At 44.1% G+C, this 60948-nt stretch overlaps 1 protein-coding gene across 3 annotated transcripts; it reads right to left on the minus strand.

Moving 5' to 3' along the window:
* Window positions 1-18447: 18447 nt before the first annotated feature.
* Window positions 18448-59620, minus strand: YDJC (YdjC chitooligosaccharide deacetylase homolog). Of its 3 annotated transcripts, none has more exons than XM_068271567.1 (6): window positions 59518-59620; window positions 50362-50547; window positions 36767-36926; window positions 29021-29120; window positions 24346-24523; window positions 18448-18905 (listed from the first exon to the last, which is right to left on the minus strand). In XM_068271567.1, the coding sequence occupies exons 2-6, from the start codon at window positions 50526-50528 to the stop codon at window positions 18560-18562; spliced, it is 951 nt and encodes a 316-aa protein (XP_068127668.1). In that variant the 5' UTR covers window positions 50529-50547; window positions 59518-59620; the 3' UTR covers window positions 18448-18559. The 3 variants fall into 3 exon arrangements, with proteins under 3 accessions (XP_068127668.1, XP_068127667.1, XP_068127670.1); XM_068271566.1 differs by lacking the exon at window positions 59518-59620 and adding an exon at window positions 59378-59466; XM_068271569.1 differs by lacking the exon at window positions 59518-59620 and adding an exon at window positions 55843-55945.
* Window positions 59621-60948: the final 1328 nt, after the last annotated feature.

Below are 60948 nucleotides of genomic sequence, written 5' to 3' on the forward strand. Positions count from 1 at the left end.
TGAGTAGATCAGGGCTTCTGACGGGGGAGACACGGGATTGGGGGGGGGCACGGGGGATCGGAAGGGATGGGGGGAAGTGGAGTGAGAGGCCACCCACAGCCCTCATAGATGGGGACACCCACCTCCCCCCCACAACAGAAGGGGGTGTCCCCGACAGACCATGACTAGCCCCTATAGAAGGGGATATCCCCCACACACACAGAAGGGCCACCCAGCCACCTGCACACACAGTATGGGTATTCCCCCCCCCCCCCACCACAGAGGGGATCCCCCCGGCCACTACCAGCCAGCACAGAAGGGGAGCCCCCCCCCCACAGAAGGGACACCCGGCCAGAGTCAGGGGGCATCGGGGGCAATGGGGGGGCAGAGGCACCCGCAAACCTGGCTCCCTATACATCTGTCTCCTATACACCTGGCTGCACATCTGTCTTCTATACACCTGGCAAACATCTTGCTCCCTATATACCTGGCAAAACATCTGGCTAAACTATTCCTGGCTAATACATCTGGCTAACTACACCTGGCTGCACATCTGGCTAACTATACCTGGCTGCACATCTGGCTAACTATACATCTGGCTAACTATACCTGGCTATACATCTGGGTCTTATACTCACCATTGGCATGCTGATCCCTCGTCGCGTACCTCTGATAGCTTCCCCGGTGCCTTATTCCATGTCCCTTGGCGGATTTTGCTTCTCCCTTGGAGATCACATGTGCCCCGTCGATCGGCGTTGATGGAACCAGTGTCACACAGCATCATCAAAATCTCGCAGCAAACACTTTTTTTAAAAAATTTAATTCAATACAATAACCTGTATTGAATTCAATACAAAAAAAAAAAGATTGCAAAAAAAAAAATTGGTTGAAAATTATGGGAAATTAATTGAACCACTTTTTGCACGGAAATCCTGGGGAAATAGAACGCCAGGGTGGCTACACACTAGAATTTGTGATTCAAATGAGCATTAATTAGCTCAGGTGTGTGGCAGGGACATAAGGGGTTAGTTACCCATAATTCTATGTCCGTCCTGCGCTCCAAATAACTTAAGCACATGTCCTATTGCAGGGGTCCCCAACCTTTTCGGGCCCAGGGACCACTTTATGGCCAAATTTTTCTCCAGGGACCCGGGGGCATAGCTAGCATAGTTGCACTAGTATAGGGAGTTTAGTTATCCCAGTATAGTGTCCCAGTATAGCGCCCTAGTATGGGTAGATAGTGCCCCCCGCCGCTCCAGTTACTTAATGAGTGGGCAGCCACTTCTTCTCTTATATTCTCCCAGGCGCCGCTATCCTCTTAGCAGCAGCTCCTATTACAGCATCGCGTCTTGCGGCTGCTGTAAGGAGGGAAGGAGGCAGAGCAGCGGCTTCCTGTAGCGGCGATATACATCGCTGTTACCATGGGTACCACTGCCCTGCCTCTTTCCCTCCTTACAGCAGTCGCAAAGACGCGATGCTGTAATAGGAGCTGCTGCTAAGAGGAGAGCGGCGCCTGGGAGAATATAAGAGAAGCGGCCGCCCACTCATAAGGTAACGGAGGAGGGGGGTGAGATGACAGACCCGACGCGGCCTAAAAGAAAACTGGCCGTGGCCCACAGGTTGGGGACCCCTGTCCTATTGGATGCGTTGCAAGCCTCATCACCATGCACATCCTACTGGCTTGGAGGAGTGCCTGCAGTGAGGCTTGCAACGCGTCTAATAGGACCCGTGCAAGTTATTTGGAGTTCAGGGAGGATGCAGAATTATGAGCAACTAACCCCTTATGCCCCTGCCACACACCTAAACTAATTAATTTAACCTCCCAAGCGGTATTAACGGATTATCCGTCCCAGGGGCGTAACTAGACATCACTGGGCCCCCCTGCGAAACTTTGGATGGGGGGCCCCCTCCCAAGAAGCTTTGGATGGGAGCCCCCACCCCCCTCGCTTTCTGCACAGGAAAACTGAGGACCAATGTGTTTTCCCCATGCAGATAAAAACACTTAGACTTAAAGGAAATGCCAGGCAATCTATGCTACCCCCAGAGCTACTTACCCGGGGCTTCATCCAGCCCCTTGCAGCTGACAAGTCCCAGGTTGCAGCTCTGCTTCCAGTACATACACACACACACACAGCCGCATTATTTTACTACATGAGAGCACATGCTATATGGAGGAACAACAATGACATGCTGAACGTGTATTCTCTGTAACTTTGGCAAAACATCCAGAATGTCACTGATTGATACTCTTATTAGGGATCTTGGACTCAGTGAGACAACAAGCTCTCAATGAAGCAACAGTAATGGCCCATACTCACGAGGGACTTTTGTCGCCTCAACACGCGGCGCGCGCGTGTTGCGGCGACAGGTCGCCCGTGAGTATGGGCCGTCGCACGCGCGCGCACCCCGAACTGTCGCCCGCCGCTCATGTCGCCATGCGATTGAAAGTTTCAATCGCATGGCGACAGTCGCCGCCGCACCTCCCCCGCAACTGTCGCTAGTCCGCGTGAGTACGCGGACTAGCGACAGCAACCTCCATTGTATCAAATGGAGCTTCCGGCGGGGGGAGGAGGAACGTCGGCGACAGCTTCCGCCTCGCCGCTGGTCCCTCTTCCGCGTGTGTACGCGGAGGGACCTGGCGAGAAGCTGTCGCCGGCCTGTCACCCACACGCTCACATGTGCTGGCGACAGGCAACATTTGCAGCCCGTGAGTACGGGCCTTAAGACATCAATCTCCACTCTGCTGTGTTGTAAAAGTAATTAGAGGCCATAAGGTCATTAGCCTGTGTGATAAGAATCTAGGATTCCTTTCAGAGTGAATAAGGGAAAGTCTATAAGTTTTTTTTACAAATGTGACTCGTTCTTTGTTAGGTTGTACATGCAGTCATCAAATCTTTGCAGCAGTGAGAGACAGATGTTTTTTACGAACCCTAGGTAGCAGGGACAGTGTACAAATTCCAGAGTGTGTATGAGTCCTTATCTGTGTGGTGGACACATGCAGTCAATATAACAATGCTGTGAGAGCAGAATACTTTTTTTCTCTCCTGCCCTTAGCTGTCAGTCTCTCAAACTTTTCCTCCCTCGGGCCCCCTGTGGCTTCTGGACCCCCCTGCAGAGGCATCCCTATTGTTACGCCCCTGATCCGTCCATACAAAACATGCTGTGAACAGTATAAACGTGCATACACATCAATACTCTCCTGCACTGTATACTAGACCCTTGCTTGACACATCATTTTGGCAAGTTACAGGAAAAAAAGTTATAAAAATTAATTTTATCACTTTTTGCACAGAAATCCTGGGGAAATTGAACGCCAGGGAGGTTTTTAATGCTTATTTGAATCACAAATTTGAGTGTTTACACACTCGTGATTATTTGTGAGAGCATCCCTGCAAGTAGTGTTGATGTGTTTGAATTTGGAACTTCCAATACTTGGCGTGGTGCACAGTGGCCACAGGTGGCGACAAGGGTGAGTTAACACCCCTGTCACAGCATGTGTAAAGATTTAGGTTCGGATAGGACGTTTCAAATTCAAACAAGTCAACACTAGCAGCAGCGGAGTTCAGCTACTGTGTACCTGAACTCTTCATTATATACAGACAAGTCTTTCATAATTCCATCCAAAGTAGTTTGGTATGTACTGACTAGTTACATAAAATGTATTCAGATTAAATACTATTTGACAATCTATCACACACACCATACAGTTCTTGGTAAAGTTGGTATGAATTTTCCAACACATCCAATCTCCCACAGATTTTGAAAATCAGGAAATTGGATCAGATTTCTCAATAAAAAAAAAAGCCTTTCAATGTTTTATTGCAACCAATAGTTTTTTTTTATCAGATTGGTGTACAATCGAACAAAAAAAATGGTATTGCTTGTGGCCTCCTTAAAAGTGCCAATTAATCCAAAAGCACTGCAATGTCATGCGTGTACTATGCTTCAGTGAACTGGTGTATCAGATCTCAGAAAGACTGGATGGAACAACTGTACCATGCAAAATGATTGTACATAAGCTAGAGGGAACTTAGCTGAGGCAAAGGATCTAAGGATGAGCTCTCCTCTGAAGTGTAGTTAAAGAGGAACTTAGAGCCTAAACAAACATACTGTCATTAAGTTACATTAGTTATGTTAATTAAAATAGAGTAATATAATCTCTTACCCACCCTGGCAAACAGGCAAGTGTTTGATTTCATGAGGGCAGCCATCTTTTTGGTTGAAAGGAGGTGACAGGGAGCATGGGACACAGTTCCAACTGTCCTGTGTGCTGATCACCCCTCCCAACAACAACATAGGAAATCCCATCATGCTTTGCACAGTATCGGAAAAAAGCCTGGGCAGTTTTCTTAGATGGGTGGAGCTTAGCTAAAAATGATGTTTTAGTAAGAAAAACAAAGTTCTGATGCTGTGAAACTGTTAACCAAGCCTTTTCAGCTCTGCTGAGTAGATTTTTAGTCCGGAGGTTCACTTTAAGCCTTCTATTTACACCTTGGCCAAGAGGCCAGCATGCTAAATGACTAGTGAGATTGTCCCCTTTTTCTCCCTGTTCGGTGTACCTGTCAGTACCTGCCTCTGAAGTTCTCATATCTTTTCCTCCCTTTTGAGCAGAAGTGTACTCGGCAACCAACACAATTCCCCTTTACCCCCCTCCAGCAGCTCATCCAACCTGCACACCAGTAAACAGGGCAGGAACAAAGACACATGATTGAAAAACTAAAGGACCAAACAGCATTTATCTTCACTCAAGAAGCTCCTGCAAAACGGAGATAATTTACAGTTGCTTCGGAAGCCACTGTGGCTGCTGCAGCTGCAAATAGAAAGCCAGAAAATTTGTACTTACCTTGGTAATTTTCCTTTCCTGATACAACTCCATGTCGACATACTTCCTGGGTTAGCTCCTCCCCTCTAACCCCTATAGGACCCATATCAAAACTATAAATAAAGGTCATGACCCAGTACACCCCATTCTCGTCCATAGTACTCAGACACAAAAATGACAAAAGGGTGGGTAGTATGTCGACATGGAGTTGCATCAGGAAAGGAAAATTACCAAGGTAAGTACAAATTTTCTGGCTTTCCTGATACCTCCATGTCTCCATACTTCCTGGGACTTAACTAGCATAACAAACAGATAACCAGTCGGGAGGGTATAATGCAACAATATTTATGTATCAAGCAAAAAATACACACAGTCATCTATGTACAGAAGACAACACTCTTTTCCCAAAATCAACAGTAGTTAACAGAGGGATCGACACTGTAATGATTAATAAAAGTATTTGGACTGGACCAGTTTGCTGCCTTACAAATTGTTGTGAGTGAAACACCTGATGAGGCTGCCCATGATGTTGATATACTCCTAGTTGAGTGTGCCGAAGTTGACGGAGTTCCGTTGCTCCCCTAGCCCTGTAGGCTGCCTTAATCAGTCTCACTATCCAAGTGGCGATAGTCCTTGATGTCACTTCCCTACCCTTTCTGGGCCCTGACGGGCAGACAAATAAATGATCTGAATTCCTGAATGAACTAGTCCTTTCAATATAAGAACTAAGAATTCTTGCCATGTCCAGCTCATGTAGACCTGACCCGTCCTGGGACTGTGGAAATGCTGGTAATGTCCATTCTTGGTTCAAGTGCCTTGTTGATACCACTTTAGGTAGGAAACTCATGACTGGCCTCAGGACTACTCTGTCAGGATAGAAAACAATATGTGGCTCTGAAACTCCTAATGCTTGTATCTCCGAGACCCTTCTACCAGAAGTTATAGCTACTAAGAAGGTTGTTTTAAGAGTCAGATTCCAAATAGAGCATGATTCAAAAGGGGTTGAAGAAAGATAGTCCAGAACTAGAGGTAAATCCCATGTAGGTAGTATCTTTTTTATGGGAGGCCTGATTTTCAACAGTGCTTGGAAAAACAACTGAATTAGTCTTTCTGATGACAGTCTTTGACCTATTAGACTGGACAAGGCCGACACTTGACACCAGAGGGTACTGACACTTAATCCGACATCCACGCCAGGCTGTAAAAAGTCCAGTATATGTGGTACAGATGGTGGTAGAAAGTTTACACCCCTAGAGTAGGAGAAGTCCATGAATTTTTTCCATGTTCTATGGTATGACTTATTGGTTGATATCTTCCTGGCTTGCAGCAAGGTATTTACCACTGATTCGGAAAAACCAGCCTGTATCAAAAGCCCCCTCTCAACTTCCATGCAGTTAGTGACAACACCTCTGGGCTCTGATGATATATCCCGTTCTGTGATAATATGTCCCGGGTTGTCTGTAATCTCAACGGTGGACACACTGACATCTTGATTAAGAGGGGAAACCAAGGCCTCTTGGGCCAATATGGAGCTATCACTATTGCTGTGACCTCCTCTGTCTTCAGTCTCTGCAAGAATCTCAGTATCAGCGGAACCGGCGGAAATGCATAAACCATCGCTACCTCCCATGGGGATGTAAGAGCATCCACTCCATGTGTACCCGGTACCAAGTGTCGTGACAGGAACCTCGGTAGCTGATAATTGAGATGAGACGCAAAAAGATCTAACTGGGGAAGTCCCCATAATTGAACTATTAGCCTGAAGATTGTAGTATTCAATTTCCATTCGTTGTTGTCGACCATCTTCCTTGATAAAGAATCCGCTTGAACATTCAGCTTGCCTGGAAGATATACTGCTCTGATCGATAAAAGATTGGACTCTGCCCATTCCATTAATGGCGACAATTTCCTCATCAATGACCAGCTCCTGGTGCCCCCTTGCTTCTGCACATATGCGACTGCCGCTCGGTTGTCCATCTGGATGCAGAGTGCTGAGTTCTTCAATAAATGTGCAAACGCTTGTGTTGCATGGACTGCTGCTCTGAGTTCCAGTATGTTGGAAACCACAGTTGTTTGTATCGAAGGCCACCGACCTTGAGCCCAGTGCTCTAAGCAATGAGCCCCCCATCCAATTTTGCTCGCATCCGACGTAATCGTGATCCATTTGTATAGTATTAAAGAGAAACCTCGCCTCAGGTTGCTTGGATCTGTCCACCATAGGAGGGACACTCTGCATGTCATAGATAGTCTTATCTTTTGATTCATTGACACGTTGTTCCATTGTTTCAGGAAATTTAACTGGAATGACCTCATGTGCCATCTGGACCACTTCACTACCGGGATTACTGATGACATCTGTCCCAGAATCTGAAGACACTGTCTTGATGATAGTAGCTGACATTGTATTATCCCCTGTATCGTCTTTACCAGGTTCCAGACCTTCTCCTCTGGTAGATAAACTATGTTTTTCATGGTGTTGAATGCTGCTTCTAGGTATATCAATTCTCTGGTAGGTTCCATCTGACTCTTGTCGATTGATGACCCATCCTAGCTCTGTCAGGAATCTGATTGAAATGTCTCTGTGCTGAATAAGCTTGTCCTTTGAGTCCGCTAGTATCAGGATGTCGTCCAAATAGTGGTATATCCTGATGCTTTTTAACCTCAGTTGTGCTATGGCTGAAATTAATACCTTTGTAAAAGTGCGGGGCGCTGTTGACAGCCCGAAGGGCAGCGAAGTAAACTGGAAATGGTTCTCGTCTATGCAAAATCTCAGGGATTTTTGAAATCTTAAATGGATGGGTATGTGCAGGTAGGCATCCTGTAGGTCTATCGATATCATCCAATCGTCTGGCATGATAGTTGGGATAATTGACTGGAGAGATTCCATCTTGAACCTTGGGATTGTCACTGCTCTGTTTAAGTATTTTAAGTCTATCACGGGTCTGAAACCTCCGCTTTTTTTCTGTACTAAGAATAGCTGGGAATATACCCCCTCTCCTTGCTCCAAGAGAGGCACTTGTTCTACTGCTTTTTGCTGCTGCAATGAAATCACATATTCTCTCAAAGTGTTTGCTCTCTGTAGATTCCTTGAAAGGTAAGTCAGAATGAATCTGTTGTTTGGAATCCATTGAAACTTCCACTTGTGACCCTTTGAGATGGTATTGAGCACCCATTTGTCTGGTATTCTCTCCACCCAAACATCCTTGTAGTCTCTTAATCTTGATCCCACTATGGACATCTGGGTGGGCTGAACTTCAAAAGGACTGCTTAGCTTGTCCCGAGCTCTGGATATTTGTCTTGAGGGACCTAGCTAGAGAAGCTTGTGAGCTCTTCCAGTTTCCTCTAAAAGGTTTTCCGGGCTTGTATGACCTAGCATCCCTAAAGCGACTTGATTGTTGTTTTCTGGAACCAGTAAAGTTACGCTTCTGTGGTCGGTCTTGAGGAATTAATCCAGATCTACCTCCGGTAACTCTAGATATGGCCTTGTCCATCTCACTTCCGAACAACGCTTCTCCGTCATATGGTATTTTTACCCAATTCTGCTTTGAACTCAAATCCGCTCTCCAAGGTTTAAGCCACATGGCTCTCTTAGCAGTTACTGAAGTAACCATAATTCTGGCCAAAGATCTCAAAATGTCCATGGATGCCTCTCCTATGAAGTCAGCAGTAATTTTGAGATCGTCCATAGCTGCTATAATGTCAGATCTTTCTGCGTCTGCCTCTATAGCCTGCTCAATATTAGAAGTCCAAACCTTTAGGGCTTTTGCCACTCCTGTAAGGGCAATCGCCGGTTTACATGTCGCTCCTGCAACCAGGTATGACTTCTTAAGATCATTATCAACCCTACGCTCCAGAACATCTGTGCCTCAGACCCTATTCCCTCTCATCTTATCCCCCAGCTCTCCTCCCCCCTCACTCCTGCTTTAACAACACTGTTTAACCTTTCCATCTCAACTGGCATTTTCCCTTCTTCATTTAAACAAGCTATCATAACGCCACTAATCAAAAAACCCTCTTTAGACTCTACTGCCCTTTCTAATTACCGCCCAGTCTCTCTCCTTCCCTTTGCCTCCAAACTGCTGGAACGCCACATTTACTCAGAGTTGTCTAACTTTCTCTCTGCTAATTCCCTGTTGAATCCCTTCCAGTCTGGCTTCCGCCCTCAACACTCTACGGAAACCGTTCTCACTAAGGTTGCCAATGACCTCCTAGTTGCTAAAGCCAAAGGCAGATTTTCGGTACTAATACTCCTAGATCTGTCCTCTGCCTTCGACACTGTTGATCATACCCTGCTTCTCCAAACCCTCTCAACACTGGGAATCAAGGGCTTAGCACACTCCTGGCTCAACTCTTACCTGTCTGGACGTTCTTTCATGGTCTCCTATGCCAATACCAACTCCTCTCCACGCCCACTGTCTGTGGGAGTACCACAAGGGTCCGTCCTCGGACCCCTCCTCTTTTCCATTTACACCCATGGCCTGGGACAGATAATAAGCTCTTTTGGGTTTCAATACCACCTCTATGCTGATGACACCCAAATTTATTGTTCTGCCCCAGACCTCTCCACACTACTATCAAAAGTCCCCAAATGTCTATCCGCTGTATCTACATTTATGTCATCCCGCTTCCTTAAACTCAATATGAGCAAAACGGAGATTGTGATATTTCCACCTTCGCTCTCTGTTCCACCTCCCACTGTCACAATCAATGTAGAGAACACCCCAATAGCATCAACCCCCAAAGCTCGTTGCCTAGGGGTAACTCTGGACTCTGAGCTCTCCTTTAAATCACATATTAACACTTTAACTACCTCCTGCTACTTCCATCTCAAAAACATTTCCAGAATCCGTCCCTTCCTTACACAAGAAGCAACTAAAATGCTTGTGCATGCCCTAATCATCTCCCGTCTTGACTACTGCAACACCCTACTCTGTGGTCTACCAAAAAGCAGATTGGCACCTCTCCAATCCCTACTAAACTCTGCAGCCCGTCTCATCCACCTCTCTTCTAGATCCTCTGAGGCAGCCCCTCTCTGCCAATCCCTCCATTGGTTACCAGTTGCCCAAAGGATCCAGTTTAAACTTCTCACACTGGCATACAAAGCTCTACACAAGCTATCGCCTCCATACATTTCCTCTTTAATCTCCAGATACCTCCCTGCTCGGACCCTCCGTTCCTCACAGGAGACCCTTTTGTCCTCCAGCCTAGTCACCTCCTCTCACTCTCGCATCCAAGACTTCTCACGGGCGGTCCCTCTCCTTTGGAACTCTCTCCCTCAACCGATTCGTCATGCCACGAGTCTGGAAACCTTCAAACGTACTCTGAAAACACACCTGTTCAGACAAGTCTATAATTTGCTATAGGCAGCACTGAAGGCACACTGGCTCACCCACTAATCCTTGTGTTTCCTTCCCCTTTGTTTCCTACCCACTACCCTCTAGATTGTAAGCTCGCAAGGGCAGGGACCTCCTCCTAGTGTTTCTCATACTGCTGTAATTTTAACATATGTATATGTACCAACTACATATCAACTATGTATGTATCTGTATTTACTCTATTCAATGTCATGACTGTACAGTGTCTTGTATTTCTTATGTATATTTGTTCCCCATTATTTGTTTGTACTATGTACAGCGCTACGGAAGATGTTGGCGCTATATAAATAAAAAATAATAATAATAATAATCTTTAAAGATAGCTGAGTCTTCCTTGGGCAGTGTCACATGTTTAACTAATCTTGACAGAGATGCATCCACCGCGGGCGGGTTTTGCAAAAAAGGTACTTCTTTTAAAGGGTACAACTTTGTGAATCTATTCTGATATGATACCTTGTTTTCTACTTTTTTTTAACTCTTCAAGAATTAAGTTCTTAATTTCCTTCATAATTGGAAAGGTGTTTGCCTTTTTTGTAAGATGAGAATAGTATTCCTTATTCTGATTTTCCTCAGCTGGTGGATCTGTCCACTCCAAAGCTTCTTTTACTGCGGTAATGAAGGGATTAGTCAATTTAAAGTCGAATAAACACGGAGATTCTTCATCCTCTGAACCTTCAATATCCTGATCCTGCTCTTCCAGTGGCTGACCAGTAGAGGTATGGGCCATCACCTCCTCCCTAACCACTTTCCTGATGACCTCTGATATCTCTTCTGTTTTATTTTCATGAGTCTTTGCCAGCTGAACAAAGCATGAATTACACACTGTTTTTTCTGGCATTGCCCGGTTTGGACAGGCCCAGCACTGATCCCTGTCAGGCAAGCGTCTGTGCGCTGGAGACCGTGACCTAGTCCTTGAGTCATAATATCTCCTGTTTGATCTGGATGAATGCCTCCTTCTAGAAGAACGTGATCTTGATCTTGACCTAGATCTGGAAGATCTACGCTAACTTTTCTTCGCTTTACTCTTCTTGTGTTTTGACTTGGATCTGGAGCGTGATTTAGATCTAGACTTCGAATCTCCTTGTTCCTTATTAGATACTCTGCAAGACATAAGCAATAATTTAATTGCTTGTTGCAGATGTCGGAGCATATATATATATCCATTTTAAATTGTATTTAATTTAAAATACACTTTTTTTTTTTTTTACCTTCTGTCCCCTTTAAAAAAAAGTTTTTTGGAACCTTACCCAGAGGGACCTGGATCAACATTTTTGGCAGGATCAACTGTGGGGAATAATATAAACACCATTACTAAACTGCTATATATCAACATAAAGCATAGCAACATTGCCAACGAGCACATTTTTACCTTCCTCAACATCCATAATGAATGAGATCTTGTGAGCCGCAGAATCAAGAGCCGCCTTCTCAGCGTCCTACTCCTCTGCCTGCCCAGACCTTCTGATTTAAGTAATGCGACGCCCAGCGCTCATAGCGCGCCACTACGCGTGACTGCACGCTATTACGCCTGAAGGGCACGTCCGCCCACAACAAACATGGCCGCCGGTCTCCGTCCCCCCGGAACTGCTGCCCTGCGCATGCGTACGCGTCACTTCCGGACGCCAACCCCGCATGGAGGATGTTAGCATAAAGTCTAGCGGCCATCTTTAAACAAACATACCACAGAGCAACAGCGATGCCTACTCACTGTCACCCATCTAATTAACCAAGGAAAGCTTAGGTAAGCAAAGCGCACCCTAAAGCGGGCACACAGTCATCCAGCAGACATTTAGTCTGATCAAAAGCCATGTTGATCCACATGAAGCCTCTGCGGACACATTTAGTAATCCTAGGCATTACATGTCGCTCAGGGGAAAAACCAACCATAAGGAAAAAACCCTGGCATAGCATGGGTAAGGGGCTTAATAAGCAGTAATAAGTAAGATAAAAATACAACCTTATAACATTATATATTATATCTACCCATAACCTGGATCCTATAGTGTCTGAGGAAGAAAAAGAGAATGGGGTGTACTGGGTCATGACCTTTATTTATAGTTTTGATATGGGTCCTATAGGGGTTAGAGGGGAGGAGCTAACCCAGCAAGTATGGAGACATGGAGGTATCAGGAAAGAGGACTTACCTTCACTCGTGTAGCTCCTGTGGCTGCGGAAGCAAACAGAGATCATTTACCTTCACTTGCAAAGCTCCTGTGGGTGCAGCAGAGAAAGAAAACGTACCTTCACTTAGGCCCAATTCACACTGGACAGTTCAAAAACTGATTTGTGTAAATTAGTTTTTATATCTCGTCCGTTAGTGCGGTCAATGCCATGCATCCATTGCTTCGGAATTATCACAGCCTCCCCAAACTTGCAGTCCATTCGGCGTAACATCCCAAACATATCCGTTCTAATGCAGCAGTGTGAACGGATCCTATTGATTAACATAGAACCATTTAACTGTCAGGATTCAGTCTATTAATCACCTCTAAATAGACTGTTTTTTGTGCCAATGTGAGCCAGGCCTTAGGCAGGGGACACACTTGTCTTTCAGTTTTTTTGTGCGTATTTTCTGCACACCATGCATGCAGAAAAACGCGTTTTTTTCACAGCTGCTAATGTAATTGAGAGAAATCTGACAAAATGGGCAGGATGTTTTTTTTTTTCTTCGTGAAAAATGCATGCACTAGCCCATTGATCAACCACTTGATGACCCACCCTTTACCCCCCTCCCCCCCTTAAGGACCAGCGCTGTTTTTAGTGATCTGTGCTGGGTGGGCTCTGCAGCCCCCAGCACAGATCAGGTAGCAGGCAGAGATCAGATTGCCCCCTTTTCCCCCCCCTATGGGTATGATGTGCAGGGGGGGGGGGGGTCTGATCTCTTCTGCCTGCCTGGGTGTTGCGGGGGGGGGGCACCTCAAAGCTCCCCTCTGCGGCGAAATTCCCCCTCCCTCTCCTACCTGCTCCCCCCCCCCCCCCCCGGTGATCGGGGCTGCACAAGACGCTATCCGTCCTGTGCAGCCAGTGACAGGCTGTCCCGTCACATGGCGGCGATCCCTACGTTTACATTTAGTCTGCGAGCCGCAATCAGCGGCTCGCAGGCTATTCACGGAGACCCGCTCTGTGATCTGACAGGAAACGGCCGCTCGCGCGAGCAGCCTTTCCTGATTAATTAGGGAGGCACCTGGCGACGCAGAACTGCGTCGCTGGTCCTCCAGCTTCCACTTTGCCCCCGCACGGTATGAGCGTGCGGTCGGCAAGTGGTTAATGAGAGTTCTGTTTAACCTCATAAGGACCACGTCACGCCGATGGACGTGAACGCGGTGGCTCCCCCAGGACCGCCTAACACCGATCGGCATAAAGTCTTGGGGGTGTGCTTTGCAGGAGATCGCCGCTGGGAGACTGTTAAACAGAGAAACCGTTGTCTTTTAACACGGTACAGCGCTGTACTGGGGACAGCCATGGGATACAAGAGAGCGATCGGCTCTCATAGGCAGAAGCCTATGACAGCTGATTGCCGCTATTGGCTGGCTGGGAGAGGGAGCATGTTTTAAAAAATTTTTTTTTAAATAAATAAGGAAATTTAGAAATTACAATAAATTTATAATAAAAAAAAAAAAAAATAAACATCCTGGCAGGGATAAGACCCCACCAAAAGAGTTCTGTTGGTGGGCAGAAAAGGGGTGGGGTGGGGGGAAATCACGTGTGTGCTGAGTTGTGCGGCCCTGCAGCGGACTATTTACTGAAAAATGGCCTGGTCTTTAGGCGGGTCTAACACTGTGGTCCTTAAGTGGTTAAGCAGTTTGTCTGTGCAGAAAATGTGCACGAAAACAGTCAAATGTGTCCCCTGTCTTAAGGTGCCTACACACATGCGACTATAGTCGTTTGAAACGATCGTTCCCCGATCGTTTCAAACGACGATCGTTTAAAAAAAAGCAACCACCGATCATTAAGTCTAACGACAGACGAGCTAGATCGTTAAAAACGAACGATCTAGCTTGGCGGATTTTTACCAACGACGATCGTTTGCAAAAGTAGTACATCGTTGGAAACGGTCGTTCGTACTAGGCTTGACATGCGCATTTCGCTATTTCTCCATGAAACTTCTCATTTTTATGCGCAAGCGCAATATTTGCTTTACGTGATGTAACGTTCGTTCTAACGATCAGATCGTTACACACAATTTAAAACTAACTTTACTTAGGTCGTTCTTTCATCAATTAAAAGTTCGTTCGTCGTTCTCAACGAACGATCGTTGTCGCATGTGTGTACGTAGCATTAGAAAGCTCCTGTGGCTGCTACAGGGCATCACAAGGGGGGGGGGGGGGGGATGGGGGGAATGTGGAACAATGTAAAAGGACTGCCTTTTGAGGGGCGCTGTCATGGTCAAATTATGACAGCTGTAATCAATTCACTTAGAGATTGTTAAAAAATAATAGATCGGATTACTGTACAGTTACATATAATGCATACTTTTTTTTTGTTAAATACAACTCTTACTATGCTATAGGAAAGTACCAAACTGACCTTGCATAATGAAGAAGGGTGATATTTCCTGTTCTACTTGAGTGTCTGCAGAAACTGAGCGGAAGATATAGATAGGCTATGGCCTGTGGTTTGCAGCTCACACTACCACACCATGCAAGTAGCCCCATACTAACAATGCAGGGCAAGGGTTTAATATTGAAGTAAAATGCATCTCCTGATTCTACTGCTACCTTTAATAATTATCTGTCAGGAAGGTTTTTTAAATCTTATCATGTAATGATATAGTGCTGACTTTGAGCACTTCAGAGAGTCTATAGTCATGTCACTATCTGTACCTCAGAGGAGCTCACAATCTAATGTCTGTAACACAGAAGACCAATGTCACAGCACAAAGAGACTTTAATTAGCTCAATTCCCAGCTACATTAAAGGACAGCTGAAGTGAGTGCTATGGAATGTGCTATATTTATTTCCTTTCAAACAATACCAGTTGCCTGGCTATCCTGCTGATCTTTTTGGCTGCAGTAGTGTCTGAATAACACCAGAAACTAGCATGCAACTAATCCAGTCAGATCGGACAATGTCAGAAGCACCTGATCTGCTGCATGCTTGTTCACGGTCTATGGCTTAAAGTATGAGACAGAGGATCAGCAGGACTCCCAGGCAACTGGAATTGCTTAAAGTGAACCTCCGGACTAAAAATCTACTCAGCAGAACTGAAAAGGCTTGGTGTTTCATTAACAGTTTCACAGCATCAGAACTTTGATGGGTGGAGCTTAGCTAAAAATGCAGCTAAAAATGATGCTTTGGTAAGAAAGAAAAGTGCCCAGGCTTTTTTCCCTGATGCTGTGCAAAGCATGATGGGATTTCCTATGTTGTTATTCACATTGCCTAGCAACTGGGAGGGGTGATCAGCACACAGGACAGTTGGAACTGTGTCTCATGCTCTCTGTCACCTCCTTTCAACCAAAAAGATGGCTGCCCTCATGAAAGCAAACCTTAAACTGTTCTTTTAAAACAGGGTGGGTAAGAGATTATATTACCTATCTATTTTAATTAACATAGCTAACGTAACTTAATGACAGTATGTTTGTTTAGGCTGAATTTCCCCTTTAACCATTTCAGCCCGTGGGGATTTTTCACCTTATGCATCACAGCAATTTTCTCCTCCCATTCAGTCGCTAATAACTTTCACTTCTTAACCCCCTTGGCGGTATGAAAAACACCGCCAGGGGGCAGCGCAGCAGTTTAAAAAAATTTTTTTTAATCATGTAGCGAGCCCAGGGCTCGCTACATGATAGCCGCTGCTCAGCGGCATCCCCCCGCCCGCTTCGATCGCCTTCGGCGATCTCCAATCAGGAAATCCCGTTCAAAGAACGGGATTTCCTGGAGGGCTTCCCCCGTCGCCATGGCGAGCAGGCGGGATGACGTCACCGACGTCGGGACGTCATTGGGAGACCCGATCCACCCCTTGGCGCTGCCTGGCACTGATTGGCCAGGCAGCGCAGGGGTCTAGGGGGGGGGGGGGGGCGCGCCACACCGGATAGCGGGGGGGGGGGGGGCGCGCCACACCGGATAGCGGCGATCGGGCGCGCGGCGGCGATCGGGGTGCTGGCGCAGCTAGCAAAGTGCTAGCTGCGTCCAGCAAAAAAAAAAAATTTAAATCGGCCCAGCAGGGCCTGAGCGGCACCCTCCGGCGGCTTACCCCGTGTCACACACGGGGTTACCGCTAATGAGGTTAACACAATTTATTGATCTATAACTTGTTTTTTCCGCCAATAATTTGGCTTTCTTCGGGTGGTACATTTTGCTAAGAATTATTTTTTAATAAATGCATTTTAACAGGATTAATAAGAAAAAAATGGAAATTCATTTCTCAGTTTTCGTCCATTATAGCTTTAAAATAATCCACGCTACCATAATTAAAACCTATGTATTTTATTTGGCAGTTTGCCTCAGTTATGACACCATTTAAATTTTGTCCCTATCACAATGTATAGCGCCAATATTTTATTTGGAAATAAAGGTGCATTTTTTTTCAGTTTTGCGTCCATCACTATTTACAAGCTTATAATTTAAAAAATGTTCGTAGTATACCCCCTTCAAATGCATATTTAAAAAGTTCAGACCCTTAGGTAACTATTTAGGTTTTTTTTTTTTTTTTTTTATTGTAAAACATTTTTTTCCATTAAAAATTTTATTTAAAGAGACTCCGTAACAAAAATTGCATCCTGTTTTTTATCATCCTACAAGTTCCAAAAGCTATTCTAATGTGTTCTGGCTTACTGCAGCACGTTTTACTATCACCATCTCTGTAATAAATCAACTTATCTCTCTCTTGTCAGACTTGTCAGCCTGTGTCTGGAAGGCTGCCAAGTTCTTCAGTGTTGTGGTTCTGTCATGCATCTCCCCCCTCCAGGCCCCTCTCTGCACACTGCCTGTGTATTATTTAGATTAGGGCAGCTTCTCTCTTATCTTTTACAAGATGGATAAATCCTCCTCTGAGCTGACTGGGCTTTCACATACAGAGGAATTACATACAGGCAGAGCTGTCTGCACTCTGCAGGAAGAAACAGCCTGACACTTCAGTGGAAGATAGCTGCAGGGGGAAAGAAACACACAAATGATCTCTTGAGATTCAAAAGGATGGCTGTATACAGCCTGCTTGTGTATGGATGTATTTTCTATGTGTGGACATACTGTACATCAACCTACTTCCTGTTTTGGTGGCCATTTTGTTTGTTTATAAACAAACTTTTTAAAACTGTTTTTAACCACTTTTAATGCGGCGGGGAGCGGCGAAATTGTGTCAGAGGGTAATAGGAGATGTCCCCTAACGCACTGGTATGTTTACTTTTGTGCGATTTTAACAATACAGATTCTCTTTAAGTAATATTTTGGTGTGGGAAATAAACAGTTAATTTTTAATATTATATGTGTAAATTGTAATGTAAGAAATCAGTAGATGTAGTTTTACTATTTGGCCACAAGAGGTTTTTTTTCTCCTTGTGCTTCTCGCTAACCGGAAGCACAAGGAGTACGCGGAAAATGTTATTGGCAGAAAGACTGAAGCCTCTAATAAGAGCGCTTTGGTTTTTCTGCTGGGGACACAGATCGGTGATCAGGAACCATGTTCCCGTTCACTGATCCCAGGGCTACCGGGGGGACAGCACGGGGGCGCGCCCGCGATAAGCGCGGCACCGCAGCAGAGCAGCCGGCTGGACGTGAGCATCACGTCCGGGCGGCTGAAATAGTTAAAAGAAAATACATATGGCAGCCTCCATACAGTTGCAACAAGTGCTATTTGAGCTTACTGTTACCCAACAGTACACTTTATGATCCATTCACTTCCTGTCTATCACCAGACCTAATGTGCAGATAACTGATGTGGGATTTACAGTGCAGATATGCAAGTAATGCTAAGATATCATAGTGGAGGTTTGGAGGGCAAAACTGACGAGCCACAATATTGCAATATAGGGTATACAAACTGCTAGTAAAAGAGGAAGAGCATGTGGACAAAACTGTCATAACCATATTAACACAAAAATGTGAGAAAACTACATTCCGATAGTTAGAACCTACTGGCAGTTTGGCTCCATTACTCTTCGCTATAAGTCCAAACACATTCTGCTAGCATAACAGACAATATTGTCTTTTATACTTCCGTTTACATACCTGCCCAGTAAAAAAGTTTCATAGGAGCAGCATTAAAAGTAATTTTTTTTCCCCGTAAGTTGTTTAAACTCCATATCAACACAGACAAGCACATTTCACACAAATATAATAATTCAAATAATTTATTTTGCAATTATAATCAGTCATTGTTGGTCTGGGCTTTGCCTCAGTGCCAATGTGTGCAGCAGAATTAGCATATGTACAATCTCTCACAGAAATTACAGGTCCTTAAAGGAGCACAGCTTTACTCCTCTCTGACTGTAATAACTGTGCAACAGAGGGTCTTTCAAGACTTCCATTTCATGCAGTCTTTCCCAAGACTGAGAAAAGTCATCTGGGCCCTGCCCACAGCCCCCTTCCGGAGGGACACTGGGGTAGCCAGGATGAGCCATCAGTTCAATGCTCACACTGTCAGCAGAGGCGTGATGGGGCAGGCTGTGTGGTAAACTGTGAGGTGATTGGCTGCTGAGAAAAGACTCAATACTATTGTCCAGGGCTCGCTGAATGTTACTTATGCTCATGTTCTTCCCCATAGTGCTGAGACCAATATAAATGCCTGGCCACCTGCAATGACACCAATAAACTGCACGTTAAGTAAGAAGATTTTGTGAAGGTAAAGAAAGATAAAAATCACATCTTCAGTAAGTGATAATGGTATCGGCAAACTATGCAATTACTAATGCATAAACTGTGTTGCCTTTAGCTATCAGTTTGCAACCTCTTTTTCTAACCTAAATACAAGAGCCAGGTTAAAATACATTGATAGGGATGATAAACAACCTGTTCCATTTCCCTTCAGACGCTTTGCCACTAGAGGGCTTACTCATAAAGATGTGACCTATGCAGGGAGAAATCAGTATTCTAACTTACACAATACAGAAAGGCCAAAGGATGAATGGGTCGGCACCACCGAAGTGTAATTAAAGCTCTTTATTGAGTCATAAGACAGCAGTGACAGACGCTGTTTCGGGCTGACAAGCCCTTTCTCAAACTGCTCACCGGTGAGCAGTTTGATAAAGGGCTTGTCAGCCCAAACAGCGTCTGTCACTGCTGTCTTATGACTCAATAAAGAGCTTTAATTACACTTCGGTGGTGTCGACCCATTCATCCTTTGACTGCATTGGTCCCAAGAGGCACTGGGACGGGGTCGAGGCACACCTGTTTATGCTACGGTGCTCCTCACTTCACCTTTTTCTACAATACAGAAAGGGGCAGTAAGTGGAAAAGGGATTGAAAGGGTTTGTTCCCTCATTTTTGCAGTACTAAAAAGCAAAAAACCTGCACTGCATTTTCTCAGATATAACCCCCCCCCCCCCCCCCCCCCAAAAAAAACTGTTCCTACTCCATCATGAAGACCCCCTCTAATTATACATACTTATCCCCCATGAGGCTACAAGGTTCATTTACACAACTCCCACAATATGACTGAGGGACACTGCATTTCAATGCTTTGTTTTGCTGTAAATCTTATCACCAGTTGATGGGGATGATGATGGGGCAGCACACACGCTGGCGTATGCACTAGGGCAGATTTATGTTTTTCATGCCTCTAGGCATCACTCCCCCCCCCCCCCCCCATTCCATGTGTGTCATCTATGTACAGCAACCCCGCTCCCTTGGGCATCAGCTTTCTTTCTTCTATTGCTCTCCATTTTTAACCTCCTATTTCATATGTGACAACTCCTTTCATATCCAGGTGCTCCCTTGGGCACCCTTGTGGCCTTTCTAGAAATACAGCCCTGCATATGCCTATCTCAACTGGGCCTAAGGGAGAGGCAGGAGGTTTCCTCAGGGTGTGCCTAGGGTACAAACTGCACTGAAAACATCTGCTGCATTTTGTAGTTCCCTCTCTCACCCGCTGCCCCAATGCATGCTGGGAGATGCAGCCTGTAGATGCAAGTAAAGAGATTGCATCTACAGACTACAAATCCTGGCATAGATTGCAGGGCAAGAGACACTGCTGGGACGACAAAACGCAGCAAATGAATTCGCTCCCAGGATAAGCTGGTGCATTCTGTGCAGGCCAGGGAACTGAGAAGCAGCACCCTGTAGGCAAGTAGTGTGGCTCACTCCAACCCTAAATAGACATGGTACAATATGTATCCCCGTTTAGGTCATCTCACCAGTTCAGGTGTGCTTAAAATGTAAATGTATATTAGCATCTCTTTCACTGCAGCTAAAGTGATCCTGTACTGAGAGGAGGATGGAGTTTACCATCTGTGGTTATAACAATTCCAGGAGCCTGGCTGTAATGCTGAGACTTCATGTTCAGCCATACACCTACAAGCAACATGCAACCAAGGGTATTCAGAGAGAGAACACCTGATCTGTATACTGGTTCTGGGTCAGTGACTCAGGAAGGCACAGCCAGGCAAGCAGCATGTTCGAACAATTATTAAAAATGGCTGTCTTCATATGCCTGACCACATGGTCACTTTAAGGTTAATTTTTATTTGTATACAAGTCGGACTTAAAAACATGCCAACAACATTCAGATAAATATCACCGCAGTGATCAGCTCAAGTGACAGGAATACAGAAGATATTGTTATAGGAGCTACTTGAAAATCCTGTTAGGCCGGCTGGCTGCTGTGCTGAACCACTGCATCAAATGCAGTTTGAATCACTGACCTAGAATCATTTTCTATATCGGGTCTTCTGACTTAACTGTTTCATGCAGATGTGTGACTCAGAAAAGACTATCAAAAACCCAAAACAGCAGTCATGCAAATGTAGAAGCAATATGTCCAACTTCCTATTCCTCTCACTTCAGGAGGTTTAGATAAAGCATTAAATTATCAAATTCCTTTTAAGATTATCTATTTACCTTTTAAAACGTTTTACCTTTGCTTAAACCTGCCTTCAGAAAGTCACTTAAAGAGACACTGAAGCGAAAAAAAATGATGATATTATGATTTGTATGTGTAGCACAGCTAAGAAATAAAACATTAAGATCAGATACATCAGTGTAATGGTTTCCAGTACAGGAAGAGTTGAGAAGCTCCAGTTGTTATCTCTATGCAAACAAGCCATTAAGCTCTCCGACTAAGTTAGTCATGGAGAGGGCTGTTATCTGACTCATCTCAACTGTTCCTGGACTATTTACTTTTCCTCTGCTAGAGGAGAGGTCATTACTTCACAGGCTGCTCTGAAAGACTCATTTGGAATGCTGAGTGTTGTGTAATGCACACATATTATAGAATGATGCAATGTTAGAAAAAACACTATATACCTGAAAATAAAAGTATGAGAATATTTCCTTTGCTGCTAATCTTCTAGTAATTATTCATAGTACACAACCAATTCACTATATCATATTTTTTTTTTTCGCTTCAGTGTCTCTTTAAAGACACTGAAGCGGAAAAAAAAAAAAAAAAAGATCTAATGATTTGTATGTGTAGTACAGCTAAGAAAAAACAAACATTAGCAGCAGAGACACAAGTCTAATATTTTTTCCAGTAAAGGAAGAGCTAAGAAACTCCAGTTATCTATGCAAATTAGCCTTTGAGCTCCACTTTCAAAGTCACAGAGAACTCTGCCAGACACTTGAAATAATAAGCTTTAAAAGAAAATGTATCTTTTTTTCCCCTCTGCAGGGAAGATTTTACAGAGCAGGCTAGTGAACTTTTGAACCCATTTAGAATGCTTAGTGTCTAAACTGCAAATATTAGAGAATGATGCAATGTTATAAAAAAAAAAAAAAAAAAAAAAAAACACAACACTGTATAACTAAAAATACAAATATTAGAATATTTTCTTTGCTACTAAAATTGTAGTAATTATCCGTATTACACAACCAAATCATATCAGAATTTTGTTTTTTGCTTCAGTGTCTCTTTAAACCTGCATTTTCTGTGTCGGGAAAGTTTGTGTCACAGCCTGAGTTCTCCCTACACTTTTAAAAGATATTACAGAGATTACAGATAAGGACGCTAGCCTAGGCATAACCCCACTGGGTCCCTAAAGTTACATTATTTATACATCTCACAGTCAAGTAATTAATCTGTAGTTAATTCCCAGCATTAAAGTTTATTGTAAAGTTATATTTTTGATACTTAAAGTGTACCAGAGATGTTTCAAGAAGCAGCTTTTATACTTACTGTATATACTCGAATATAAGCCTAATTTTTCAGTACAAAAAAATGTGTTGAAAAGTTATGCCCTCAGCTTATATGCGAGTCAGTGGAGCAGAACAGATGGTGGAGCAGGTTTTGTTACTGGCAGGTTTTGCTAGTTGCTCCCTGCTGTGTCCGTTCCTTCCATCCCCTGCAACATGATGTGCAGAGTGCGCTGCTTAGGACTACCTTTGTCCCCTGGCTTGTGGAGCGGAGCATGCAAGCAACGTGTCAGCAGTGCAATGATCGGGGATTCATTCAGTGTGGCAATCGCTGTGTATCATATCTATGATGCCGTCTAGTGGGGCCTTGAGACACAGCTGTATCATCCTTGGGGCACATCTGCCTATGGGGAGCGGGGCTAAATAGTACTGGGGGCACACCTGGCTACTGTGGAGGGGGCTATGCTGAGGTGGGGGCTTATACGCGAGTCAACCACTTTTTCCTGGTTTCTGAGGGAAAAGTGGGTACCTCGGCTTATATGCGAGTATATACGGTACTTGGGGCTTCCTCCAGCCCCATGCCAGCCATGGGCTCCATTGCCGTCCTCCTGAGCCACTTTGTTCCTCCGCGGTGTCCCCGGTATATTAAATTCGGTGTAACTCTGTATTGCTCCATTTTACAACTTCACTAAACACCACCTCACAATGCACACAGCTTATCTGTCCACTGATCAGGCATAGTTCCAAGTATGTATGCAGCTTAAATCAGAATCCAGACTTACCGTACTTGAAGTGATGTGGCATGAAATAAACATGAGTAAATACTAAGCCTACTTAGAGCCTGCCTGTGCCCACTTATTTTGCACTGAAAGAGTTAGCAACATGGTCAGTATGCAAATTATGCAATCAACTAGCAAGTAGAATGCAGCCCATCTATACTAAAAAGTGTACCCAGATGCAAATTAGTTTGATATGGTTAAGCAAATACTGCTAATAACAGAACAGAGCTGAGACTTCAGAGTGAGAATGTAAATCCTTAAAAGGACAAATGACGAGAGGTATATGGAGGCTGCCATAATTTATTTCCTTTTAAAGCAATACCAGTTGCCTGGCAGTCCTGCTGATCATTCATGTATAAGTAGTGTCTGAACCACACACCAGAAACAAGTATGCAGCTAATATTGTCAGTTCTGAAAATAATGTCAGAAACCCTTGATCTGCTGCATGCTTGTTTAGGGTCTATGGCTAAAAGTATAAAGGTACATACACACGTCGGATTTGCGCATATGACCGGTCGCTTGAACGTCCAAATGATGGGTCGTTTGCGCAAATCCAACGTGTGTACGCACCTTTAGAGGCAGAGGATCAGCAGGGGTGCCAGACAACTGGTATTGCTTAATAGGAAATATATATGTCAGCCTCCATATACCTCTGACTTCAGTTGTCCTTTAAATTGACAATAGGAATGCAAGACAAGGGAGGATCTGTATACGCTTGCTACAATACATACAAATTACTTCATAAGTTTATTTTCAGTTCAGGTTTACTTTAAGACAACCTGATGAATGCTCAAAAGTTTTGCAGCTGATAAAAAGGAGCAGATTTACAGTCTTCAATTTATCACAGACGGCGGCATCTTTACTTCTGGAAAGGTGCTTCACTGTGGAATGTATTTTCTTTCCTCTGTGAAAGTGGGAAGGAACAAAACCTAGTCTCCCAGAGTGCTTTGGAGTAGGAGGCTGTGTGACATCATAGCCTAGGCCAAGCATCACTAGGAGTGCTGGGTTATATACCAATTTACTGTTAAAAAGAATAAATTTTGATGCTGAAACCAAGATAATTAGCACAAAAATGGTTATACTGAATAATGTATTACATTTACTATATGTCATTATAGTTGCTCTAACTTTCAAAAAGCAATTAAAAAAAAATAAAGAAATGGTCTCACCGAATTCCATGACTTTTAAATAGTTCCACTGTATTTAATGCATCAGTCTCCACCCCTCTGTAGAACTCCATTAGTTCTCCCTGAATCCAGTCACACCTATTAAGGCCCACTTCCACAGGAACACGAGTATATGGGATGCCATGTTCACGCATCACTTCTGCAAACTCCTCTCCGATTCCTGTTTAACAAAGAAAACAAGCATATGTTAAGATGTAAAAAGAACATTAAAAAATTTTTTTTATATTTTTTACGGCTTGCCACCCACACTATGCTCCACTGGTATCACATGTGTGGTTAGGGTCTGGAAAAGAGCAGAACTGGGGGGATAGCTGGACGGGGTAGAGTAACACTCTACAGAAGGCACTGCTCAGTCATAGTACTACTGCAAGTAGCAGGGCTATATACAGCAATGAAACTCTCTGGCATTGCTCCATCATTCTTCTTGCCAGCTCAACACTGCCTACGGTACCACATATTTGCTTTCCTGGCCTCAGTAATATTCACTTAGATTCTCTGTCCAGCTCCTTGATTGCCAAGATTTTTATGTTGCGTTATTAACCTTGAACAGAGCCATTAAGAAATACTAGCCAGGGATAATGATAAACGTAAAATATTACACAGGGTATATTATTCTCTGGAACAGCTTAAGAGAATTCTCCCCCATCCATTCAAATTTGCCCCATGTGTAATGAAGAGGATGCAGGATCGATGCACAGGTTTGGGATCTGTCCAAGAATAAAAGAATTCTGGTAGCAAATAACTACCGGTAATTCTAAAAGATGTCATACCATAAATTTATGTTCATTGAAAATTTTCAATAAAATGTACCTAAAACAAGAAACATTGAACAGTTTATGTAGAACCAGCATGGATCTAGCCCAGTGGTAGGGAACCTATGGCTCGGGAGCCAGATGTGGCTCTTTTGATGGCTACATCTGGCACACATACAAATCAGTAGGGGTTTATTCACTAAGCTACACTGCTCAAGCAGTTCAGCTTAGCGTGACAGCGCAAGTACAATTTTCAAAGTAGGCACGCTACTGCTAGTAGTGTATTGTGCACCAACGTACTCGCGCTACCCCAAAATGAACGGCTGCTCCAATTGTTCCACTCTGGACCTTGTCAGATCCAGTGACTTTGTTGGATGAGATCCCCACACTTTGATTGGCCCAATGGGCTACCTGTCACTTGACAGGCAGCCTATTGAACCAAAGTGCGGGTATCTCGTCCTACAAAGTGAATCAACCCCTCAAGTCAGCTAGCTAATTGTACAAGCTGTTAGTCAGTATTTCTCCAGTCTGGGAAATTGCTGATGTTGCTGAAACCCAAAAGAAGCTGAAGATGTGTCTGACACTTCCGCTGCCCGGCGGATCAACTGTATACCCATCACCATGGCAACAGGGGCGTGAGCCCAGTTTGAAACATATTGTATGGCTCTCACAGAATTATATTTTAAAATGTGGCATTTATGGCTCTCTCGCCCAAAAAGGTTTCTGAACCCTAATCTAGCCCAAGGGGCTCCAGAGGATGTGGACTGGCGAGGCATGCTGGGAGATAGATTTCCAAAGGTTGCCTGCTGGTGGTGTACTCCTCTACCCTCGGTCCAGCGGGCACAGTCCCTCGTCCATTCTAGCCACTATCATTCTGTTGTTGTACCCATCTGATGGTAATGAAGGTACAACAGCTAGTAGTGCTCATGTTACTTTCTACTGGTGGCCAGAAGACAGAGAAACACCTCTGCAGAGCCTTCAGCTAAGCCTCATGTCAATTCTCCTCAGCACTTCCTTCATCAATTCTACTCTCACATATACCACATCCCCTGATCCTCATGTCTTCAGCCTATCACTCAGCTATCCTTCCACAACCTCCATACCCACCTACTTTCATCTATCACCTCTCCTGACTTCTATCCTTCAGCCTTCCCATGTCATCATTCTTGACCATCACCTTCCCTGACTCCCACACACAGCCCAATGTTCATCTTACTTTGTACCCCATATGTCAAACTCCCCCACTCCCGCTGCAGCCAGCACTCTTCCACACTGCAGCCAATGCACTGTTGTCAAGTCTGTCCTTTGCATAACTAAATGGAGAAGTCTAGCCTTATCCCCATTCATGTGGGCATTTAATCTGGGGAGTAGTGCTTAAGGGGTGGGTTACATATAGTGCCTTCTCCCCTATCCATCTTAAGTCCACTATCACATTTATAAAGCATCCACATAGCTTTATGTATTCTTATAAACAGTGTGAATGTCATGTATGTGTATGGTTGTGCCATAAACAAAATTGGTAAAGATGACATCTCAAACAAATGAGGCGGAACTGTAGTAAAAATAATGTAATGAAAAAGATTGCTTGTTTTTAAACAATATTCATTTATAAATGATCTATTTACGCTTGGTTTGCCCATTGCAACATCTTTCCTCACCCAGATTTACATTCTGAAATGTATCACAGGTGGCGACATCTTTAGTCCTGCTAGATGCATCTCTGTGGAATGTTTGGTTACTGAGAGTTCTAATCAGAGTAGGCTAAACATCACTAAGAGGGAAGGGCTACAATCAATATACAGCAATATGTATAGGAAGGGTTTCTGATGATGAAACAAGAAAAAGTAACAAAAAGGGTATCCTGAATAATTTATTGCATTCTATTATACGCCACTAAAGCGTCCATTACTAGAGTCCATCACTAGGGATGGAGAGAAAACCCTTTTGAACAATAGGAGTTGTACACTTCCTCCTCATTTGAAGGACTTCTGGCTCTGCATATGAGCACAAGTCTACATGATGTGAGTGGATGGGATTTGTCTCAGGTGGGGAGCATTTAGATGTAGTGTGTGCGGGAAACTGATAGTGTCCATGTATAAATTCTTCTGACAGATGTATAAACAGTTCCCACAAACATCCATTTTATATTTAGCAAAAATTCTAGTTAAAGCTAGGTTCAAGACACTGGCTATATTGTAGATAAACTATCTAGAGGCCCCCAAGGCACACATGAAATAATCTGACTGTATTACAGTCTCCATGCTGAGAACATGCCAATTACACAAATGACTGCCCATGTTACCCTGCAGTAGCTATTTAGCAGCTGCTTTTGAGATGGGGACAATTATTCCAGCTGACAAGTACCCCTCCCCAGAGATCTGTAGGATTCCTCTTACCTCCATGCGTCACTGCGGTACAACTAAAGTTACAGCAAGCTCATGGTGACCCAGAACTCCTCAGAGTGTGTGGACACCTGAGAGCTCACTTCAACCTGAATAATCACAAATACATTCTGTTTTAAAGAAGGAAAACTTCTGTTTTGCAGTACAACTAAACAAATGGCTTCCTGCAGACTCATGAACCAATGACACAAAACAGAGAGCTGGGAAGTTTTTTTTTTTAATTTATAAAACACCAAGCTGTATGATGTTGCCATGGTTTTAAATAGGTTTACTAGATCGTAATTGTGGCTGCAGACAGAAACTGAATGAAAAGTGTGTTCAAAGAATTAAAACATTAGGCAGGTGCACGGCAGTAGCAGAGGTGTATTATTAGTTTTTGTGTTGAAGCTGTGCTTTTAGTGTCATTAATGTGCAGCATATACTGTATTACAGATTCACACAAAGTAGGATAAAGTGCATCAAATCACACCCCCCCCCCCTTTGCAAAACATAATATAATCAAATATATATATATATACACACATTTTATTAGACACAGGGGGTTGGGAACACTTGCACAAGATACATGGTATAAATTGAGATGAGGTAGATTTATCTATTCATGTTTAGTGTAGGTCCCTGGTAACCTCAGCTGCAAGTGCTCATTACTGAAAGCATTTCCTCAGTTACGGCTACAAATAGTGGAAAAAAGACCGGCACCATCTGTTAGATTATGCTCTTTTATTATATCATCAGCGTCAAAGTGCAGCCAATAAGATGGCGACGTTTCGGAGCGCAGCTCCTTTTTCAAGCCAAGCATACACCGACAAAATCTCATATCTCATTACATTCATTTATATACTAAACATGGTAGGGCTATCAACCAATCCCGTTGGCCTATCTCATCAGCCAATCGGTCATGTCCGCATCATAAGCGGACCTGATGGGGAACTATACCTCTTAGTAGCCCATTAGTCGCTCACCTCCCCTCTCATGACACTCATCTGTCATCAAACGTACGTCCCACCGAGTCTCCGCACAGTTAATGCCGTATGCGCCGCCCATCGCGGTCTACGACGGACCTGATGGGAAACCGCATCTCGGTGACATCAGCATGGGAGGCCTGCCACACCTCCCTCGCATTCCGTCAAACCGTGCGGCCGCTTATGATGCGGACATGACCGATTGGCTGATGAGATAGGCCAACGGGATTGGTTGATAGCCCTACCATGTTTAGTATATAAATGAATGTAATGAGATATGAGATTTTGTCGGTGTATGCTTGGCTTGAAAAAGGAGCTGCGCTCCGAAACGTCGCCATCTTATTGGCTGCACTTTGACGCTGATGATATAATAAAAGAGCATAATATAACAGATGGTGCCGGTCTTTTTTCCACTATTTGAAGACAGTCTATGGTGCTGATAGACTGACCTGGCACATCAAGAACAATCTTCAGTGAGGAGTGCTCCGCCATAAACTACAGCTCAGTTACGGCTACAGCAATGCTTGTCGTCAGATCTTACTTGGTAACACGTGAACATGCTGATGCCCGTCCATGTGCTGCGGGTTCCGTCCTGTCAGTTCCCGGAACAGCCTGACTTGAGCACAGAGTTCCTGGCGAATCTGTCAAGCAAGCAGGCAATAAGTAAATCATTGTTAGAGGCATCTTCCTCTTGCTCAAGTATCAACTCATAAATCAGGACCCATAGTTACTGTAAATGAATGCGCAGTTCAAAGGCTAAACATCTTATATAGCCACTTGGAAAAGCCATTATCAAAATGCTGTTAAAAAAAAGTACTTTGGGACTTGTTAAATATATTTGCTTTAAAAATGGTGAGCTTCCTAGCTCCTGCGATTCATGAATTGCATTTAAAGGGATCCTATCGATTAACATGTGTTTTTAACCTGTGTTTGAGAGAGTTGCTGAAGTGCTGGTAAATAATGATGTATACATTTCATTAGCTTATCTCTTGTTTACTGTAACAAATACCTTTCACTCTGGCTCCTTTCTGATGAGAAAGTTAATGAGGGGAGGGGAGTTTCCCTCACAGTGTAGTTAACTCTGTAAAGCTGGCCATACACTGGCCCGATTTGCCGCCGATTCGACAGCAGATTCGATCACTGGGATCGAATCTGCTGCCAATCGTTCGCGCTAAACGCACCCGCCGATCCGATTTCCTCCCGAAATCGGATCGGTCCGTTGATCACGCCGTGCGGGTTACTTCCGACCGCCCGCGGGTAGGGAGTGCGTCGCTAGCGGCGGCCGATCCAGTTATGCATTACCTGACGCTGGCTCCCGGGCATCTTCTCCGCATCTTCTTCGCGCTGCACCGCTCTTGCTTCCATTCCAGCGTACATTAACTTCCTGTGTCACTCCAGTGACCAGGAAGTTCAAACAGAGGGCACTCTATTTGAACTTCCTGGTCACGGAGTGACACAGTGTACGCTGGGATGCGGGGTGCAGCGCGGAGAAGAGGACCACGGAGCCAGCTTCAGGTAATGTATTCAGGGGGGGGGGGGGGGGAGGGGTATGTTGAAAAGGCGGCAGCGGCGGCTCCACAGATTGTGAATCGGTTTCAGGCTGAAATCGATTCACAATCTGTTTGCAGTAAAGGCAGCCATACGATCCCTCTCTGATCAGACTCGATCAGCTAGGGATCTGTCAGCTGGTCGATCTAATGGCAAATCGACCAGTGTATGGCTACCTTAATTGTGTGTCAGAGAGCTCTCAGAAGAAGCTGCATGTTTATGAGCTGTCTGCAAGAGAGCAGAGGAAATGTAACTTGTTTTAATTGTCTGTGACAGCACAGCTTTTCATATTATTTTTTTGGCTTTCAGGGAAAAATACTCTGTAGTCTGATATGCAAAAAACAACACTGGCTGTGCATTGAAACAGACACCCCTATGCAAATGATTTATCCCAATAGAGTTAAACCCTACACACAGTTAATTAAAGCTTTTGCCTCTGAAATTTAACATGAAAAATAGGAAACTGTTTACACAGCTACTTAGACATTATTTGTACATTGTCATTTTATAACACTTGGGTATTGATAGTATTCCTTTAAGTGAATTTTAAATGTACATTTTCAAATAATATGTAACTGCCAATTACCTTATTGTCCCAAATTGTGAAAGGGGTATGGGAAGTTTTCAAGAGGTATTAAACAGGACATGTAAAACAGCACATGTAAAATTAGGATACAGAGAAACCAAAATGTACTGTTTTGTTTCATCCTATATACTTTACAAATCAGGTGCTTTCTGCTCTTTCCAGTATAGGCAATGATAGGAATGGTGTTGGGACAATGAGAACCTGACATCCCCATTGTCACCTGTGCTGCATGAAGTATCTTGACGGTCAATGAGACAACTTATTCCAGCTTGCATGCCAATTTCAAAGAAACTGTATGCAAATTGAAATTGGACCCATCAAATTAGCACAAAGTTAATTGATTGGCCCACTCCCAAATTGGAGTAGATTTTGTATTTACTGTTGGTAGATTCTTCAGAGGAAAGGATATTGTGTAATCTTTCAATTAGAGCATGTGCAGAGTCTGAACAGTTTTTTTTTTAAATAGTACTTAAAAAAAAAAAAAAAATCCATTGCAGATATTTGTAAATATATATTTTTTTTTTTAAAGATTCTTTATTTTATTTTGAAGAAGAAAAAGCATTTTAAACAAAAACAACAACAAGTGGTTCATCACAGTCTTGAACAAAATAAATACAGATAACAATAGCACTTAGTGGGGAGGGGCATTCCTAGCCACAGGTCAGATATAACATTCCAAACTATTGTGCACAACAGTTAAGGCCCATACTCACGAGTGACATTTGTCGCCGCAACACGCGGCGCGCGCGTGTTGCGGCGACAGGTCGCCCGTGAGTATGGGCCGCCGCACGCGCGCGCACCCCGAACTGTCGCCCGTCGCTCATGTCGCCAGGCGATTGAAACTTTCAATCGCATGGCGACAGTCGCCGCTGCCCCCCCGCCGCAACTGTCGCTAGTCCGCGTGAGTACGCGGACTAGCGACAGCAACCTCCATGTAGGTACATGGAGCTTCCGGCGGGGGGAGGAGGAACGTCAGCGACAGCTTCCGCCTTGCCGCTGGTCCCTCTTCCGCGTGTGTACGCGGAGGGACCTGGCGAGAAGCTGTCGCCGGCCTGTCGCCCACACGCTCACGTGTGCTGGCGACAGGCCACATTTCTCGCCCGTGAGTATGGGCCTTACAAATCCTAAGCCCAGGGGCCTATCCCTTCCCCCACTATTAACGCTTAAAGAGTAAAACTGTAGTGTTACCACTATTAAACGGAGTATATGAAGAGGGGTAAGGGGAAAGAAAGAAAGAGGGGGAAGGAAAGAAAACCAGAGGAAAGGAGAGAAATAGAATGGGTCCTCTGAAGACCAGATCCAGAGAACCCATTAGAGTGAAATAAAGAAGGAAAGATTTATAGTAAGATCCGCGCCGGGCCGAACCCAAATAGACCTCACATGATCTAGTAAAAAACTCAAGTTTATGAGGAAAAATGTGGAATCACCCCATTACGAAGGGGAAAATGTAAAATATTTATGTATCCTGGGGAATTTGTAGGTATTCTTCTGATTCTAGAAACATATCCCATTGAATCCATGTACGTGAGAAGGCCTCGTCCCTATCATGTAAGGTGTGGGTCAAAGACTCCATCTGATAGACAAACTTTATCTCATTGATCCATTCCCTTATTGAAGGCACAGATTGTGATTTCCAGTGGCGAGCAATAAGGACTCTTGCAGCTTGGATCAAATGGCGAGAAAGAGAGCGCTTGAATTTTTTAAAGGGTTTTGGGGTATTATGGAGCAAGTAGTATGAGGGATCTTCAATCGGATCTCCGTCTGTTAAAATTTTAATGTATTTCTGGACCGATTGCCAAAATGGTTTTATAGCTTCGCAGTCCCAGAATATATGGGTTAATGAACCTACTGCATTGTCACATCGCCAACATTGAGAGCTAGTATTAGGGAAGATTTTATTTAATCTGCTCGGAGTCAGGTACCACCTGGACAAGATTTTATAATTGGACTCTTTGATCCGAGAGGACATTGAGGCAGATTGATTTAGCGTGAGTATCTTCTGCCAACGCTCATCAGAAAATACAGAGTTAAGTTCTGATTCCCATTTAGATTTGAGTTCTAGCGACCAGGTGGTATCTGAGAGCAGAAGTTGATATAACTGGGAAAGCGTTTTTTTAATGGTGCCCTTAGATAAACATAAATTCTCAAAAGTAGAGAGTGGTCTAGAAAGTTGCTCCCTATTTCCCAGAGAACTGAGAAAGTGGACAAATTGCATGTGACTCCATTCGTCCAAAAATGGACATGAACGTGAGTCACGTATCTGTGAGAGTGGGATCCAAGCTTTATTTTGTATGAGGTCACGGCATCTAATTATGTCACCCATTCTCCAGCAGGCATAGCTTTGAGAAGAACAGCCTGGGGGGAATAATGGGTTGTTTAGTAAGGGCACCATAGGGGAAGGCCAAGGAGATAAATCTGGGAGATGGCGGACCCTAAAGAGAGCATTTAAGGTGGAGTTCACAGAGAGATATTCATTTTGTATTTTAAAAGAGGACCAAGGATAAACACAAAGCTCCGTGCCAACAAGATCTTGCTCCAGTTGTACCCATCTTTTCTGATTGGAGTTCCTGTGCCAGTCAACTAGGCGAGTCAAGGATGCTGCGGAGTGATATTTTCCCATGTCCGGTACAGCTAAACCACCAGAATCTTTGGGCAGAACAAGTGCAGTGTAACGGATGCGTGGGGGCTTGCGTTTCCAGATGAACCGTGCAAACCGCTTCCGTAAAGTCTTAAAGTGTTCCGCTGGCAAGACTATTGGTATGGTTTGGTAAAGGTATAGTATTCTTGGTAAAATGTTCATTTTTATAATGTTGATCCTTCCTAACCAGGAAAAGCAAGGTTTGTCCCAACGCTGTAGATCGGAAGTTAGAGTTTGGGTCAAAGGGACAAAATTGAGTCTGTACAAATCATTTAGTGAAGAGGGAATACGTATGCCAAGGTATGTAATAGCTTGTGGTGGCCATTTATAAGGAAAGTTATTTTTGATCTGGGAACTTAAATTAGTTGGCATGGATACCCCCATAGCTTGGCATTTGTCTGGATTTATTTTAAAATTAGAAATGTATTGGTATGATTTTAATTCCAGTTCCAAAGAGGGGAGGGAAGTGTGGGGTTCTATCAGGTAAAATAGCAGATCATCCGCATAGGCCGCCACCTTGTGCTCTGAAGAGGGTAGTTGGGGGCCTCTGATATTCACATTCTTGCGGATAGTACGTAGGAAGGGTTCTAATGATAAGGCAAATATTAAAGGGGAAAGGGGACAGCCTTGCCTTGTACCATTGGCAATAGGGAAAGAGGCAGAGACAACACCATTAACACGGACCTGCGCAGACGGGATGGAATAGAGTGACATAATCCACCGCAACATATGTTGACCAAGGCCTATATGTTGAAGTGTAGCCTCTAAAAAGCTCCAGTCAACCCTATCAAATGCCTTTTCGGCATCGGTGGATAAAAGAAGCAGAGGGGTATGTGTCTTATGCGCCCATTGGATAAGATCAATTGTGCGTATGGTGTTGTCTCTCGCCTCACGTCCTGGTATAAAACCAGCTTGGTCTGGATGAACTAGTGAATCCATAAGGGGGGAAAGCCTGTTTGCCAACACTTTGGCAAACAGTTTCAAGTCAGCGTTTAAAAGGGAAATGGGACGATAATTAGAGCACAAGGTGGCGTCCTTACCCGGTTTAGGAATAACCGCTATCTGTGCAGATAGCATGTCTCTGGGTAGACTAGAGGGAGGAGCATCTTCCGATACTAAGGCATTAGGAAACGTCAGTAAGCGGGGGATCAGAATGTCTCCAAAGGTTTTATAATAATCAAGTGGGAGGCCGTCAGGACCGGGGGCCTTGCCAGTAGCTGAAGACTTTATTGCCTGTCTAAGTTCAAAGTCAGTTATAGGGGATTCTAGATCACTAACGATTTGTTCAGTCAATTTGGGCAGGCCAGCAGCTTGTAGATAAGTGTTTATGGCATGAGACCTTGCCTGGTTAGGAGGATCAGAGTTGTTAGATGGTAAGTTGTAAAGGGAATGGTAATAATCCCTGAAAACCTTGGCGATTGATTCAGATCTATATTTTTTAATTCCCGAACGGTCTTGGATATGTGCCACATTAGTGTAAGCATAGGTTTCCCGGAGGGCCCTAGCTAGCATTCTACTGCACTTGTTGCCAAACTCATAATATGAGCGTTTGCACTTAAGAGCCAAGTGTTTCTCCCTGTGGAAGAGAGAGGTTTTCAGTTTTTCCCTTTCGAATTGCAGATTTTGCAAATCAGCACATGATAAGGTTTTCTTGTGACGCGACTCCAGTACTCTAATAGTGTTTAAACTATGAAGAATGTCTTTCTGTCTTTTTTTGTGTCTGAAGCTCGCCTCTTGTATCATTTTTCCTCTAATGGTGCATTTGTGTGCTTCCCAGATTGAAGAAAGTGGGACTTCTTCAGTAGTATTTGTTAAAAAATACTCCTGAAGGGCGTTGGAAATGGAGTGTTTAAAGTCCTTATCTTGCAGAAGGGAAATGTTCAAACGCCATTGTCTAGGGAGGTGAGTTTTAGGGCGAATACCCAATTCCAGTGTAACCGGAGAATGGTCAGATAGCGTCATATTGCCAATCTCTGAGGAAATTTGTTCAGAGAGTAGATTTTGAGAGATAAAAATATGATCAATACGCGTATAGGAATTGTGTAAGTTGGAGAAAAAAGTATAGTCGCGCCCGGATGGGTGCTGGATCCTCCAGATATCGACTAATTGGCGCTGAACCAATTCCCTCCTACACTTAGCAATTGCTCTGTTGGTCAGGGAGCTCTTACCCGAAGAGCAGTCCACAGATGGGTCCAGGATCATGTTAAGATCGCCTCCCAGAATTAAGCTTCCCTCTGCGAAGCTATCAAGGGCATCAAGGGCCCTGACCAAAAAAGCCGGTTGCCCACTATTAGGGGCATAATAAGTGCCAAGTGTAAAAGTTCGGGATAAATAAGTACCTTTTATAAAAAGGAAGCGACCGGAGTTGTCCTTGTGTTCCTGCAAGAAACGAAAATCGAAATCCTGATATTTGTAAATATTAAGTCTTTGAGGCTAGATTCAGTGGGATGTTGCGTTTTGATGAGACGTTAAAGTCGCACCGCAAAAACTTACAACGCGCCCAAAAAGTCGCAATGCAGCGTTACCGTCGCATACAGCAGATACAGTAAAAAAATACAGGCAATGAAAAGTATGCTTCCAAGTCATTACTGAGCATGTGCAAACAGTCCAACGCAGCTAATAACGTGTATAATGCACAGCACGCAGTACTTTTACTTAACGTGCAGCGTTAGACACCAACGCAACGTGTGCACTGTGAACAGGATATTGATTTTTTCATTGCAGCGAGTTATTCTGCGTTAAATGCTGTTTTAACGTGCGACTTTAACGTCCCACTGGGAACTTAGCCTCACAAGTTATTTTACGCTAGTTTCACTGGTACTCCTCTCCCTAATTCACTGGAGAAGTTAGCTGAGCTGACTCCGTGATCGGAAGACACTCGGGTTCCACAATCACTGAAAATCTGTTTCCACGCAGAGCAGACATACGTCTTGTGAGACGCGATGCTGGCAAAGCTGTATGCAAGACGCATCTGAGTCCCTCCAGCCATGCACGGCTATAGGGATTTGCATGCGTGATGCAGAAATCTGCAGCATGCCAAGCATTTTTCCCTCGTATGCGATTCGAATGGCCGCCTATTCATTTCAATAAGTTGCGTTTCCTTATGTGAATCAAAAGCAGGGGAAACGCTGCAAATTCGCAGCAGTGGAAATGGGCCCATAATCACCTGCTATGTGCAACAGCTTGACCATTGTAGACGCAGCACCAGAAACTGACAATAGTGTCTGATTAAATGTGCATAGTTACCGTAATTTAAAACTATAAAAGACCATCAGAAAATTATGAACAAGTTAGCTTCTGCTTTCTGGGATGGAAGATCCGCGGCCTTCTCTATTCATCCTGTGGCTGAGCTAAGCACACTTCTTTGGCTCAGGTTAGGGAATGCAGATGATAGAAGCACCATAAGTAGCGGCACCACCCACAAAAAGGTAATTTTCAAAAAATAAACATTAAAACTATTCAAAGAAACACAGACTGCAAAGTCACCAGTTGGTTACCTTCTATGGCATACACACCTCGGCCATGCTAAGCAGCCCTCGTGCTAATGCTTTTCGGATACCCATCTTCCCATGAAAGACGCCCTGAGTGCAGATTAGGGTGGAGTTGTGTCGAAGTTCTCCACATACTGGAATTCCCTCTGAGAGATTGGCATGGAGACCGATTGGTATATTATATCTACGACACAGAAGATACTTGCAGGGTTACATATGGTTACTTCTTAATCACTAAAGTTAGTGTACTTTGGTTAAACACCTTAAAATAACGTTCTAAGTAACACTGTATTATACTTGTATTGCTATGCATTAGATGAAATGCTGGTGTTAAATGTAATTTTATCTTAAAACAATAGATAGATAGAGATTTTTGGCCCTTTATGCGTTTCAGGCGGTTCTGGGTCACCGATGAGCCATCTGGTTATTCCTTAGTACTGGTCCAAACCCTATCTCATTGAGTCATATCAATCCATGTCATGCACTGATGAGGACCAATAAGTCTGAAATAGGCTGTATATATGTTGGATTGGTGTGGCTCTGTAAAATGTATTAGCTACAGGCTCACTATACACTACCCGCTGGTGTAGCAGTTTGGACGTCCAGCCTGGCTTGCAGAGGGCATAAAGAGATTATTTGAGTATACAGGAGCGATGCATCATGGGATGTTGCTCGTTTAAAGGATAACTATAGTGAGAGGGATATGGAGGCTGCCATATTTATTTCCTTTTAAACAACAACAGTTGCCTGGAAGCCCTGCTGATCTATTTGGCTGCTGTAGTATCTGAATAACACTAACAAGCATGCAGCTAATCTTGTCAATATAGTCAGAAACGCCAGATCTGCATATGCTTGTTCAGGGTCTATGGCTAAAATTATTAGAGGCAGAGGATCAGCAGGACAGCCAGGCAACTGGTATTGCTATATTAAAAAAAAAAAGAAAAAAAAAAAAAAAAAAAGAAAAAAGGAGGAGACACCCGACATATCCCTCTTGCTTCAGTTGTCCTTTAACCACTTGATGAACCACCCTTTACCCCCCTCCCCCTTAAGGACCAGCGCTGTTTTTTAGTGATCTGTGCTGGGTGGGCTCTGCAGCCCCCAGCACAGAGCAGGGTGCAGGCAGAGCGACCAGATCGCCCCCCTTCCCCCCCCCCCCATGGGGATGATGTGCAGGGGGGGGGGGGGTCTGATCGCTCCTGCCTGCCTGAGGTTTGCGGGGGGGGGGCACCTCAAAGCCCCCCTCCGCAGCGAAATTCCCCCCCTCCCTCTTCTACCTTTCCCCCCTGGTGATCCGGGCTGCACAGGACGCTATCCGTCTTGTGCAGCCTGTGACAGGATGTCCGCTGTCACATGGCGGCAATCCCCGGCCGCTGATTGGCCGGGGATCGCCGATCTGCCTTACGGCGCCGTACAATGTAAACAAAGGAGACATATGTCTCCTACGTTTACATTTAGTCTGCGAGCCGCGATCAGCGGCTCGCAGGCTATTCACAGAGACCCGCTCCGTGATCTAACAGGGAGCGGCCTTTCCTGATTGATTAGGGAGGCACCTGGCGACGCAGATCTGCGTCGCTGGTCCTCCAGCTACCACTTTGCCGCTGCACGGTATGAGTGTGCGGTCGGCAAGTGGTTAAAGCTGAATTATCAGCAATACATTCTGTTTTAAGAAGGCAAAATTACATTTAGTAATTCAATATATCAGAGTGATATTCATCACAGTGTGGAGTTTTCCTTTAACCTCCAGTCTGCAGCTGCTATAACTTTCTAATGATGGTAACAAAATAAAATAAAAGCTATGGCAACAATGACGGGCGTTCAAGGAGGCATTTATAACACCCAGCCTGAGCTGGGCCCTTCCCTGCCCTACCCCCCTAGTCTCCTTAAGCATGCCCCAGATAGCTGGACTTAGTCCTCTTTGGGCTCACAAAATCTATTCCTGGACGGTAGTAATCCCACTCCCAGTCGCCCTAACATCTGCCAAACTGATACTACTGGTTATCGTTCCTATCCCCTCCCAACCAAGCTTAAGATACTAATGGAAGGTTTCGGTATATGTTGTTCCCTAAGTTCCCTTATTGATGTTCATTTCTTTATGTACAATTTGCTTTGTAAAACTTTTCAAAACTTTAATAAAAACTTTGAAACAAACAAACAAAAAAAAAAAGCTATGGCAACAGTATTTGGTATTGTGTACAGGATTCTCAGAAGTCTCACCTCTTTATTTCTGTCATAGTTTCATGGCTTACTCAGAAAAGTGTGAGCAAAACACATTGTTTTACCGTATCTTAGTGTCTCTATACTCACCTCAATGTCCTATTCATAGTCATGGGGAAGAGTGTACATGACTGTGGCGCTGTACAATACCCTATTGCCTACCACACGATTTGCATGCCTAAAGGGGAAATGTCCATTTACTGCTCTCAGCACTTCCATCAGTCTGCCTACACTGGAAAACAGAGAGCACCCAGTATGTGATGTATTTAGAATAAACAAAAAGTGAATTTTTGAAACATCTAATGCGCCTATGCCAGTCCCACTTCTGACTTTAGTTTCTGTGTATCCTAATTTTAAATGTGCAAAAACCTGCCTTTCCTGCTGCTGCCACAACTCTGCTCTTCATTACAGTTTTACTGGAGACAAACTCGCCTCTAGCCAAGCTAGAAATATACCAGCGTTCTTGGTGCTCTGGAATAAACAATATGCTGGGTAGCAGAGTGGCAGATGGAGGCTGCTTATTATGCCACTAAAAACACTGACTGCTGACGCCAATGGGAGGAAATACGGTAAATACCGCAGCACTACCCAAAAGGTGGATTGTGAATTATGTGAGCCAAGGGAAGGTTGTGAAGTGAGAAAAATGTTCAAATCTATTGACAGAACACAGAAATGACAGATGATAACCTGCTTAATAGGGCGGGAAAGTGAGGTAACCAATGTACCATTTAGCACATCAGAGTACCATAATCGTACAGTCACAGCTCAATTCCAGCCAAAACTTACAGTGATGTGAAAAACTATTTGCCCCCTTCCTGATTTCTTATTCTTTTGCAAGTTTGTCACACTTAAATGTTTCTGCTCATCAAAAACCGTTAACTATTAGTCAAAGATAACATAATTGAACACAAAATGCAGTTTTAAATGATTGTTTTTATTATTTAGTGAGAAAAAAAACCTCAAAACCTACATGGCCCTGTGTGAAAAAGAAATTGCCCCCTGAACCTAATAACTGGTTGGGCCACCCTTAGCAGCAATAACTGCAATCAAGCGTTTGCGATAACTTGCAACGAGTCTTTTACAGCACTCTGGAGGAATTTTGGCCCACTCATCTTTGCAGAATTGTTGTAATTCAGCTTTATTTGAGGGTTTTCTAGCATGAACCGCCTTTTTAAGGTCATGCCACAACATCTCAATAGGATTGAGGTCAGGACTTTGACTAGGCCACTCCAAAGTCTTCATTTTGTTTTTCTTCAGCCATTCAGAGGTGGATTTGCTGGTGTGTTTTGGGTCATTGTCCTGCTGCAGCACCCAAGATCGATTCAGCTTGAGTTGACGGACAGATGGCCGGACATTCTCCTTCAGGATTTTTTGGTAGACAGTAGAATTCATGGTTCCATCTATAAACAGCAAGCCTTCCAGGTCCTGAAGCAGCAAAACAACCCCAGACCATCACACTACCACCACCATATTTTACTGTTGGTATGATGTTCTTTTGTTGAAATGCTGTGTTACTTCTACGCCAGATGTAACGGGACACGCACCTTCCAAAAAGTTCAACTTTTGTCTCGTCGGTCCACAAGGTATTTTATCAAAAGTCTTGGCAATCACTGAGATGTTTTTTAGCAAAATTGAGACGAGCCTTAATGTTCTTTTTGCTTAAAAGTGGTTTGCGCCTTGGATGTCTGCCATGCAGCCCGTTTTTGCCCAGTCTCTTTCTTATGGTGGAGTCATGAACACTGACCTTAACCTTCCTGGCGGTAAGCCCGTGCTGAGCACGGGCTATGCCGCCGGGAGGCACCGCTCAGGCCCCGCTGGGCCAATTTGCATAATTTTTTTTTTTTGCTGCACGCAGCTAGCACTTTGCTAGCTGCGTGCAGTGCCCGATCGCCGCCGCTACCCGCCGATCCGCCGCTATACGTGTCGCCGCAGCCGTGCCCCCCCCCCCCCCAGACCCCGTGCGCTGCCTGGCCAATCAGTGCCAGGCAGCGCTGTGGGGTGGATCGGAGTCCCCTTTGACGTCACGTCGTCTGTGACGTCATCCCGCCCCGTCACCATGGCGACGGGGGAAGCCCTCCAGGAGATCCCGTTCTTCGAACGGGATCTCTTGATCTCCGATCGCCGGCGGCGATTGGAGGGGCATGCCGCTGAGCAGCGGCTATCATGTAGCGAGACCTCGTCTCGCTACATGAAGATATTTTTTAAAAAAAAAAAACGTATTTGCTGCCCCCTGGCGGATTTTGACAAACCGCCAGGAGGGTTAATTGAGGCAAGTGAGGCCTGCAGTTCTTTAGAGGTTGTCCTGGGGTCTTTTGTGGCCTCTTGGATGAGTTTTCTCTGCGCTCTTGGGGTAATTTTGGTCGGTCGGCCACTCCTGGGAAGGGTCATCACTGTTCCATGTTTTTGCCATTTGTGGATAATGGCTCTCACTGTGGTTCACTGGAGTCCCAACGCTTTAGAAATGGCTTTATAACCTTTACCAGACTGATAGATCTCAATTACTTTTGTTCTCATTTGTTCCTGAATTTTTGGATCTTGGCATGATGTCTAGCTTTTGAAGTGCTTTTGTCTACTTCTCTGTGTCAGATAGCTCCTATTTAAGTGATTTCTTGATTGAAACAGGTGTGGCAGTAATCAGGGCTGGGGGTGACTACAGAAATTGAACTGAGGTGTGATAAACCACAGTTAAGATATTTAACAAGGGGGGCAATCACTTTTTCACACAGGGCCATGTAGGTTTTGATTTTTTTTCCTCACTAAATAATAAAAACCATCATTTAAAACTGCATTTTGTGTTCAATTATGTTATCTTTGACTAATAGTTAAATGTTTCTGCTCATCAAAAACCGTTAAGTGTGACAAACATGCAAAAGAATAAGAAATCAGGAAGGGGGCAAATAGTTTTTTACATCACTGTATATTCATCCTGGATAGAGGGAAAGAGTTAGTACGTTAGTATTATTTGGTATTTCTATATCCCCTTCATTGTCATAGGTCTATGCATGTATCATGTAGTGTATGCATCGTAGTCTAGGGTCAAATTTAAGGGGAAGCCAATGAACTTATCTGTATATTTTGGGGATGTAGGAGGAATCTGGAGTGCCTGGAGGAAACCCACACAGACACAGGGAGAACTTAAAAAACTCTGTGCAGATAGTGCCTTGGCTGGGATTCAAACCAGGAACCCAGCGCTGCAAGGGGAGAGCATTAACAACTACGCCACTGTGCTGCCTAGTTAAAACAATTGTTATTTTGTATGGACACCATAGGATTATACATTAGGGTTCTAGAGGTCATAGGGATAGGAGTGACAGGAACAGTGTAGAAACAACTGGTAAAGGTTGTAAAACATCCCCACTCTGTGCTAAGAATAAACAACTGCAGGTGGCCTTCAAATTCCACTTCAAATTAAATAACAGCTACAATGTGATAAGGCAAGACTTGTGGCATTACCAACTAGAGGTTTAATGGTTAAAATGTAGCTTTATCTGAAATGCTCTGTCTGGAGAATGCACCTACTCCTCCTTACCACCTTACTCACTCCCACCTCTCCCCACCTGCAGGCACTGGGGGTCATGTGCTCGGAAACATTAAGATCTGTTTGCTTCATTTAACCCCAGTGGCCACCTGGTGATACTGCTGAGGAGACAGACGGCATCTAGATCATATCAATGTAGATGCATTTAATTTCCTTTTGCAAACCTGACCCAGGAGGCATGACAGAGCTGGGGCACATATGTAAATAGAGGTGGACTGGACTATTGAGATCATTTGACTTCTGGCATTTGCTTTTATTTAGGAGAGGGTTATTAACGGCCAGGAAAAGGGGGGGGGGGGGGGTGTTTAAAATGTGGAATGTATTGCCACAGGAAGTAGTTATGGAAAATTCTACACCTGCGTTTAACCCTCTGGGGGATAATCCCGAGCTGAGCTCGGGGTAAGCCGCCACAGAGGATTTCTCAGGCCCTGGTGGGCCAATTTGCATAATTTTTTTTTTCGATGCACGCAGCTAGCACTTTGCCAGCTGCGTGTATATACCGATCGCCACCGCTCCGCGCTGATTCACCGCTACCCGCCGTGCTGCACCGCTCCCCCCCCCCCCCCCCCAAGACCCCGTGCGCAGCCTAGCCAATCAGTGCCAGGCAGCGCTGAGGGGTGGATCGGGACTCCCTCTGACGTCACGACGTCGTTGACGTCGATGACGTCATCCCGATCGTCGCCATGGCGACGGGGGAAGCCAAACAGGAAATCCCGTTCTGAACGGGATTTCCTGTTTGCTTTGATTGCCGGAGGCGATCGGAGGGGGTGGGGGGATGCCGCTGCACAGCGGCTATCATGTAGCGAGCCCTTGGCTCGCTACATGATTTAAAAAATATTTTTTTTTTTTAAAAAATAGTGCTGCGCCACCTCCTGGGCGATATAATTGTATCCCCCAGGAGGTTAAAGAGGGCTTGGATGCTTTTCTTCCATTGAAAAGACATTCATGGCTATAGTTACTAGGTAATTTCCAGCAGTGTTGATCCAGGGATTTTCGGTAAGGAATTTTTTTTCACCCTTTTAGGGATAATTGGCCGAAGCCTTATAAAAGTTTTTGCTTTCCTCTGGATCAACTGGAGTTATGTAAGGGTGGAGGACAGGAATGTACCATTTTTTTGCTGGTTGAGCTTGATGCAAGTTCAGTTGTCCTGGCTTTTAACAGAAATGTAAAAAAAATATATATATATATAATAATTTAGAACAATGAAGTATATTACAATGATTCTGTAAACATCACAATCTCCTCTCTTTCAGTGAAGTATTTCCACTTGGTTTTAGACCTGGTCTCACTATATTATTATTATTTAGTATTTATATAGCGCCGACATCTTCCACAGCGCTGTACAGAGTATATATAGTCTTGTCACTAACTGTCCCTCAAAGGAGATCACAATCTAGTCCCTAACACAGTCATATGTCTATGTATGTATTGTGTAGTGCTATAGTTGCTTTATCTTCCACCTCTCAGGAAAACAGCACTAACCAACTTTGCCACACAAGGATAAGGGAACCTTTGTTGTATATTTCTGCTGTAACTTAATGTCGTGCACTGTTCTTACGTTATGTCTATACTGTAAACTTATTCTTGCCCTGTGATGCTAAAACCAATTCCGGGCATGACCCAGTCATGCTTGGCGAAATAAACGATTCTGATTCTGATAACAGTTTGCTTGCCAATGCCTCTTTCAGCTTCCAGTCCGGAGTGAATGCTGTGACAGGGCCACAACACAGGACTAGCATTCTGATCATCACTACAGGACATCACATTGTCTCAATTACATCTTATTACTTCAGACCTTTAACCACCTTAGTGGTATGGACGAGCTCAGCTCGTCCATTACCGCCAGAGGGTGCCGCTCAGGCCCTGCTGGGCCGATTTTGATAAAATAAAAAGCAGCACACGCAGCCAGCACTTTGCCAGCCGCGTGTGCTACCTGATCACCGCCGCAGCGCGGCGATCCGCCGCGTGCAGCGGCGAAAGAGGGTCCCCCCAGCCGCCCGAGCCCTGCGCAGCCGGAACAAATAGTTCCGGCCATCGCTAAGGGCTGGATCGGAGGCGGCTGACGTCAGCTGACGTCCATGACGTCACTCCGCTCGTCGCCATGGCGACGAGGAAAGCCAAACAAGGAAGGCTGCTCATTGCAGCCTTCCTTGTTACTTCTGATTGCCGGAGGCGATCAGAAGAACGCATCCGGAGCGCAATCTAGTGGGCTTTCATGCAGCCAACTTTCAGTTGGCTGCATGAAATAGTTTTTTTTTAATAAAAAAAAAAAAAACAAACCTCCCGCAGCCGCCCTGGCGATCTCAATAGAACGCCAGGGTGCTAACTAGGTCATAGAAAAGACAAACATACACTGAGCTGATCGGTAAAACATTTTCGCACTAAACCAGTCATATACTGTGCAGCACGGTGGCATAGTGGTTAGCTCTCTCACCTTGCAGCACTCAATCCCCGGTTGGAATCCCAGTGAGGGCACTATCTGCATGGAGTTTGCATGTTCTCCCTGTGCCTGCCATCTTTTTCATAATTTGGGGTCCTTTAACCCTGGCTCGCTGCAGTTGAAGTGCAATTGGGAACAATCGCACTGCACCACAGCCAAAAAGTCACACTGCGTGTTATAGCTGTGGTGAAAACAAAATTAACATGTGACTTCCAGGATTACCACAGAATGCGCAGGGTAAAGCACTACAGCTTTTGCGTTACTTCTGTGGTGCCCGGAGCACTTCCACAGCATCGCCCTGCAGGCAGTGTCATGTCTCACCAAGTAATGGACTTTGCGACAAGCTGCAGCAGGGGGGAGTGCCGTGATGCGACTCACCATGTTAGGTGTAAAAGGGGACTAGATTCCATTTACATGGGTGTCGTACTGATATTTTGTCTTCAGAAGTTTCTTGTTGTAGACCTGCAACATGTACATGGCCAGCGGAGTCAGATTTCACACGTTTAGCTATGGTCAATGAGATGCAAATAATTTCAAGTTGATACAGATATTATGCAAATATGTGCAACCTGAAAATGGACCAAATGCACCTGCTAAGAGATCCAACCTGAATCATCTGAATCCCTCAGCAGCTGCATTTGATTGGTCCCTTTTTAAGCTGCATATATTTGCATCAAGATTTTGTAACTCATTGCCCTTCCCTGGTCATATGTAAACTTATGCTAGGGCCAAAGACTTAAAGGGAACCCGAGGTGAGAATATGGAGGCTTCCATATTTATTTCCTTTTAAGCAATACCAGTTGCCTGGCTGCCCTGCTGATCCTCTGCCTCTAATACTTTCAACCATAGACCATGAACAAGCATGCAGCAGATCGGGGGTTTCTGACAATATTGTCAGAAATGACAAGATTAGCTGCATGCTTGTTTCTGGTGTAATTCAGTTCACTACTGCAGCCACATAGAGCAGCAGGACTGCCAGACAACTAGTATTGTTTAAAAGGAAATAAATATGGCAGCCTCCATATCACTGTCACCTCTGGTTCACTTTAAGCTGAACTTAACTTTCCAAGCAAATTTTAACTGAAGTGAGGCCCCATTCACACTAGAGCATTTTGCCGGCGATTTTGGCAAAACGCTCAAGTACTAGCGCTTTTTAAAGCACTAGTGCAATAATAACCTATGGGCCTCTTCTCACTTGGGCAATTTGCAATCGCTCAAAAAAAAAAAAGGTTGTAACCTACACCATTTTCAGGCGATTTCCCGGCGATCGCGTTTAGTGCTATAGAAGCGATAATCGAAATCGCCGGGAAATCGCCCCAAGTGTGAATGGCGTTAATTGCCAAAAAAAATGCCAAAGCAAAACGCTAGCAAAAGCGCTAGCGTTTTGCAAGTGTGAATGTGGCCGAAAACTCTGAAAATAATTTGGAGACATAGAAATAGCCCAACATCCTGGCAAATGGCATGGGGGAAACCATATGACTGCTTCCAAATTCATTCCACTACAGGTAAAAAGGCAAAGCAAAGATAAAAATTAGCATATCTCCTGTTTTCCAAGAAAAATCACTCCTTTCAAATCATCTTTATATATACTTCAAATATTTCAACAGACTGGTCACTGGTCAGTAGCTGTATGTTTTTCATTGTGAAGAGTGCCTTGTGTGACTGTCAGCTGTCAGTGAGATAGGAGGAATTACTGCCAACTATACATACACATATCCTGCCTCCCTGTGGACATATAGGATCCGGCTTTCACATGGAATTAATGAGTAACTGCAGTAAACCCAGCAAAGCAATCAAGGTGCAAAGAAGACACAAAAATAAAGAGGACTTGCTTCCCACAGGTTTATGAACCAATGAAACTGTAGTGAAATCTAGGCAACACCAATCATGGTAATATACTATTACCATAGTTTCCACCAATTACAGTGGAGGAAATAATTATTTGACCCCTCACGGATTTTGTAAGTTTGTCCAATGACAAAGAAATGAAAAGTCTCAGAATAGTATCATTTCAATGGTAGGTTTATTTTAACAGTGGCAGATAGCACATCAAAAGGAAAATCGAAAAAATAACCTTAAATAAAAGATAGCAACTGATTTGCATTTCATTGAGTGAAATAAGTTTTTGAACCCTCTAACAATAAAAGACTTAATACTTAGTGGAAAAACCCTTGTTTGCAAGCACAGAGGTCAAACGTTTCTTGTAATTGATGACCAAGTTTGCACACATTTTAGGAGGAATGTTGGTCCACTCCTCTTTGCAGATCATCTCTAAATCCCTAAGGTTTCGAGGCTGTCTCTGTGCAACTCTGAGCTTAAGCTCCCTCCATAGGTTTTCTATTGGATTAAGGTCCGGAGACTGACTAGGCCACTCCATGACCTTAATGTGCTTCTTCTTGAGCCACTCCTTTGTTGCCTTTGCTGTATGCTTTGGGTCATTGTCGTGCTGGAACACCCATCCACGACCCATTTTCAGTTTCCTGGCAGAGGGAAGGAGGTGGTCGTTCAGGATTTCACGATACATGGCTCCTTCCATTTTCCCGTTAATGCGATTAAGTTGTCCTGTGCCCTTAGCAGAAAAACACCCCCAAAGCAAAATGTTTCCACCCCCATGCTTGACGGTGGGGACGGTGTTTTGGGGGTCATAGGCAGCATTTTTCTTCCTCCAAACACAGCGAGTTGAGTTAATGCCAAAGAGCTCTATTTTGGTCTCATCAGACCACAGCACCTTCTCCCAGTCACTCACAGAATCATTCAGGTGTTCATTGGCAAACTTCAGACGGGCCTGCACATGTGCCTTCTTGAGCAGGAGGACCTTGCGAGCCCTGCAGGATTTTAATCCATTGCGGTGTAATGCGTTTCCAATGGTTTTCTTGGTGACTGTGGTCCCTGCTAATTTGAGGTCATTCACTAACTCCTCCCGTGTAGTTCTAGGATGCTTTTTCACCTTTCTCAGAACCATTGACACCCCACGAGGTGAGATCTTGCGTGGAGCCCCAGAGCGAGGTCGATTGATGGTCATTTTGTGCTCCTTCCATTTTCGAACAATCGCACCAACAGTTGTCACCTTCTCTCCCAGCTTCTTGCTAATGGTTTTGTAGCCCGTTCCAGCCTTGTGCAGGTCTACAATTTTGTCTCTGACATCCTTGGACAGCTCTTTGGTCTTTCCAATGTTGGAGAGTTTGGAGTCTGCTTGATTGATTGATTCTGTGGACAGGTGTCTTTTATACAGGTGACTAGTTAAGACAGGTGTCCTTAATGAGGGTGACTAATTGAGTAGAAGTGTCTAACCACTCTGTGGGAGCCAGAACTCTTAATGGTTGGTAGGGGTTCAAATACTTATTTCACTCAATGAAATGCAAATCAGTTGCTATCTTTTATTTAAGGTTATTTTTTCGATTTTCCTTTTGATGTGCTATCTGCCACTGTTAAAATAAACCTACCATTGAAATGATACTGTTCTGAGACTTTTCATTTCTTTGTCATTGGACAAACTTACAAAATCAGTGAGGGGTCAAATAATTATTTCCTCCACTGTATACTAGAAAAAAAAAGTTATAGCAGCAGTGGGCTTAAAGGGAACCTGTACTGAGTAAAATTATTTAAAATAAACACATGAAGTAACTTCAAATGAACATTAAATAGTTACCTTGCCATCAGTCCCTCTCAGAAGCTCACCATTTGCTTCTGCCAATGATCCCTTCCAGTTCTGACAACATTTTGTCAGAACTGAAATATATCAGTTACTGTCAGTTATAGCTGAGTGGACAACTGATGTGCCCGGTAATGTCTATGTTTCCCTATGGCTCAAGTGGGCGATGTTACAGTTTAACAGTGTGCTGACCAGGAAACTGTTATGGGGTAATGGCCATCTTCAAAATGGAGGACGGAGAATTCCGTCAATCAAAGTGGACTAACAGGATTCAGGAGAGGAGAAAGAGATTGATGAGTAGACTACACGGGAGGTAAGTATGACTTGTGTATGTTTATTTTGACTTTTAATTTTCAGTTCAGGTTTTCTTTAAGTTGAAAGTAAATAACAGCATTCAGTTACTAAAGTGGAAAACCGTCGAGGCGCTTGGCTCAGTCCCAGATCTGCATCGTACATACTGCAACCTATTTGCCTGAAGAAGCAGGGTCATCCCTGCGAAACACGTATTGTTTTCTGAAGTGTGTAAATAAAATGGCTTTATCGAAAATACCTTCAGCATAATCTTATGTCTGCTTGGAGGAGGCAAGTCCACCACTGCCTCCTCGATTTTAAACTTTTTAGATACTTTTATCCTTTTGGCGCCTTTGTATCCATTCTACGTCATATTGTTTCCAGGAAGAGTTAAGATTCTTCACTTGTTATCTATGCAAAAGAGCTTTTCTGAGTTCTCCGACTAAGGGCCAATGCACACCAAAAAGCGCTAGCATAATAGCAAATGCTCAGCGCTTTTTGAAGTGATTTTTTTCAAAGCAATTGTAGTCATGTGCCTAGTGATTTTCTAAGCATGCCTAGCGATTTCTAGAGCGTTTTGGTGTAGCGTTTTTTATTTTTTGTTACAGTGCTGGAACTGAACAGCTTCTGGAACAAAAACACTTGGAAAATTGCTCTGTTGCGCTCTTCAGAGTGATTTTCCACTTTCCTATACTTAACATTGAGGCTGAATCGCTTCAGAAAAGGGCCGAAATGCTGAAGGACCCACGTTTGCTTTTGGGATAAAATCACATCGCTCTGGAGTGATGCATTCAAAAACATTAGCCAAGTGCTTTTCAAAGCACTAGAGTTTTCAAAATCGCACAGAAGCGCTCGATGTGCACTGGCCCTAACTTGGTCAGTGACAGTCCTATTTTCTGAAGCACTTATGGATCAAAGAAACAGTAAGGCACAGCCTCAGATAAGCTTTTACTGCAGGGGAGTTCAAAGGGTCATTAGCTCTGCTATGTTTCATCGTTTAAAATACAGAGTAGTTCGTAATTGCAAATATGACAGAATGATGCAATGTTATAAAAAAAAGCAACAAAAAAACCTCAAAATAAAAATAGACTTTTTGCTACTAATATTCTATTAATTATCTTTACTACACATACCGTACAATTCATTATATCATAAGTTTTTTTTTTTGCTTCAGTGTCACTTTAACATTGCTATTACTGCAACTTGTGCTAGGCTGCTTTCCCTCATATTTATCTACAGGTAATTCTAGTTGTGGTTTGATATAAAACAGAGTGATTTGTTTCACTCCAAGTACACATCACATAAGGCCTGTATCATATGTCAGAGGAGTGTCACTTGACAGGTGTTTGCTGGGTGTGGTGCTCCTGTGGGGATGGTAATGCATCATCATTGCTGACGGAAGAACTGTTTGCACACGACAGCTGTAGTGTGTACAACTTGCTCATTCTACACATAACTATCCCACAACAGCGGATCCATCCTACCTGTTTGCCAGGTCAGCTGCAGTGGCTGCAGAACTTCCATTCACCAGAAGAGACACATTAGAAATGGCTCCAGCCTGGAAACATTCTACAATGCCAACATCTCTGCGGGGACAGTAGCCAAAGTCATCACCTGTCACCACCAGCTTGATGCCCGTGCTCAGAGACATCGATGACAGCAGGGGTAATCTGCATGTTAAAAAGAAGGATAATGTGAGAGCGCCAATCAGAAGGCTTTAGGTAATTGTTAGTTGAGCATAACCAGGCGCTGAATAATTTTCAAATGTCAAACAGGGATGCCATCTGAAATTTGACAAGGTAGTTCCCTACACTGAGTGCCCCCTCCCTGGGCTGAACATGACCAATCATATTTAAAAGGCTTTTGATTGATACCTGTCAGCTTCACGCTAAGTGGTTGTTTCCGCGTTATCCCAACGTGGGTGCAGGTGCATGACTATGCGAACATTGCATGGCAATAACGACCGTCACAGCGGATCAGATCTTTTAATCCCAGACGATTCCCGCGCAAAGTACCACGATCGCTTGAAGTCTCGTGCACACCCCCCAGCAGGAAGAGGCGTCGCTGAACAACCATTGTCAAGGGGACGTCGCTGGACCCACTGGGTGGGGAGTATTGAGCTTAAGTCGAATGTTCAGCCCATGTCTGATAAATACAGTGGCTTGCAAAAGTATTCGGCCCCCTTGAAGTTTTCCACATTTTGTCATATTACTGCCACAAACATGAATCAATTGTATTGGAATTCCACATGAAAGACCAACACAAAGTGGTGTACACGTGAGAAGTGGAACAAAAATCATACATGATTCCAAACATTTTTTACAAATCAATAACTGCAAAGTGGGGTGTGCGTAATTATTCAGCCCCCTTTGGTCTGAGTGCAGTCAGTTGCCCATAGACATTGCCTGGTGGGTGCTAATGACTAAATAGAGTGCACCTGTGTGTAATCTAATGTCAGTACAAATACAGCTGCTCTGTGACGGCCTCAGAGGTTGTCTAAGGCCTCGTTCACATCATTTAGCGCAGATGGCTGTGCGATCGGAACGCAACGCGTCCAATCGCACGCCATCTGCGCTCCTATGCGCTGCGCTGCAGATCCCATTCATTACAATGAATGGGATCTGCGCTGCGATTCCCAAAAATGCGTGCAGTACGCGATAGCGCAATCGCGCTGCCACGCAGCGCATATGATGGGAACGGTAGAAGGGCTGTCTATGCCCTTCTACCGTTCTTGCGTGTCGCACACTATACGCGCTGCCAAAATGCGCACGGCAGCGCGTATAGTCTGAACGAGGCCTAAGAGAATATTGGGAGCAACAAGACCATGAAGTCCAAAGAACACACCGGACAGGTCAGGGATAAAGTTATTGAGAAATTTAAAGCAGGCTTAGGCTACAAAAAGATTTCCAAAGCCTTAAACATCCCACGGATCACTGTTCAAGCGATCATTCAGAAATGGAAGGAGTATGGCACAACTGTAAACCTACCAAGACAAGGCAGTCTACCTAAACTCACAGGCCGAACAAGGAGAGCGTTGATCATAAATGCAGTGAAGAGGCCCATGGTGACTCTGGACGAGCTGCAGAGATCTACAGCTCAGGTGGGGGAATCTGTCCATAGGACAACTATTAGTCGTGCATTGCCCAAAGTTGGCTCTTATGGAAGAGTGACAAGAAGAACGCCATTGTTAACAGAAAAGCATAAGAAGTCCTGTTTGCAGTTTGCCACAAGCCATGTGGAGGACACAGCAAACATGTGGAAGAAGGTGCTCTGGTCAGATGAGACCAAAATGGAATTTTTGGCCAAAATACAAATCGCTATGTGTGGCAGAAAACTAACACTGCACATCACTCAGAACACACCATCCCCACTGTCAAATATGGGGGTGGCAGCATCATGCTCTGGGGTTGCTTCACTTCAGCAGGGACAGGGAAGCTGGTCAAAGTTGATGGGAAGATGGATGGAGCCAAATATAGGGCAATCTTGGAAGAAAACCGCTTGGAGTCTGCAAAAGACTTGAGACTGGGGCGGAGGTTCACCTTCCAGCAGGACAACGACCCTAAACATAAAGCCAGGGCAACAATGGAATGGTTTAATACAAAACATATCCATGTGTAAGAATGGCCCAGTCAAAGTCCAGATCTAAATCCAATCGAGAATCTGTGGCAAGATCTGAAAACTGCTGTTCACAAATGCTGTCCATCTAATCTGACTGAGCTGGAGCTGTTTTGCAAAGAAGAATGGGCAAGGATTTCAGTCTCTAGATGTGCAAAGCTGGTAGAGACATACCCTAAAAGACTGGCAGCTGTAATTGCAGCAAAAGGTGGTTCTACAAAGTATTGACTCAGGAGGCTGAATAATTATGCACAGCCCACTTTGCAGTTATTGATTTGTAAAAAATGTTTGGAATCATGTAGGATTTTCATTCCACTTCTCACGTGTACACCACTTTGTATTGGCCTTTCACGTGGAATTCCAATAAAAATGATTCATGTTTGTGGCAGTAATGTGACAAAATGTGGAAAACTTCAAGGGGGCCGAATACTTTTGCAAGCCACTGTATCTGAAAGATGGGGTAGGGTTTAAAGGGGAACTTCAGCCTAAACAAACATACTGTCATTAAAGGATACATCTGAGCTATAAAAATAAACTACTTACCCGGGGCTTCCTCCAGCCCCTAGCAGCTGATCTGTCCGACGTCGCAGCTTCACTCTCTGCGCCTTGCCAGGCCGTCCTCTACTGCGCCTGCACGGGTGATTTCATGGGGGCAGCCATCTTTTTGGTTCAAAGGAGGTGACCGAGAGCATGATTCAAATTCAAAATTTAAAAAAAAAAACGAATTTGCGCCAAAACAACAGCAGTAGAAAAACATCAGAAATGCCATCATGCTTTGCACAGCATCACAGGGAAAATGCCCGGGCAGTTTTCTTCTGTGCAGCTAAAAATGAGGCTTAGGTAAGAAAAACAAAGTTCTGATGCTGTAAAAATGTTACTGAAACACCAAGCCTTTTCAGTGCTGCTGAGTAGATTTTTAGTCTGGAGGTTCACTTTAAAGAGACTAACAGCATTTTCAGCCTTATTTCTTCTATCCTTTAAGTTCCTATGCCTGTTCTAATGTGGTCCGGCTTACTGCAGCCTTTCCTAGTTGTACAGTGGCTGTATTATCTCTGTTATATGATCTAATCTTCTTTCCTCTGTCGGGCTCAGGCACTCAGGCTGGAATGTGCAGCTCTGCTTGTGATTGGATAGAAGCTATACACACCCTCTCCAGGCCCCCTGCAGGCTCTGCACTGAGCTCCTCTCAGCCTATCACATGCTGTTAGCAGCTATGTCTTGTTTGTAAATACTGCCTAAAACTGGCAATTACAAGCCAGGATTGCAGCAGGGAGTGGCAGAAACAGCACAGAGGGGCACAGGAGAAAATAAGGAATAGAATGGTATGCTTTTTATTGTAAGAATTTTAGAGTACAGATTCTCTTTAAAGAGACTCCGTAACAAAAATTGCATCCTGTTTTTTATCATCCTATAAATTCCAAAAGCTATTCTAATGTGTTCTGGCTAACTGCAGCACTTTATGCTATCACTGTCTCTGTAATAAATCAATGTATCTTTCCCCTGTCAGACTTGTCGGTCTGTGTCTGGAAGGCTGCCAAGTTCTTCAGTGTTGTCGTTCTGCTATGAACTCCCCCCTCTCTGCACACTGCCTGTGTGTTATTTAGATTAGAGCAGCTTCTCTCTTCTCTTTTACAAGCTGGATAAATCGTCCTCTGAGCTGGCTGGGCTTTCACATACTGAAGAATTACAGACAAGGGCAAAGCTGTTTACAGGAAGAAAAGAGCAGCCTGAAACTTCAGTGCATGAGAACAGGGGGAAGAAACACACAAATGATCTCTTGAGATTCAAAAGGAAGGCTGTATACAGCCTGCTTGTGTATGGATGTATTTTCTATGTGTGGACATACTGTACATCAACCTACTTCCTGTTTTGGTGGCCATTTTGTTTGTTTACAAACAAACTTTTTAAAACTGTTTTTAACCACTTTTAATGCGGTGAGGAGCGGCGAAATTGTGACAGAGGGTAATAGGAGATGTCCCCTAACGCACTGGTATGTTTACTTTTGAGCGATTTTAACAATACAGATTCTCTTTAAGCCTTGTACACATGCTGGAGAGTTCATGGCCAAGGCAGCTGGTCAGGGCCACCTCTACTGAGAATCTAGCATGTGTACAGTGACCCCCAATCACCCTCGGTGCCTTGGCCAGCAATCCAACTGGTGGACTGACCAAGGGCATTGTTATCCCCCCCATCTCCCTACCCACCTTTTGTGCTTACAGCAGCTAGACTACCCCTTGCTTTAGGTAAAGAAACTATTCAGTCCAAAAAACAAAGTTTTCAACTCAGCCAGGATTGGCTGGAACACGTGGCAAGCATTGATCAACTGAATCATGCCTGGTGGTACTTTAACTGCATTTCATTTAAAATAGTTTATAAATAGGAATTAAAATACCATAGATGAACCTATTCAGAAAGGCAAATAAACTGCAAACAATCAGAAAATAATGCCTCGTCTGTATAGCAGGAAGGTCTGCAATACAGGCTGAAAATATCAGGGCTGTGGAGTCGGAGCAATTTGGGCACCCAGAGTCGGAGTCGTTGTTTCATAAACTGAGGAGTCGGAAGGTTTTTGTACCGACTCCACAGCCCTGGAAAACATCCTTGTCTAACATAACGGTACTACTGTGCACCAGACCACCAGTGAGCCCATTTTGTAATCTATAAGACTAGGTTCACACTGGGGCATTGTGTGCCCTGTAAAAACAGATGGGCAAAGTCGTATCATGCATTTTGCGCATGTAGAGACATACAGGGAAGCATACAGTCAATGAAAAGTATGTTTCACTGCAGGTGTAAATGCACACGTTGTCCGATACCACACAGCATGCCTCGAGTTAAGATGGCAGAGTACACCGGAGATTACCAGTTCAATATAATTACATTGCAATTCTCCAGTATAAACATAATCTAAAGCCTGGTATACCCTTTCAATTATGTTTGGCCGATCACTGACCAATTTTACCACCTCTATGTAGTTTGAAGATCAACAGATATTGAATACTATGAACAGATTGGGTAGGTAAACCCCCATACTGCACGGAGGTGGAAAAATTTGTCATTGATTGTCCAATCATAATTGAAAGTGTGTACAAAGCTTTAGGGTGCATACTAACATGCAATTTTTATTGGCCAATTTTATAATCTCCATAGTAAGAGAGCGAACAGATTTAATAGTATGAAGAGGTTGTGTAGGTAAGCCCTCGTACTACATGGAGATGGTTATCAGATTCACGTGTATCATATACATTTCAGATACAGCAGAATTGAATGGTATTAACTAATATATATACACACACACATATACATACGCACGCACGCACGCACTCATACACGCACACACTTAGACTTACCAGGTCTCTTCTCTTCAGTAGTATTTTTTCCATTATAAGGCATATACAGACCTACGTAGGACACAAGGTCCGCATACCAGCCTCCTGGAACGTGGCAGTGACTTCTCGTCAGAGAAATGTTTTTTAAACAACAGCTACTGTTTAAATAAGGTAACCTTGAGTTGAGCGCTGGACTTGGTTAGTGTGATAAACATATTTATTCGTTTTGTTTTTTTAAACACATGAACTTCCACTGTATAAACAAGTGCAAGTCTGAGTTTTCAGAGCTGGACTTTACTTACCAGCAAATTTGTCAGTTTCCTTCATACAAGCAGCTGAAGGAAACAAATTCACCACCTGTCTGCGGCTCTATTGTACAGCTGTAGTACAGGCGGCGCCCCCTCCCCCATCTGAGAGCAGCCGCAGTTGTACTCAGACGCAACATGTCACGGGTCTCTGCCCCAGATAACGCCATTCTATGTGAAGCGCTGACACATATGGGGTTATAAACACTGCCCTTTGACTGCATTTTAAAGTTTACACAAGGTGAACCTCAGAAATGAAAAGGCATACTTACCTACAAAGAGGGAAACCTCTGGATCCTATTAAGGCGGAACCCCCCACCCCCCCCCCAGGCAGCACTCCTCAACAGACACAACTGAGGGCGTACTGCACCAGCACAAGTATTTCCACGCTCGTTCACAAGTGGCTCCGTCCTACAGCACAGATATGGCCACACTCGTGCCATAAGAGGAGTGTGGCCCCAATGTTAAAGAAAATGGCTTCTGAGAGTAGAAAATAAGTGAAAAGGGTCATAGATTTTAGCTTTGGCATACTTCAATTAATGTATCAGTCACTATACAGAGACAAACAGTAAAAAGTAGATTTAAGGCACAGTTTGCAGTACTTAGTTGCACTGTCCATACAACTCTATGGGTCTGTTCACAGTACTGCATTGTAATGGATCACATTACTCTAACTCGCTGCATGCAGGCTTTGTATTAACCCTCCTGGCGGTCTATTAAAAACCGCCAGGGGGCAGCGCTGCCATTTTTTGGATTTTTTTTTTTAAAATCATGTAGCGAGCCTAGGGCTCGCTACATGATAGCCGCTGCTCAGCGGCATCCCCCCAGCCCCTCCGATCGCCTCCGGGGATAGGCGATCAGGAAATCCCGTTCAAAGAACGGGATTTCCTGGAGGGCTTCCCCCGTCGCCATGGCGACGGGGCGGGATAACGTCACCGACATCATGACGTCTAAGGGAGACCCGATCCACCCCTTAGCGCTGCCTGGCGCTGATAGGCCAGGCAGCGCAGGGGTCTGGGGGGGGGGGGCTCTGCAGCGGCGCGGATAACTGCGTTCAGCACAAAAAAAATTACGCAGATCGGCCCAGCAGGGCCTGAGAAAACTTCCTGCGCGGCTTACCCCGAACGTTACCGCCAGGAAGGTTAAAGTCTATGTCCAGTCTCTATTGCAGTTCACACTCATAACATTTGCATTATGCAACTGACCACTGTGAACCTAGCCCAAATATAAAACTGTGGGATATCTGAAAAAAAATTTTTTTAGGAGGAGGATAGATACAATTGTTTATATCATGAGTTTATTTTCACCTCAGTATCCCTTTAAAGCATACCTAATCTCACTTTTAATATTAACTGGCTGTGTTGGTATGTGCCTTTGTGGCAGGTATACCACTCTGGACAGTCCTAGGTTCTTTGCAGCCAACCCTAGTCCCTGAAATCAGTTGGGAAAATATTTGACAAAACTGTCAAATATCTGAGGTACAGGAAGGGGAAGATCTATTCCATCTGTTCCTCCCGCTTGCCGCTCTCTCTTCATCCATGAGCAAGGCAGTACTTTGTGGGAGCAGGAAATCTGGGCACCGCAGAAGTCTAGGCGCTGCCATAGGCAGTCATACTAATATCAGCCACTGTGGCAAATTTGGGCGCCGGAGCCAAGCTTGTGCCTGCTATTTGCAGCCTCAATAGCAGACAGGCCATTTTTATTTTACCACCGTAGCCATACCTCCCAACTTTTTGAGATGAGAAAAAGGGACACTTAAGACACACCCCTAGTCACGCATACCATAAAGATTTCATAAGAAAAATATGCTGTGTTATAATTGAAACCACACTGGTCCTTTCTATCCTGGTGTATTTTCCTTCACATTAACATTTGAAAATAAAAGATATATCAATTTAAAGGATGGGAATAAAGTTTAGAGGCAATTAATCACTTCAGCACCACAGGGTTTTTTGCTTAAAAACCAGAGCAATTTTCACATTTCAGCGCTCCTCCCATTCATTCACCAATAACTTTATTGCTACTCATCAGATGTAAATTATCTATATCTTGTTTTTTTTGCCACAAATTATGCTTTGTGAGGGTGATATTTGCTTTTAGTAATTATGTTATTATCTGTGCATTTTAAAGGGAAAAATGAGAAAAAAAAGTAAAAATACACTATTTCTCCATTTCCATCCACTATAGTTTTCAAATAAACAATGTTACCATAGGTAAAACCCACACATTATATTTGCTAATTTGTCCTGGTTATCTCAACATTTAAATAATGTTCCTAGTACAATGTATTAACAGTAATACACTCTCATGGCATACATATTTCAAAAGCTAACTCCCTAGGGTAACTATGTATTCTCTTTTCAATGCTGTCACTTTTGGTTTTTTTTACAAGTTCTTTGGGGGTACAGAGTACATGAAAACAACAGTTTTATTGCTTTTCATTCAGTTTTCGGGTAAAAACAATCACATGACTTAGCCCTCAGTTGTCAAACACAAAATCTATTCTCTCACTTGTCACGGTTAAAATGATACCCTATATACATAATCAGATAGCTTATTGGGCATACAGCACACTGTTTACCACAAGTACGCCTATCTACTCCCCTGAGCTTCAAGTGAAGTTTTGTGGGGAGTAGATAAGCGTAGCAAGGGATTCAAAGTGGTTAAACACATTTTTTTAGTAGAGAAATACAAATATTTACATAGAAAGAGGGACAAATGAGGAGGAAAAAGGGGACAGGGCTCCCAAAGAGGGACTGTCCCTCCGAAAGAGGGACAGTTGGGAGCTATGCCGTAGCTCGTATGGGCAACATCTGATATTTTTCATTTATGCAGGGGGAGGGAGGCAGATAAGTTTAGGCATGAATGGGGGAGGGGGTGTTAATGATTACTATCATAAATGCTTAACTCACTTCAATTCACTAGATGTTTAGTCTAATCAAACCAAAAACAAATTGTACAGTATATGGAAAAAAAATTATAAAACAATTAAAAACTATTAACAATCTTCCCCTCCTTGCATCCTTTCCTCTAGTTTTGAACAAAACAATATACAAAAATACACTAAGGTGACATTTGAGGACAGATAACAGGGAGCAGGTGAGAACCTAGCCTGGCGGCAATAGATATAGAGAGGGGCCACAGAAGCAGTAACCAATAGTGAGGTTGCAGTCTCGCAGAAAAGCACCAAGCGAGCCGCTACTAGTACATGCAGCTTGTAGTACAGTACAGAATGCGGGCACACAACACACATTTCGGCATCGTGGTGGGGGAAGGAAATAACTGCAGAACAAGGAAGTCGCTGGAGGACATCAAGATCACACATCCGATCGCTGGTTCACCCAATCACGTATAGAAATCATTCCGCCACTGCGGCAGCCTGCGTGCTCACCTTCCCCGGGCGCTGCGGTCCAACCACAGCAGTCATGCAGCCTCCAGCTTTCATTTCCTAGTACTGCACTACTCATTGCTCCGTCCTGTCTCTGCCACTGCTACGCCTCCCACACTACGTCGCCCTGACGCTCCGCCCCTAAAGATGATCGGAGCTTCAGGAAGCGGTCTCTGTCTGACTGTCTGTGTCTGTGTAGCAACCTGGACTGAAGCACAGTAGACTCTCTAGCATTGCCATAATGGACAGTGGTGTAGCACGTTTTCCCACATAAAGAGGAAGTGTAATGAAAATAAGAATGAATAAAGTAGCTTATTATTGTTAATTCATTTATAAATTATTTAGCCAGAGTGTTCACACATAGTAAAAGTCCTCACCCTGAACTTTATCACAGGTAGCAATATCTTAACTGCTGGCAGTTGATTTCATTGGAATGTTTGTTTCTGAGAATCTTGAAATCTGTGAAAATAATGCCTGAACTCCCAGAATGCACTTGGGGAATTCCACAAAGCTAAATAATTTAGGCTAAGTATCAATGGGAGGACGGAGTTACCTACCAATATTTAGCATTGTATAGTTATAGGAAGGGATTCTGATGCTGAAACCAGGGAAAATTACCATAAGTGGATACCCTGAATAATTTACTGCATTCTACTATATGTAACTACAGTGCCTCTTTAACTACATAACAACCGCATCACGCCCATGGGCGTGACCACGGCGGCAGCCCCAGGACCGCCTAACACTAATTGGTGTCAGGTCCTGGAGCTGGCTTGTGCGGGAGATCACACGCAGGCTGCGCACGCATCTGCTGCTTTGCTCCACCTTCAGTCTCCCAGCGGCGATTGCCGCTCGGGAGACTGTTAGAAGGCGAAACCGCCAACTAATTACCATGTAAAAAAATACATATATCCAGGCACATCACCTCTAGTTAGGACATTAAATAAGTTATTAAGGAAAGGGAGGTGCTGAAGGGGGTGTGGCCATAAAATTAGAAAAAATCAGTAACCCTTCGCACACTCGCATGCAAATGTTCAAACAAATGAATTCACAGATTAACTCATCCAGGCACCACTGATTAGACATGATTGTAGGCAGCTGTAACCATTTTGGACCAATTGGTCGGTTTTAATTGTTTTTATTTTTTGTTTGGAACTATAAGATGTCATTTTGTATCAATATTATATATATATATTTTTTGAATAAATGTTACCATTTTATTAGAGTGGTGCTGTGTTTATGGGCTTTCTGTTCTTGCAAATTTTTTCATCCAGGCACCACTGTTATCCCTACAGCTAAGTTAAAAGCCGGGTCTAAGTTTACAGAAGAATGCATTCTTCTGCTTAGTCACCTACACTGCACAGAAGTACCAAGGTAAATGTAGGTGTCCTAACTCTGGCCCTGTAACATGCATAGTGCAGACATGCAAACATT

Source organism: Hyperolius riggenbachi, chromosome 1 (assembly GCF_040937935.1).
Source record: "Hyperolius riggenbachi isolate aHypRig1 chromosome 1, aHypRig1.pri, whole genome shotgun sequence".
In the NCBI taxonomy this organism is placed as follows: domain Eukaryota; kingdom Metazoa; phylum Chordata; class Amphibia; order Anura; family Hyperoliidae; genus Hyperolius; species Hyperolius riggenbachi.

Bases quoted from the DNA above. Each gene is read 5' to 3' on its own strand.
- YDJC (XM_068271566.1), bottom strand. From the start codon at position 59,451: ATGTGTGATCTTGATGTCCTCCAGCGACTTCCTTGTTCTGCAGTTATT. The intron at 29,121-36,766 runs GTGTGTATGCCA...CTTGCTTGACAG, and splicing joins GGCTGCTTAGCATGGCCGAG to ATTCGCCAGGAACTCTGTGC. The intron at 18,906-24,345 runs GTGAGACCATTT...GTGTCATTGCAG, and splicing joins TTTAAAAGTCATGGAATTCG to GTGGCCAGGCATTTATATTG.